We start from the raw sequence: 72,089 nt of genomic DNA on the forward strand, positions 1-72,089 counted from the left end.
TGTGGAACTCCCTTTCCTGTACTGACTCGTCACGGATTGAATCTGTCCAGAAGAAATTTCTATACATTGTACATAGCGCATTTTTTTATAAAAAGCCCTCACTTTAAAATGTATGTCTATAGTGAGATAATGTCATTTCTTAACCTCCAACCACTCTCAACGCGACGCCGTTTTCATGATATTATGCTCTGTTATAAGATCTTACACAGTTTTCTCGATACAGCATCTTTATTACATCAGCTTGATATCGCCGTACCTGTCAACGTAACCCGACACACGAATATATTGTACTTATCCCACCACATGCCTGCAAATCCGATCGTACGTATTCAACAAATGACAAACGCCAATTCACCCTTCTGTTGATATCTTTAACTCCCATCCAAACATTTTTAAAACTCTCCTCTTGCGATCACTCAGTAACACGTGAAGATGTACAATTTTTCCCCTTTTTGTGCTATGTACTGTATATCTCCAAGTCTTTATTGTAGGTATCAGTGTGAATATCTTCCTGTTACGTTCCTCTTCCTGAATATGTTATGTTATGTTTCGCCTAATCTGTATATGTATGTATATATTTGTAAATACTGCATTGTCTGTGTGCGCCAACACCAAGGCTTCGGCTGTTCTTGGGCACATTAATAAACGTATTATTATTATTATTTTGATTGGTATGTTTGTACCAACCCTCGTTCTCTACCTTACAACATATCTTATATATTCTAGAATTTTGTAACTTGGTGTTAGACCTGAAGCAGTGCAGCCTTCTGCATTAATGTCTCGTCTCATTAAAATTTAGATGCTCTGAACCATCCTCTTTCTGTTGTGAATCGCTATCGCCGCTACTCGCATGCTCTTCTACTTACTATAATGATTTTGCAGTAAGATTCTGGACTGCGGTTAAAATGCTACGCAGCACTGCTCAGGTATATTTGTCTAGTGAACAGCATGTATGCAGTATGCACCCAATACTCGTGCAGTAGATCCACTAAATATGTAATGAATGTGACATTGTCCACTACAGTAATGCACCAAGTGCAACACAAGTATTGTAGAAGGCAGGTATTTGAACTTACATGCGAATCCGGTACCAGTATCCAGTGTGAAGTTGTGACAAATAAATAGTTCCCATTTTTCTTAGATCTCAGAACACAGACAGTGAATTAATAACAGCAGACAATGCTAACATGAATTCTGGGCTATTCTTCAATGAAACATTCATAGATAGTAAAGGCACCTTCCTCAATGAACGTTGATGACAGTGAAAATTCTAAGACGTCATCGGAGACGACATCAGCTTCTACGTCTCAGAAAGGATTGTAGCTCCAACAGTAACCCAGCTAACAGTAACAAAAATGTGCAAAAGGCAGATTAACTGAACTAATGTAACGTATTTTCTATATCAGACAGTGCAGCCTGTACTACCCCACCCACAGGAACCAGTGTTTGGGTCGCAAAAGTGCTTGAACTGGGAGATAGCAGTTAATTGGAATGGCGACCTTTGTTTTCCACCCTGAGCAGAGGTTGTAATGTTGAGAGCAGATTTAAGAGTGGTTCCAAGATGCCTGCATGAGAGCGCCCATGAAAAGTAGAATATAAGTCAATACTCGAATTATAACATCACATTGTCATACCTGTTGGTGGCAGCTAGACTGCAAGTGACGTGTCAGCAATTTCTTCTTGCACCAGATGCAAGCCAGACCCTGCTTCGCTTCCGCCTTCAGCGTACCCCTCTGGTAATTTACAAGTTATACTACCAATACTGTTGTGCTGTTCATCGTGGCTATATCAGAGCAAGCTTAGTAGGACAGCTGCACAATCGATTCATGAAGCTTCCTATTTTTTATATCTGTTCCGCTTTAGGAGCTATATTTCTCTATAAACGTAAACTTGAACTTCGATTTACCTTCTACTCTCGTTTATTTTATTTCATTTTATTTTTTTTCTTTGATCCTTCAGACTTTGCGGTACGTTCAAAATTTGTGTGTCGGGCATCTCACTTCAGACGACTTCGTGCCGAGACTCCAAGTTGCCGCTGGAGTCGCGCGTAACCTATGATAGCATTCTTGGACGAAATCCTTGGAGTGGAACTCAGTCCGCCCGACAATCGATCGCTGTCAGCCAAGAGCTTCGCACTGCTTCGTCTTTCGGCAACTTATTGTAGGTACCACTTGAATGCTCCGGTGAATTGGTCTAACAGCGTAGCACCGTCGTACTCTTGACAACTTCGCCGCGGCATATCACATCTCATATCGCTTGAGCTCATAAAAGGCAAGGTCAACATAAGGAAGTTCGCATTTCAAACTACGTCGGCCCTAGGAAATGTTCACATGTTTTGCTTCCGGCTTAGAGCTATAACGTAATAATGCCAATAACATAATGATGTTCCTTGGAGGAAGGAAACTAAGGAGATGCCCTAAGCGCCTCTCCCAAAGCAAGCAGCCGTGCTGACCCGCGCATGGCATTGTGGTTGGTTGCCCATGCACGTGACCCATAAACGTCACTGCAATACGTCATTAAACACGGCGTCCTCCATGCCCGCCCGTGCAGTACCGGCACCTGAATCCGGAGACGAGCAGCTTTCGAATAACTTGCTTCCTCTTTAACCTCTTTGAAGTTACCACACCCGTTGAAACACAAAATAGATATAGATAGGAAGATAGATATAGGAACAATAGATATAGATAGGAAGCAATGGATCACTCAACTGCTAGAAGAAGTGACCTTGACAGCATCGTGACCTTGCATGCGGCTTCTCTTCCGTTCTCGTGAACTTTAGCTGTGATTTATTAGGCGGCGAATGTTGAAATACCCCATACCCTTCAAAGTGTTGTGAAAATGGAATCCTTGAGGGTCAGAGGTTTGCTGATGATCGATTGTAATATATATGTATTGTAATACACATCACAGTCGGCGAGCAGCCGTCTACGTTCGTAGTAAAGTTATGCAAAATGTCACGGTAAACGTTTTAACGTGGTTGCAAATAATACAAGTCTAAAATAATTCAAAAAAGATATTATTACTCCCTACTGACATGGGGCTGTAGCATTCAATATATGTAAAGTAAATAAATATAATGGGGCTACAGAATACATGATGACCAGAGAAAAATAAGAGCATTTTGCAGGATGCTACCTTCTCCCCTTCTGAGAGGGAACAGGCGATACACTGAACATAGATTAATATGTGTAGTGTGCCTACAACCCGTGCAAAGCAACTGTCTTGCATCCTACAAAAAACTGCTAAAACAAAAACACACTCTCACCGTCCTTTGAATAATGTCAGCTTAGTGTACATCTGACGACACCTCTGTGTATGATGGTCAGCTGTTAAAGTTTCTGCAGCATGATGGAGTCGTACATCTAAATACTTGTGTGCGATGCTCTTGATGAGATGGAAAAAATGGTTTTCTAAGGGACCTTGTTCAAGCATGTGGGATTCTCGAAGTGTTGAAAATATGTTTGTGGAAACAGTGACGTCGAGCACATCCACGAGCATTTTCTGCATTAGTGCTGCAGTTGACAGTTTGGATGCTAGCATAGTTGACCTATACACTTTTTCAGTCTTTTTGCATACTTGAATGACATCCTCTGATGGATACACAAGCCACCCCACACTTTTTAGACGGATCAGTGAGTGCTGAGGAAGGCAGGATGCTGAGGTAGATAGTGCACTTACACACATTTCACACTTCAAGCAGTTTCGCAGATAACGTACAACAAATCCTGCTTTGTATGTCACGACTGTGTCGGCATACGGTGACAAGTCTGGGTCCGGTATGTAGTCGTAGTCCAAATTTGGTTCCAGTTCTAGATCTTCCTCACCTAGAGTTAGCTGCCTTCGGTGTGCAGACCAGTTGATGATGACTTCAGATCGTGGCGATGCTGCACTGGACACAGTAAGTATGCTGATACGTTCCAGATGTAGGCAGTTACCTGTGGTCGTATCACCGACTTCATTTTGAACGATCAGTGCCTTGAATGCCGATGCTAACTGTCTGGCTGTTAGGTTGTTGTTACATGATCCATGGGCACGGATTGCACCGAAGAATAGTTCTAAATGATCTTGACTTATCTTGTAACATGGTAAATATTGCAGCTTTGATGTCCTTTCAATTAGATTTTCATGCAGTTGTAATTCACTTTGGTGACAAATGAGGAAACCAATAATTCCTGTTCTTCGGTTGCTCTCTAGCAGCAGTTCCCCTTATTGGAGAGTCGCAGTGTCGCCAGATAGGATGATGCATCAGTAAGGAATAACCGGACTTGTATGATGTTATCTGAAAACAGTGGCTTTTTCCATGAGTACTGCCTGATATCTCTGGATTTTAAAATGTCAAAACAGTTATTCACAACACGAAGGAACTTTTCTGTTGGCTCGGTATCGTTGAAGCCTGCAACATTTAGTTCACGGCAATGCTGTAGTGCATCTGCAACTGATGAGCTGAGTAGTTTCTGCCAGTGGAGATGTGCAGTACGTAACCTGGTTGCCTGCATGAATTCCTTCTTTCTGTTGGAGAAGGTGCAGGTTCTCGATGTGGTCCCAGCATATCCTCCCACCGTTCTCATCCATAAAACTCTGTTTGTGACAAAGGGCATTCCGGACAAGTTTTAGCATGTGGCACGGATCGAAAAAGACGGCAAGCGAGTTCATGCTTACTGGATGTGGAAATGTAGTCTTGAGCCCAGCGTCGACCTCCAGACAGCACGCAAGGATTCGTAGCATTGCTACATTTGAAGTTGCTCCGTCACATGTAAGCGACACAACCTCTGCCCCAGCCTCGTGGGCAAGTTAAAGCCCCTCTTTTACCAAATTTGCCTTCTGTTCTCCAAACAGTCCACCAACAAGAAAATAGCCTAAGGGAAGCTTCCACCTGCCATCTATAGAGACGACCATCAGAGCCAAAGCCTCTTTAATCATTGTGCCATCACTGCTGGAACCCAATCCAATGTCTACATAGCCGTGTGATTTTTTTTCCATCCCATTCAACGTGTTGACGAATTGCCATCTCATCAGTCATTGCACTGCAGAGAGTTGGAATCTCCTTCATTTGATTCTCTGCTACCTTCATTTTAGGTGCATTCAGAGCTTCTTTGGAAAATTCTGGTTGACCATCAATTGACTGATACCATTTTTTGAGTGTACAAGGATGGGGCAGACAAGTGTAAAAGGACCTTCTCACATATCTGTATGTCCTTGCCGAATAAAAGTACACCGTAAGTGCAAAAGCACGAAGCTCTAGCTGGGCTGTACATTCTAGGGAGCGGTCGCTTTGTCTTTTGAGCTGTCTGTCTTAGTAGTAGATCTTTGTTAGCTCCTGTTATATTTGATAATACATCTGCATTCTCTTGCAACAGAATATTTTTAGCCGTCAAGTCCTGGATGACAATTTCTAGATTTGCTATTTTCCGCTTCATACGTCGCTGTTTTTCTTGTAGGGCCTTGATTCTTTTTTTGCTTGCAGTATGAAGATTTCCCATCCGTCTCACGTCTTGCTTAAAAAAAAAACTTTAACCGGTGTGTCTTTCATTGGGGATGTTTCCTAGTGCAGTATAGACAATTCTGTATGAGAATGTCTGATAGGTAGGCGGATTGCTAGTAAATATGAGGCTCGTAGTAAGAGTACTGCAGCTCCACCAATTAAAACACATCAGTTAGTGTACGTTCGCTTCCTGTAGAAAGGAGTCCATTTTAGGTGGACCTTACTAACACTCAAATGTGTATTTCCAGATATGCTTAGAGCTGTTCCTACATGAAAGAACCTATACCTACTCGTTTTAAATGTTGCAAACGATATTGAACCTCAACAAATAAAACAACGATGCCAGTTGTCTCTCGTGAAGCAACATTGAATGCAAGACAATGCTACTTCTTGGTCAACCAGTGAACCTCTTCATGCGTACACTGTAAAACCGGTCGCGGATCAAGGACGGATAAGAGGCGCATATTGTGCTGTTGTTGTTAATTTTCTGCCAGCCTTATCCGCACACCACCGAAACGTTAACAACAACAAAAAGGACGCAATAACAAGACAAAGAAAACAAGCTTCCCGCACGTGTTCACTGAAAGAAAAGTGGACGTATTCCTTTGTTTTGTTTGTTGAGTGCCACGCGAAACAGTGCAGCGGATAGAATCGTGGCGGTTACCAATGTTCCCAAGTTCGCAGCTGTGTCCTTGCTGCAGGTTGCATCATGTCGTGCAACGGTCGGCGTCTTGGTGGTGGTTGGTTAGGCGGACGCCACTTTTATTTCTGAAGCAGTTTGTCGGTTTGTCTCCTTGGCTGTGATACATTGTGACATCGCCGGCGTTGTAGAATACCGGTGTCTAGACTGATGGGCAGTATGAACGCACCGTTGACATCGTAGAACTTTCGAAGAAATAACGACGTTGTCAGTACAACTTTTTCAGCCGGGCATCAGTGCACAGTTGGTATCCGCCGATCGGCCATGAAAATGCCGGTAAGCAACAGGTTGCGCATTGTGTACCTTTTCGAGCACGTTTATACGAAATATTGTCCATACTTGCAGCACAACCATCTCTCGTAGTTGCCTCAGACGAAGAAAATGATGTTCTGCGCGTCTATACCGATAATTCACCTTTCTGTGATTGCGTTTCTACGTCCTGTTGCACTTGCGTTTAATTTTCCTCCGTGTGAAACTTCTCTTTCTTTCAGACTTAACTGGTGACACTCCGTTCTCCGACTACACTGGGGGGAACACTGTGATCTGAATATTTCGGGTAAGCACATTTCGAATTATTCCCAGCAGGTCGTGTTCGTTTCCTGAGATAGCTTAAAGGTAAGCCCTTATCAACTCGTGTCTATGCCGCACTATTTAATTCTCAATAATAAATTGGAAAGGGAGGCACATGAAGACGATAAAAAACGACACTTGAATGTAGAAGAGTGTGAGCATGTGAATGTGTGTCACAAATTATTCGGTTAATTGTAGAAATGCTTAAATGTCTGCACTGATTTTTTTTTCTTTTTTTACAAACCTGGGTGTAGAGAGACTCCTATGCAGAGTATACATGCGTCTTATTGGGATCGCGATTAATGTGGATTCAGTTGCGAACTTGCATTGTAATGCAGGAGAAACAGTTTTGTCTTGCCTTCATATTTTGGCGACTTCATGGGCGCCAACTTAATTCCTTACCATCCTAAGTGTGTACAGCAGCGATCATAACTGCACTCTTGTTTTAGTTCTGTTGATTATAATCTACTGAGAGATATCATATTCACTGCATTCTACCAAAGTGAGAATGGACAGACATCATACTCAGATTACTTTTATCGGGGACCCCCTGTTTTATAATATATGCGTCTATGTCCCTATTGCACCTTATAAAGTGCCTGTATCTGGGTTATATCTTACCACTGCCACTTCCATACTTGTGCTTGGTGTAGAGCGTTTTGTATCCTGAATGTAAAAGATTACACTTTTCATGTGATGATTCATTGCAGTAGCTGGGTCATAAATTGCTACAAAATTTGAATGATTCCTGACTGGCAATTACAAATCTGCCACACTTCAACACATATACACATAAAGAAAATATCAATTTAGATGCGTGATACTTCTGTTCTATTACTTCACGTGCTCGTGTACAGTGACAAGAACCAAAAAAGGATTGTTTCTACATAATGTACGTATTTCTGAACTACTATCCCACTCCACTATTGTGGCTGTTTGTGGCCAAATAGATTATTATAGATTCATGTAACCATGCACACCATCCATGAGAGACAAATGTATACCCACCATTGCTGTTCCAACAGTCGACGAATGAAAGAGATGCTGAGGTTTGCATGGGGTACACTGTAATCATGAATAAATAAACAAGACATTTTGGTTGCCACTGTCTTGCAATTTCAAGAAGCCATCACATCAGGTATCTACTTACATACTCCTCAAACGGATTCTGTGCAATGTTGTTAGTGTCGAATCCTGCACCACCCTATGTTGGTACAAATAATGAAGACACTTTGTTAGTGGTGTTTTCTATGGTACATGATAGACGAGACAGTTGTAGAATTTATTTCAAATATTGCTGTGGAGCGCCTACGCAAATGAGCAGCACAGTCACATTAGAGTTTTCTTCATGTGCCAAGTAGGAAGTGTCCACATTTTCTGTGCATAAGCTGGACTGGTCCATTGAGCCTAGACTTTCCTGCCATGTTGTGATGAAATTACAGGTAGGTTAAGTACTTTCAAGAGCACTACGTGAAGCATCTTCCACAGTACAACTAGTCTGACAGTTCACCTGAGAGAACGGAGTGACTGATGTGTATAATGCAAATACAAAAACTCATCCTGTAGCAAAGGGTATGGGAAAGGACAACTCACGTCAACTTCCATTGTATGTATGCCAGGGACCTCAGCAGCTGTGCATTCCACACTTGAGCCTGGGTGGCTTGTCCCGTGTATTGTCTCCTGAGTGGGCTGTTCTTCCTATTGGCACAGGAGAAATATCATTTCATTTCTCTATTGTTGCAACCAAATTGATATACAAGCAGTAAATACTGAGACATCTCCTATAGTTCCAAAAATACTTTCAAGACCTTAGCAAAAGAAATCAAAACTTAAACGACTAATTCATTGAGCAGCAGAACAAGAAATGCATGCTTTACTTGAGGTTTCTTGTTCTGGTGCTCGATGAATGTTAGTAGCGCAAAATGGGACTTTTCAATAAGAGTTAATTTTTGTCAGAAACACAATCGGCAGATTTAAAGGAGAGGGTGTCATATTCCTGCCGCGGCAATAAGTCACAAACATTCTGATGGTATAATGAACAAATTCGAACTCATTTAACAAAGCACCGCACCAAATTGTCACAGACTTACGTGAGAAGTCCAAGGGAATATCTGGGGAACAGCACCCGCTCGGCACCCGCACACGGTTCAACGATCTCCCGAAATCCTGAGCCCGAAAGTGCTTCGAACATAGCTTGCTCGTTCTCGGCTTCGATGCCCAGTCAGTTCTTCGAATTGCGCAGACCCACGCATCTCTTTGGGCATTATCTCACGGGGGGGAGGGGGGAAGCTGCGTGGAATAAATGGACAACACGGAGCTTAGATATATACGTTTCTAGCTGCGACGACAACGCAGTTATGAAACGAATACACGCACTCCCGAAATTCAACAGTCTTTGCAAAAAAACTTACTCATGCAATGTGATTCCGGCCTCCGCACTGCTCCTCGACGAACGAGTGTGGCACCCCGGACAAGAGTATGTCACCATAATCGAAATCCGAAAACCTTAATCCTTCATGCAGCCGTGAACTTCCTAAACTTCCAAGCCTCCACGCACACCGCCATAAAACCGAAACAGGTGTGGATCACGTGACCGGGCAACTAGATGGGTGTGGCATTGCCAGGAGCGACCGCTAAAAGGGTCCCACGGCCCTCTGTGCTTATCGCCTTCTCCTTAGTTTCCTACCTCCATGTGATGTTCGATGCACAGAGAACGAAACGAAAGAAGTCAAGCGGCCAAGCCAAGAGTGCATGTCAAGCCAAAGACGGATAAACCTAGAGCAGTGACGTCGGTGCGCACGTGCGCAGGGTTTGCCGACGATATGACTGATCTGAAAAAATTGTTTTTCTAAAAAACTACAAACAGTTGGACCAAGATATTTCGCACACATATTCTGTGTTCGCAAATGAACATACAGTGTGAGTATCACTCTGTTCTGCGGGACTTTCAAAATCAGCGTATCTGAGCTTTAAGAAGGCACTGTCGCATACTTTACGGAGGCCTACCAAGACAAGGATGTTAGACCCGGCACGGCGCCTTGCACCACCTCTCAGGCCACGCATTCGTCATGGTACACCTTGGTGTGATACAATGCATCAAGCTGCCTTATACCATTGTCACACGGGCAGCGCTAACCGCGGTTAAGGCAACCTCTGTTACGTGTAAACGCGGTTCGCCGCAGTCACACTCCCGTCTGAACGCAGGTAACGCTTATGGGAATCCGAGCTTGGCAAACTTCGGTTTCGCGATTACAATTTCCCAAACGTCAATACGCGTGTAACGACATTTCCCGCAAATAATCATGCGCGTACCGTGTATTTATCAGCATTATGCCCTTTTTTTCATGATATACGGCGTAATCAAAATATACCTGCTGCTTGTGTGACAATCACGTGGTCACTACTAACATGTCACAAACTACCGTGTGACAACGACAAACCGTTTGGCTCAGGATAACCGCGGTTTGGTCGGGTAACGGCGGTTAGCATAACCGCAGTTAGGACTGGCCGTGTGAAAAGGGTATTGCAAACACCGCTCCGTATCTAGCTGAAGGGCTGACAGTGACGGGGGCGTCCACAATGGTGTCGCGAGAACAGTGGTGGTGCTTTACAAATAGGCTTACCAAGCTTTATTGCACGTATGCGCTTTTCCAGGCCAACAGGTGCGATGCACACAACCTGCGTCCCATCGGATGTTCTATCATATTCCCGGTACAGTAGTGGCAGTGCAGGTGCAGTCATGACTGTGTACAATGTTTCCGTGCTTCGTTCTCGTAGCGTGTTATTCCCTGTAACGAGGGCACGCATCCTGATTCCACTTTTCTTACTTCTCGTTATACTTAGTTCGCCTTGGCTACTAAGCTGGTAAGTCTATATAGAAAGAGCAGAATCTTAGAACAGGTTGCGACTAGACGACAGAATACTTCCTGCAGAAATTCGTGGATAGTTTAGGTGTATGTAGTTTCCACATATTATGAGGGCCTTTTTGGAAGTTGGATACTGCGCTCGAATACAAAGAGGGCGTAGTCATTCAAAGGTACATCTATTTGGAGGAAACGGAGCCATAAAGAGTACATGCGTTTTCGTTGTCTTTTTTGTTAGCTTTTTTATTTGTTTGTCTTGTGTGTGTGTGTGTGTGTGCGGGGGTGACTTCAGTTTTAAAACGTCCTCTGCCTGATTTGGAAAGGAGGGTACATCATATACGGGGTATTCATGATCAACATGCAACAAATGGGTGCATTATATGAGACATTGATGAAGCACAAGGGAACCCATACCTTCATTTGAGAGGCTTCTGCCTTATATAACGACGGAAGTAAGGGTTTTTTTTTTGTTTCTTTTTTTTTTTTTTTTTCAAATCGTTTATTTGCTATATGAGGAGGATTTTTAGCCACCATTCGTTCTTGTTCAAGGGACAGTTCGCTTTCGGAATGAAAACAAAATTTTTGTTAAAGTCCCAGGACAGATTTCGTATTCCGAAGGCACGGAAAATTTGGTTGGCTGAAAAGTGGGAAAGGCGAATCAGTGACAAAACCAAAACTAACAAGAAAATGAGCTTTCTGGACCAGACCGCTTTCCAAGGCCCTCTGTTATCGGTATCTCTGAATGTGACACGGCAGCGTCTGTCGCCTGCAAAAAAAAAAAAAAAAAATTCCGTGATCTGTTCGAACGGTTAGAAGTATTTCTACGAAGGTCACGTTCGTCCCTTACAAGTATGGCTGCAGCATGTACCAGTTGTCTCGATCGTGCGTTGTTGTATTCAGTTGTACGGTCATGGCGTAGAGAATGTTGTGCGCTTCAAAAATAAATTGCGTACAAATGCACAAAGTGAGATAAGCTTCTTTGGGTACGAAAGCAAAGAAATCGGGTCCCGATAATGAGATCCCCTCATCCATGTGCAGCGTGATTCGACTTTACCGAGTTGTACTATACATCGAAATTTATCAAATCCTGCCTTAGCAATGTGGTGTGACCAGCGGCATGGCCGAGCGGACTAAGGCGACCCGCTAGTTCGTGGTAGCCAAGGTCGTGCTGCAGACTGGGAGGTGATGGGTTTGAATCCTAACACCGACTGTGCTGTCTGAGGTTTTCCATGGGTTTTCCCGAGACTTACCAAACGAATGTCGGCAATGTACCCCCTGAAGTCGGCCCAGGATGCATACTAGCCCCCTTTATTGTTTTTATAAACAGTGTATAAAAAAGACTGATAACGGTATGAACAAACATCCAGGAACGCTACCCTATTGTTAGGCCCCGTAATACATAAATGGGGACGGATAGCCACCTGCATCTTCATTCCGATGAGGGAGTCCGGATAGACTCCGAAACATCAATGCGTTTGCTATATTTTAGCCTGTTGTGTGCGCTGTGAGTCTTTTACCGCTTTTATAAACCGGCGTTTTCCTGACGTTTTGTCAATCTTCAACTTAAAGTTCCTGAGCTACAAGGAGGACAGTGACAAAGTTGAGAGGTATGCTGGAATTGAACAGGGGATCGCATTACCAAACCGCGTTTTCTTTGTTGTCTTTCATGCTTACGTAAATTTGCTGGTTGCTATGCAATTTAATAATTTAATTGATGGTTGCTATATGCACGCTACATTTTCCACACATAACTATACTATTAAATACAACAAGTCCGCATGATACATCCGATGCATACTACAATGGTATTATAGGGGACGAATGACGCCTCCGTAGAAATACTTTCAGCTGCTCGATCACGTCACGGGAATGTTCTGTTTCCAGGCAGGTGGTCGGTGAAACCTGCCGCGTCATTCAGAGATGGCGGTAACGCACGGAGAGCGCCTTTCAAAATGGGCGGGCCCAAAAGGCTAATTTTCTCGTTCTTTTGGTTTCGTCACTGATCTTCCTTTCCCACACTTGATCCAATCAAAATTTCCGTACCTCCGGAAAACAAAAATATGTCCCGGGGCTTTAACGTTCACGTTAACGTTCAATTTAAGTTCAACTAACGTTCTATAATTAAGGTTCTTGAAAGTGCACTATGATACTGTCAGAGTACACTTAGGTGAATCACAAGGAATAATGAATTAATGCAACACCTTGAGGCAGAAAAATTAAACCAACTTAAAGAGGCACCAAAGTGCAGACATTTTTCTTCGCGGAAAGAAAGACGCCGTTGGCCTGACAGCGAGACAAAAGGAACGGGAGCCATTTGTTCCGTCCTTCATGATTGATGAGCGAAAGAAAGAGCAAAGCTACGTTTTCCTTCCCCCTCTCCTTCTTAAGAAGGCCGAGAATGTGGAGCGCGCTATGGTGTATGGTGGTGGTGAAAGGGCTCTCCGATGTCGGCCTCACAGAGGTGAGCGCGCTGTGATTACTCTCCCCATACGTTTTGTCCAATCATCGTGGCAGATTGTTTGAGCAGACCAATTAGCCCTTATAAAAAAAGTTACGTCTTTCTGACAGAAAGTCTGCAGAACTTAAGTAACCTGTGCCACAGAAAGCCTGCAGATATTTAACAGACTTTCTGTCACCTATGTCACCTCTGTAAGGGCAATTGGTACACATCCCCCTGCAGAAATTCTGCAGACCTCCTGTGGACAGAAAGTATGCAGAAAATGTGCAGCTTGTCTGTCACCTCTGCGGTGTACAATGTATCAGTGTCTGCTGAAAGTCTGCAGCAATTCTGCAGCTATATGCACTAAACTGTATCTACTGCAGGATTGCAAGAGGACTTAATATAACAACATAAGTATGGATAGATTAAAAAAATATGTTTATTCATTCAGTTTCTATATTCTTCTGCGACAGCTTCTGGAGCATGGAGCACAGACTTCGCTTGATTAGTGCATCTGAGCACTTAAATGTACTGCACGTGTGTTCTGCAAAAAAAAAAAAAAACAGTCAGTGCTTTATAAATGACAGAGGTACAATTTGGTCATGGGACAGAGCTTGACACACATTCCTTTCCCCACTCCAAATATCTTCATGAGCGACCTACTGCATTTTCAAGAACATGTCTAAAGCATGTGATATGTTCATAAGCATGTTCTATGCTATGTGTTCTATGATCATAAGCATGTGACACTTGCTGACTACCAATCACAACACAAAAGGAATAAAAAATGTGGAAGAGTGAGTTATGAAGCAGCAGATCTAACGAGAAACTTATGGTGTATTAGTGAGAACGAATTAAAAGAGCAACAGTACAATTGTTTGCCATCACAACCCCAAATAGAAAGCGAACATACCGAGGACTGCGTTCACGCGCCTGCTGTCTAGCGCAGGCTTGACTTCCCTCTCTTTGTAGCTGTTTGCCTGCTTCCCAAACAGTGACTTATTCATCATTTCTTCGTCTGTGAAGACTACCCTCATGAGTGACCTGGCAAACTTGCACGCCGTGTCCTTGTATGTCTCCTCTAACCTTGTGAGTGCGGCCTTAGAGACCGCGACTCCATGTCCGATGTCTACCTGTAAAGCAACACAGCAAACGAGATGAAGGAAAGAGATCCCGTCCATTTCCCAACCCAGTGTCTTGTGAGAGTTTTCCCAACACCAAGGGCGGGATGTAATGCATTACCAAATAATGCATCCATTATGAAGTAACACATTACCAGTAATGCACTACTTTTGAGTAATTATAATGAATTATATTTTGACTAAGTAGTGCAGGGTGGCATTATTCATTAGTTTCATCCAATGTCCACTGCACCACACATCCAAGTTTTTACAACCTTCCTCTAATGAACTAAGGGAGACGGAGAAGTGCCCAGCCTAGGGCATTCTTCAAAAGGTCAACAGCCAGGGGTTACAAGAACGAAAAACCGAGACATGGAACATATAGACAAACACAAAAAAGGTGCCATCAGTGTCCACATGGAGATATCACCTTTTTCTGTAGACTTTGTGGTAAAGGAGAATCAACACACCAGGAACGTAGCCCCTGTATAGGGCAATAAGTGACAAGTCCACTAGTGATTGGCTCTTATGGCCTTTACCCTGTCTGTCTGTCTTGTGCTGACACAGGTCATTTTTCTGTCAGGACAGAACTGTAGAGCTAGGCATAGGGAAATGGTACCAAGAAGTCTGAGTAGATATGCCCCTTCTGTGTGCCAGTTTAGTGTGTATTTCAAGCAGTTCATTGCGGTGGGAGAAGTTTTACAGTTATCGGTAAATCATGTGCCCCGTGAAAAAAGAAAAAAAACACTCGACTAGTGTGACTCTTCCAACCTCTTCGATCTCATGCTCTGTGTACATTCTCTTGACACAGCTTTTTTTTTTTTTTTGTCTTCAAGTTAACTGATACCGTGTAAGCCCCTCTGATGAACTCGAGCGGTGGAAGTTGGATTGGGATTGCAGCCGAGAATCGCTAGATGGGTTCCCAACAAGAGACTGTCGTAAGGCTAGCAGATGACAGAAAACTTTAAGCATCACCTGCTACCATGCAGCAATCAATCTACAACCAGGTTAATTTCTGCAGGAAGTTAGTGGCGTTGATTAGCTGAGGGGGATATTCAGGCGGCTATTGCCTATAACTAATAAAGCAAGGAAAAAAAAGTAATGCATTGCAGGTTTGAGACCTATGCCCTAAACCTGTCTGCTGTTTATTCGACGACTCGCCGGCCCATTTCGCTTCGTGACAATATAAATTTAATGCCATTACTTGATGGTCTTTACTATTATGGTAAAGATGTAAGTATGGCTATCAATATTTCAGAGGAGGCCCCGTCTTCAGGACAGGAAGACATGGTTGAACTCACATGCGTACAAGGTCATGCACATTAAAGTAGTACCTTGCCTTTTTTGTTTGGGGTTCATGTCTCAGAGTCCCCACGGTCCCCACAATGTGGTAGTCTGTGCTATCACAGCTGATTTCACTCAGCATAACACAGTAACTGTGATCGCCCTAGTTATTCGCCTATTAGAACAACAACAATAACCAAGTTTGCAAGCCCCCAGGCAAAGCGCAGGGTTACTAACCTATTCTGTAGAAGAGCCTATCCTGAAACTTTGATCTTTACTATGCTGCTTTTGTCATGCAGTGCTAACTCAACAGCAAGATCTAAAAACATTCGGAAATGAACCTACATAGTTCTTGGATTTCAATGCTAGCTTTCCCTGTTATAAGAAAATGAAGTTTTGCAACAGTGACAAATCTGTAATTAAAAACATGATGCAAAGGCTGCAGACTACAACTCAAATGCTGCATTACCAATTGTAGGCTACTGTCTCAGCCGGACTGTGACATCAGTGGTGGTACACGGCATTTGAACATTGCCCATGGCATCTGACTTATAAATTCATCAAATATCAAAGAATTTCAGTTCGGCATTGTGTAGGTAGGTAGATGAATGGTGATGTTGAATACGAAAAAATAATTATCAGAACTTACCATGTTCAGTTCAGAAACTGTGGTCTCCCCCACGCCTTTCAAATCTCGAATGACACGTTTGAGTGTCCGCACGGTCTTTTGCAAGTCTGCATAAAAATAGAAGCATAAGTAACGGACGATAACACACAGAGCATAAGTAACACCACTTGTGCCAAAGCCTGGAAACCGGCTACAAACACGCTGTAAAAAAAAAAAAGAGAGAGCGACAAGGACAAGAAATAATAAATAAAAAACAATCATCCTTTTTTAAGCAGAAATGTGCAGGTGTAAACATTTTGCAAAATTTTCTGTTATTGGGGTGAACCATGTGGTGTTTTGATTCTCTGTGTTCAAACTTCAAAGGCTTATTGGTTTTGTTAAAATCATCACAGATGGAAAAAGAACATTACCACACAGGTCCTGCTGCTCTTCAAGCTTCCGCTTAAGGCGACTGTTCTCTTTTTCGGCTTCCTTCAGCTGATCCAAGTGCGTACAGCAACTACTGTGCTGCAAAGGGGAATAACATTTAAGTCAGAATCACCGCGATTGGAATCCGTTACGGTGGTGAAGAAATGAACGACAAGGGCTAGCGGCATAAGGTGCATTCTTTCAGTGCGTTGCCAACTAAAACGTATGTTTGACATGTAACACACGCTTGAACACCCTGAAAACCCTGCAGCCACGTGCATTCCGCGTGAACTACGAACGGCTGTGAAGGGAATACTATTGTGCGTGCACAGTTCACTTTCTTCACAATGGCCCTACCACTTTACTTTCCACTAACCTGTGTCGTGTTATGTGCCGAAGCGCGTGACGCCAGACGGTTTCTCTTCCGCTCTAGTTTCTTTTCCTCTCCTGCAAGCGTTAGAAACATTGTTAAATGCACACGAGGGACATAAACCATATAGCGGACACAACTTACCTGCAGCCACCAAATAGGCATCTGCTGGCGGCTCTCCCGTTTTCCACATCACCTGATATATTCGCCCTACCAGCGTCTCTACAATTGACGGGTCAGACATTATTTGTGTCGCAGTAGCTACGTCGGTCATGAACCGTGTCGGGTAGACATCCCAGGCCTCGGCTGTTACCCATTTCACCAAGATGTGGCTCATTTTTCCACTGTCAGTCGTCGTCAAGTAACAAACCACGTGGAGCAATGTACAATGTCGCTTGGCAAGAATTGAACTGGGCGCCGAGAAATCTGGGTCACCGCATTGTTGCATTGCTTTGGCTTCTTTGCTTCACGGCTTGGCTATTGGCTTTCACGTAATTTGGATTTATGTAATATTTTGAATTAACCTTTCATCCTTTGATTCTGGATTTTATGTACGTGAACGAAGAGGATATGAATATATAATACTTAAATGCTGGCCTTGGATACGATTAAAAAACTCTCGACGAGTTCCATGGTTCGATCAGGCTCGACGGGCTGCTGTAGGAGTCTTGCAATCGACATCGCCCAACGTGACAAGTGACGAGCGAGCGTAGCGTGATAAGGCAGTAGTTACTTTTCCCTTCTTTCCTTCCTAGTAGTTTCTTCTTATTCCCGCATGCTGAATCGTCACTACAAAGCATGCGCAATCAAGCGGGAGTGCGATGTGTGGATTTTTCTTCTTACAGCACATACGCGTAAGCAGAACTTTCGTCTGCATCGTTTCGTCGTATCGTTGATGTGTGACTGACTTTACGGGTACCGTCCATAATGCCAAAAAGGTATCGCCAGTGGATGTTTGACGACAATGCTTCGAAACCACGCAGTACACGTATCAGGCATGCCAAAAATGCTGCTATTCGTTCAGGCAACGTAAATGGGCCTGTTACAGAAGGTGACAGCGAAGATGATAGTCAGAGCGACGGTACCGAGGAGAATGATATGGATACATCTTGCCAAGGATCGAATGAAGACTCAGCGGGAAACCCGGTTTCAGACACGGTATGTATTTGCCATTCTACGCTGCGTGAGTGGAAATTTTCGCGGCGATGTAACTTCAATTTCGCGATCACCACTTTTTCGCTAAATTAAAGTAACAACATATTCCAAGAGCATATGCACCTACACTTACACAACAAGTTCGTAAGACAGTGAGAGATGCATGATGTATGAGGTGGTGCATACAAATAATCCCACCCACAGCATCCACATACACACATTACTGCTGAAAAAGATGGGGGATAGGACAGCGCACTGCCACTGGAATAAGCGTTCTCTGAACCAGCATCCAGATGAGCAGTTATACTTGTAGTCCCATCTGGAACGCTGGTGCCGAAGCCCGGGAACAAACTAGGGACCTCGATACGTATCAGATGCCGAACCCAGCAAACAAAAGGCATACAACATTATTTTCACTCGTGGAGTGGCACGTGCACGACACATCTGGAATAGGTATCGAGGATGTCCATGCATCAAATTCTACCTGCATTCCGACGATTCATTGCAAGGCGAGGTTTGCCATCTGTTGTAATGTCTGATAATGGCCGCACCTTCCACCATACCACCCGCCTCCTATCCATGCTCTCTTCACCTGACATCCCAACCAGCAGTCATACTTGTAGTCCCATCTGGAACAATTACATCTATTGCGCTGCTAAAGCTACCAGATTTAGCTCTCCCTGTTCGAAACATATGCCTTCAGTCTCCTGTAACCACTAATATTATTCAGTAAATTACATATTTTAGTACAAAGATACATTCATAAACCTTAAAAACAATTGGTTGATCCCACAACTGTGGTTGCATGTTAACATGTAATGTTCTTCGTGTTTACAGGCCTCCTATTACGATGGTTCCAGACAGCCAGAAAGTCCTCCCACAGATGATATGTCAGACACTTCGTTGTCAGACATCAGTGACAACGAAAGTGACCCTAGCCCAAGGAGACAAAGTTGCACACAAACAGAACTGGTACGTCTTATATGTCATAGGACTTTGCCCCAAATTATGCATTCAGAAATAGCACCATATTTTCCTCTAGAATTTTGCCAAACCATAACTTGGAAAATCAAAAATCTATAAATTACTTTCCATTCTTGCAGGATGAAGAGCTATACCCAGGGTCTCGCATTACAAGAGGTGAAAGTTTGATGTTGATCTTGGGGCATAGCCTTCGTCACAATAGCACAAAAGAGGCGTCAGAGAGCTTGCTCACATTGTTGGAAGCCCACTTACCAGAAGCAGCTTCATTGCCTACCTCCAAGTACCTCTTTTTTAAGCAATTTTCATCTAGCCTTCGGACAATGGTGCATCACTTTTACTGTCCAACATGTCTTCAATATCTTGGTGATGGAGATACGCAGGTGTTCCACTGCGATGCATGTTCTACTGAACTGGACATGAACACACTTCTGAAGGAATCGTGCTATTTCCTTTCTTTTGATATATCTGAACAAGTGAAGGACAAGCTTTCATTATCTGAACTCGACTTCAAACTGCTATCCAGGTCATTGTCATATGATGTAGGTGAAATTACAACCAGTAAAGGCTACCATGACCTGTCAACCTCAGCTAGTGACTTATCAGTCACGTGGAATACAGATGGAGTACCACTGTATGAGTCCTCTGGGTACAGCATCTGGCCATTGCTCCTCCAAATAAATGAGCTTCCTCACGCAGTCCGTACAAAGCACATGCTCCTAGCAGGGCTATGGTTTGGCACAAGGAAACCAATAATGAATTATTTCTTGAAGCCTTTTGTGGACCAAATGAATACCCTGTCCAGCACTGGCTTTGTCTGGACTGATGCTGAAGGAGTCTCACAAACAGTCCGAATCTTCCCAGGCCCGTGTAGCGTGGACACAGTAGCCAGAGCCATGCTCATGAATATGAACCAGTTTAATGGCTCACATGGCTGTGGCTGGTGTGTCCACGAAGGAGAGGTCGTGCAGAAAGGAAATGGCCACGTGCGTGTCTACCCAACTGTGTCACCATGCCCTGTACTAAGAACGCACGAGTCTTTTGTAAATTGTGCCAATGCGGCTGAGGAAGCTGGCGAACCTGTAAATGGCATAAAGGGTCGCAGTGTACTTCTCCTTATGACTTTTTTTTCATTTCCTGTAAACTTTGTTGTCGACTATATGCATGCTGTGTGTGCTGGCTTTGTCAGACACACAACATGCATGTGGTTTGACACCAGAGCAGCCTTCCAGTATAGCCTGGGGTCGAAGGTCAGTCAGGTAGACAGGCGTCTCAACGAGTTGCACCCCATATGGGAAATTTCAAGGTTGCCTCGCTCCTTAACTGTGCGAAAATACTGGAAGGCGTCAGAATGGCAGAACTGGCTGCTATATTACTCTCCTATTGTGTTGCATGGTATTTTACCCTCTCCATATTTTAAGAACTGGATCAAGTTTGTTCGAATTATGCACTTCTTTTTGTCCAACACCATCCCAACAGAGAAGCTGCGGAAAGCTAGGAAAGCCATCTCTGCCTTCCTAGAAGAGTATGAGATGCTCTATGGAAAAGAGCATATGACATTTAATGCACACCTTTTATCACATATACCCGATTCTGTGGCAGTGTGGGGCCCTCTGTGGAATTTCTCAGCATACAGCTTTGAAAGCATGAATGGTCATCTTGTGCGCCTTGTAAACGGCACGCGACATGCACAGTGGCAGATAATTGAGAAGTTCTCTTATCTGTCAAGTCTCCCCAGGCTTTGGAACAGATGTGTGCACCTTGAAAGCAGTGAGACAAAGCAAAAACTAATGCAGTATTTCCTGAAGGGCTACCACTTGCGGAAGTATACACAGTGTAGCAGCGGTGTTGTTTTCTACGGAAAGGGCAAAGTTCAGGACAGGAACATGTTGTACAGTAAGGTGCGCATGAATGCATTCACATATTGTGTTAAATCACTGGACAAATCACGTCGTCATAACTCATACGTACATGTTAATGGTACTTTTGGAAGAATCACTGCAATAATGGCGGTCTGTAATTTGGGGCATGCTCAGTGCAGATGTACTAAGCAAGTAGTGTTTCGAATTTGTGAGCTTGCTGTGGTACGCTCTTTTCTAGATGATATGTGCAGCACAGTCATATGTGAGGTCTCACATACAGATAAGGTTGTCGATGTGGCAGCAGAAAATGTTGAAAAATGTATGGTGTTAGTGGTTTCAGCGAAAACTTTTTTGTGTTGTGTTAAAGATGCCTACATCTTCTCAGCTACATGAAAATGTGCTTGTGTAAAATAGATGTCAAGTGAATGTACATATATGATGTAATGGTCTGGTGTGCATAGTGCACTTGTCTTTATTTTTTGCCTACTCTCTATTTTTGTGAACAATGCTTTGTTTAACATTCTTTTATTTTCATTGTATCATCTATTCTGTTACATGCTTTGTGCAGGCCATTGTACTGGCAGATTTTCAGCGCTCATTTTTGCTTCATATCACATTACAGAACAACTGTGTTCTCCCCCTTCCGTAATTGCAAACATGTCAAAAGTCACCACCAGTATTTAATTGCCAGCTGCCAATGCAGAAAGTAAACAACCCTGTGTAGCCCTTGTAAATATGTATTATCTTTTGTTGTTCTTTTGCAAATATTGTTCTACTGTGGGACAAGTTTACCAGTAACTGTTTAAACATGTATATTGAGGAATGCAATACAGTGATTCAGTATTTGTATTTATCAGCCTGGGAATTGCAGTAGCATATTTCTCTGTGCCTTGCACTGATTTCTTTTGTCAAACAAGCTATGTCATTCTTTTTCTGTTTCATAAAATTACGTCTTCCGTTACACTTATCAACCTCTGTGCTGGGCCCTGCCATCTGAATGTGGAAAATTTCATTTGCATACTCCTGTGCACATTGCACCGATTTCTTTTGTCGAACAACCTATGTCGTTCTTTTTCTGTTTCATAAAATCACATCTTCCGTTACACTTATCAACCTCTGTGCTGGGCCCTGCCATCTGAATGTGGAAAATTTCATTTCCATACTCCTGTGCACATTGCACCGATTTCTTTTGTCGAACAAGCTATGTCGTTCTTTTTCTGATTCATAAAATCACGTCTTCCGTTACACTTATCAACCTCTGTGCTGGGCCCTGCCATCTGAATGTGGAAAATTTCATTTCCATACTCCTGTGCACATTGCACCGATTTCTTTTGTCGAACAAGCTATGTCGTTCTTTTTCTGATTCATAAAATCACGTCTTCCGTTACACTTATCAACCTCTGTGCTGGGCCCTGCCATCTGAATGTGGAAAATTTCATTTCCATACTTCTGTGCACATTGCACCGATTTCTTTTGTCGAACAAGCTATGTCGTTCTTTTTCTGATTCATAAAATCACGTCTTCCGTTACACTTATCAACCTCTGTGCTGGGCCCTGCCATCTGAATGTGGAAAATTTCATTTCCATACTCCTGTGCACATTGCACCGATTTCTTTTGTCGAACAAGCTATGTCGTTCTTTTTCTGATTCATAAAATCACGTCTTCCGTTACACTTATCAACCTCTGTGCTGGGCCCTGCCATCTGAATGTGGAAAATTTCATTTCCATACTCCTGTGCACATTGCACCGATTTCTTTTGTCGAACAAGCTATGTCGTTCTTTTCCTGATTCATAAAATCACGTCTTCCGTTACACTTATCAACCTCTGTGCTGGACCCTGCCATCTGAATGTGGAAAATTTCATTTCCATACTCCTGTGCACATTGCACCGATTTCTTTTGTCGAACAAGCTATGTCTTATAAAACCGGACAAGGTTTGGTATACAAATGCAATTTTTCACATTAACGTGGCACAGCCAAACAGGTATCTCGTTATTTTTCTGTATCTCAAAATCATTTGCTGCATTAACGTTTTTCAGCATGCATGCTCAGAAGCATATTTTCTTACTGGTGAAAAGATCACTCTTTGTATAATTGTACTACTGTGCCTGTGTTGAATGTCCCCATTGTCCTTTATCAGAGCAAGTATTTATACCTATTTTACTGATTTCTGCCAATTAAAAATGTCAAATCATTTGTCAAGCAAGAGTAATTGTCTTTTGATGACCGCAGTCAATCAAAGCACTATCAATCAGTTGTGAACAAAAAGCCTCTTCAGCAGTCATATGGATGAGCAATAATATGAAACATAAGAAGTATACAATAAAATATACATAATAATGAATCATTGTAGTAATTACATAATGAGTTAAGATAACAATTGTGCACACACAGTGTGCAGACAGTCTGCATACACAGTCAGCACATATTCTGCAGAGGCAAAAGCCACTGGGGGTCTACAATATGTCTGAAGAATTTCTGTGGACCTGGTACGCAGGAAGGAGCAGACCGCATAAAAGCGACAGAGTATACAGAAAATATGCTGAAAGTCTGCAGAGAGGTGACATCTATTTTTGTAAGAGAGGAGGCATCTCCGCACTGACGCGCTTCTTGAACAGGAGAAGGACAGCGAAAGCCTACAAATATTTGCACCTTAGTGCCCCTTTCAGGGGACTCTGACCAGAAGTCGGATAAATTTTTCGTTTGCATCTATTACGAAAGTATAATATGGCTTCAAGTAACGCGTGAAATATTTCGGTTGTGCGCGGCAGTGCAGTTTTCCAAACGAGGGACTGAAAACCGGCATGGTTTTCTCCCCTCAGCTCGCGAAATCGGCACCGAAATCTATCCGAACTTCCGCGTGTTTGACGTCATCTCGGGGGTGCATGTCCATTGGAGGATAAACCGCGTCGGAAGTTCCGTTGTTTGTTTGTTAGTGAGCGGTCCCAAAATGAACGTCGAAGCTTGCGTGGCGGAGACTCCGAGCATGGAACTTTTCATCGACCTTGCTGAGACTGAGGAAGAAATTCTGTTGCATGCGAAGCAGTCCAAAAACCTTGCTTTCGAAACGTCGTCAATGCTGCAAACGTGAACCCAAGTCGAAGCTCCACAGTCATCGGGCACACATGAGGCCAACGTGTCCTCATATTTAATCGCGCACTTGTTGTTTTAGGTGCCTGTGTTGTTCATGTATGTGCCTGTGTGTTCATGTGTTCAACACCGAAAGAAATTCAATATGTTCTGTGCTTCAAGGAGCTCGAGAACACTGCAGTACAAGTGCATAACAAATCATAGTCTACTTCAAACTCGTATGCTTCAGGACGTCTCTTCTGAAAGTTGCGTATTTTGAACTCCGGGGACAGAGCGAACCCATGTGCACTCATATTCACAAGTGTCCTTCCGCACAACACACACACACACACATTGGATGGTGATGGGGTGGGCGATTCACCGGCGCTGAGGCGGAACACTGCCCTATTTCGCGTTGGGAGAGGATGAAGGGATGATGATGGGGGGGGGGGCTTTCAAAGAGCCGTCGCCAGACCGGTGGAGCACAAGTATTCCGCCAAAAGACGAAGGCCGTGCGTCTGGTGGGCAGCGTTCGACCACGGACCGAGGATCTTCGCTAGGTTGAACGGCCGCTAGGTTGCACGCTCGTGGTGGTATTGCCCACAAGCCAGGATGAGGTCGCCTTCCGCACAAATTGTACCAAGTAATTTTGATTTCTAAAATGGTACAGCGCACTTAATGTGCAGTGACCAGTTACTGACATAGTTAAACTGAATTTTATGTCGTGTTCTATAGATTATACGTACGTGTATGTAGGAGATACAGATACATCCTCTGTCGCCACTTTGTGAGGTGGGTTTTGCACAGACTTGGGAGAAGCAAGATGATGGCCATGCCGCCCTGTGCAGGGAACAAGATCCAGCATGCTTTCCCCACAGAAAGTACTTGAGGCATGTAGCTGACAGCAGTAAATGTACACTCTAAATCTGATGATCGTTCTATACCTCTCGTGTACCTCTCCGAAGAAGCGGGGATTCGTGGAATGCGATACACAAGCGTGACACCGAAGCGAAGACAGTTAAACAGCGGGTACACAACTGTTCTGGAACGAGGGAGCTGCTGATTCGTAAGGCACACAGCACGTACTGCACACTGTGCCGTGTGAACACGACTTGTACCTCATGCCTTCAAGCATCCCGTACCGCATAAACTCACTTCGCTTATACTTGTTCATTACTTTTACACATTATAATTTTTGTGGATATGGCAAACGTAAATAAAATAAGGTTTCGTTGCCCACACAAGGAACGGAGGATGACTGTCGGGGCCATCATTAGTTACTCCAGAACGGCTGTCACATTTTAGCTATACGAGCTATACAGGGTGTCCCAGAAAACGTGTCATTGAATTATAATAAAAAAACTGCACCACCAGAATCATGCATCAGCACTAGAATCATGCGGTCAGCGGCATTTGTTGTTACTAGCTTTGTGCCCCCTACTGGTGCGAATGTCATGTAACGTAAGTTTAATTATGTAAATTCTTGCGAACTGGACTCGGAAATTCGCCAAGTAAAGGTCACTTGTTTGCTCCACCAATGTGAAGAGCGTGCCGAATTTAGTCAAATTCGTGATAATTGACAGGAATACTGAGGAGCTATCCCATCGAAAAAAATAGCCGAACATCATGCTCTTCGGAGCCCCACGAGCATAGCACAAGACGACTTTTTGAGCGGAATCGCTGTCAGTCCGATGAAAGGAGGTTGGAAACCCAGCCCACAGAGTGATAATAGAAAAAGTGACAGTTTCGGAAATTGTGAAAGAGAAGGCATGATCTCAGCGGAAGCCAGATGCGATAAGCCATGTTCGTGCGTCATGTCTGTCTCTTTCTACTATCCCTGTATGGGCTGGGTTTCCAACCTCCTTTCATCGGACTGACAGCGATTCCGCTCAAAAAGTCGCGTGTGCTATGCTCGTGGTAATGACCTATACAAATTAGTTCCTGCAATCCAAGCACCTACACAGGCCCCCAGAGCTCACCGCACACATGATGTGCGATAAAACCACACAGAACCGGGTGCTATTTTCGTTCACCGTCCTTTGCAAACAAGGCACCGCCAATCTGGTGTGTCGCTGGTTGGTCGCTTTTGGGTGCGCTTCGGTTTTGTGGAAATATACTAGGAAACAGGGAAACTTGCTGGAAAATCCTATACAATATGCAATAAACGGGCGATATACTTATTAGACCAAAAAAAGGGGGAAAAGACAGCCAAACGGGACGTCGGCTTGCTGTTCCGCAAAGAAAAAAGAAAAAGAAATGAAAGAAGATTAAAGTAAATAGAAAAGAACTAGGAAATAACGGATAAACTAACAAACGGTGAAAGAAGGATGAGATTGATTACAGAAGAAGGTGACTTTAAAGGAGTACCCCAAGCAGCACAATGTACTGGAAGTCGAGTGCATTAAGGGTGGACGGTGTGTGTCTTATCAATGTTCTCTGGTGTCATGAATCTGTTAAAGGCCTTTCATCTACCCGTCCACCCCTATTGCACTCGACTTTCAGTGCATTTTGCTGCTTGGGACAGAGGGCCATCCAAAAAAAATTCAGATTAAGACATCTGATGAAAGTGTGTGCGTCATTATACGGAATAGCGCGAAAGGTTTTGGTGTGTGCAATTTGTTTCACAGAAAAAAACTCCCATAAACATAGCTCCGCGCGTTCAGCCTTAAGAGGGCATACCAGCTCTCCGTCCCAATGTATTTCCTATGGAACAGTTTTTGTGCTTTCTCTCGGTAACCGCCGCGCAGATTTTGACGCGGGTGCTTTCATCATAAAGAGGAAGACGAGATGAAACTAGTTACGCTGCAGGATTTCTCATATATGTCGTATGTATTTTACGGCGACGTCACGAATGCGAAAAAAATACACAATTTTTCTCCTCCCTCTTTGAACAGGTTCTATAGCCATTTCGAAAAAACTTTCCATTTACTTTCTCTGGAATTATTTCAGGAATCGATAGACATCAAATTTATATGTCTACCACTTTCCGTTTTTATAAAAAAGCATGAAAAGTGAGTACGGATAGATACCGTCTCAAAGCCCCGTAAACCGCGTCATTCTGTGTCGCCGCCTAGCCGCGCACAGGAAAAACCGCGCGGAACATTTTGACCGTATCCATCCGCCGACCATGCAGCGCGCACGCGCACTGTAGTGATCCCTCTCTCCTCTTTACTTTCATGGACAGCGCACTTCGAGCATGGCCTTGGAGACCAGAACAAAAGCTTACTGCTCGTAAAGGGATTATCGTCAGCCAGTATTGTCGGGGGGGGGGGGGGACGTTGGGTTGACGAGCCAGCGTTGTCGCGGCCCGTGTAAGAGACCACCGAGATCAATAAACCTCTTCTTTTTTCGGTGCGCTTATAGAGAAGTGAGATGAGTTTATCAGCTTGGCATGAAACGTCAATTTGCTCGATTTTGCCGTTTAGGGTTTGTGCTTACTGAGTCAACTGAACTGTCTCATAAGGCTAACGAGAATCTCTCGTATTTACGGTTAGTGGAAGGCCGACTTCACAAACATTCCAGTAACGTTCAACAGGACTGCCCTGTAATGTTCGTAATGTTGAAACAGCCAGCAAGCGGATTACACACAGATAAATGTTTCTTAGGATAACGGTACTTAGAACTGCCAGTTTATTTGTTGTTTCTCTTTCTTTCTTTTATTGATCGATTTATTTTTATCTTTATTATTATTATTTTTCCATGAACGCTCCACGTGAACCAATAAGAAAAATCGATCAAGCGGCCGCTGCACAATTATTTCCGCCCACGCAATGAGCAACAGTCTTTTCTGGAACCCAAATTCACGTTCGCGTAGCAAGGAAAACCAACGACAACCAGCGACAGCGACGGGGGAGGGTGATATATTTATTAGACGAAAAGAAAAAAAAACTGGCTAAAGGTCAGACCAACGGGACGTCGGCTTGCTATTCCAAAAATACATAAAATAAATAAATAAATAAATAAAATTAAGAAATAGGAGATAAATGAAACGGACGCGACGGAACAGCACGTTAGTTAGTTGATTATTAGGTTAGTAAAAGTTCGGTGTTTGCATTTTCATGTTCAGGTTAGTCTAAGTGGGCTTTGGCAGTTTCCGCGCAGAAACAGCCAGATTACATTTATTTACAGTAGTTTATTTTGCAACGGGGACTTCGATCACGTTATTTTGAGATACAGCCAATTTTTCGAGACCGGTTCCCTAGATTTTCCATCTTTCGACAATCTTTGCTAGTTGCACGTTGGATGACCCAAAACCTGTACCCGTCTGTCTTTGCACGGCGCACAAAGGGAGGCCTTCTGAGCAAGATAAGGAAAAACTCCGGGGCACTGGGGATTCTCCGCTGAACTAGTGTCTACGCTGAACGAAAGGTCTGGTGTAAATGTAATGTGAAGTACCCTGTGAAAACCAAGGAGTGTCTAAAAATATAGTACTGAAGTTTCCGTGTAATAATCAGCGCAATTATGAGACGGAAATCGTGCTCCGAGACCTCGTCGCGCGTCAAGTTCCTTTGAATTTATCTTGTTCATTGATACATAAAGATGGAGTTCAAGGGGTTTTAGGAGCTTCCTCCTTCTCCTTTTTTTTTCATTTTTTGAATAGCTGTTGCTAAATGCAATGCATTTATTTAGGCTGACTGAGCCTATCAAAAGGCCGAAAATCATGACGCCGAACTATCATAAGGCCGACAGCCAAAAGACCAAAAAATCATAACGCCGAACTGTCAGAAGGCTGAAAATGGAAAGGCCAAAGAGACACCGGGTGAGCACTCCAGTGAATGACCACTGAATGGGATGGTGTAGATTATGAAAAAGTTTTGTGGCTATTGTATTAGAAATCAAATAACTGGAATGCCTAGCATTTGGTGCTCGCAAATAGACTAGCCAGCGAATATGAAAAACAATAATCTACAATATGTTTACTACGAAAAGAAAGTGTGTGGTGGGTAAAGTGAGGATAATTGTGCATTAAAAGCCCCTGGAATATGGATGCAAGTAAGAACTGAAATCTAGACAGCCGATGAAATACATCACAGCCGACCGAATGTTATCGTTCGCTTTGCGGATTTGTTGAAATTGGGAGACATAGGGTGCTTTTTTCTTTTTTTATGTGTTAATAATGAGTAGTTAAATCTACATTCCATTCAACAAGCAACATAAAATGGATATACATAGTTTGCTGCATTAGTTCGCTAGCGATATTGTTCGCTGGATTCTATAGTACTTCTCTACTGTCAGTCAGACACAGGTGTTACAGTTGTCCTTACATCTTTTTCTGGGCCGATGTTTATGGGTTATAAAAGCTCTACACCCACTTATTCAGGTGTTTCATTGCGGTTTGATTGCATTGAAAATACGGTTCATCAACATAGAAAGTATGAGACAACAACTACAACATCATTATCTGACCGCCACCAACAACAAAACAGAACTATATATGAAATCAAAGTACCAGTATTCCGGTTGAGTTGGGAACTATGTCCGACGATATCCACGTTCAACGATCGTGAAGTCAGAGCCCCGGGATAGTGGGCATTTGCGTTTCATTTCATTGATACGAATACAGAAGGTAATGTGTCATTGCGCTCAGTATTCTGTAGTACTCCCCTTTATAAAAGAACGCAGCTAACATATCTGCCAGAAATAAGTAGAAGGTAGCAGGACCTTGGAAAATCACCAGTGATGAATCACCTCGTGTCATAGTCAATATTTATTTGTTGTTGGAGAACGGGCTAAAGGTCAATCAAACGGGACGTCGGCTTCCTATTCCAAAAATACATACATAAATAAATAAATAAAATTAAGAAATAGGAGATAAATGAAACGGACGCGACGGAACAGCACGTTAGTTAGTTGATTATTAGGTTAGTAAAAGTTCGGTGTTTGCATTTTCATGTTCAGGTTAGTCTTAGTGGGCTTTGGCATTTTCCGCGCAGAAATAGCCAGATAACATTTATTTACAGTACCGTGTTTTCCTGTGTATAACGCGCACTCGTGTATTACGCGCACCCCTAAAAATGAGCCGAATTTGAAAAAACTTCCATGTATAACGCGCACCGGTGCATAACGCGCGCCGCAATGTTGCTACAAGCTTCTGTACTGCCACCAGTATACAGAATGAACCAAGGCGGTGTATAATATGGATCCAGGACAATTGCTCACCGGACAATTGCTCACTGGACAATTGCTCACCGGACAGTTGCTCACCGGACAATTGCTCACCACAGAACCGCTGAAGCCGGACAATTGCTCACCGCCTCTTTCACCGCACTAATGCGTAAGTTTATTTCGCGTTTTTTTGTGATGTGATTTTATTTATCGTTTATGGTGGGTGCTCATATACTTGACTTTTTATTTGTTAGCTGAACTTGGGTGTACCTCGAAATAAAGTGATCGAAATCGCCATTTCAAAACAAACTACTGTAAATAAATGTTATCTGGCTATACAATGCACAGTTGCGCGCGGGAAACTGCCAATAGCGAACTTAGACTAACCTGGACATAGCGGAGCAAACACTGAACTTGGACCAACCTAATAATAAACTAACCACCGTACTGTTCAGTCGTCTCCGCCCTACTAAGCATAACGGGCGCTAAAACGTGGCTTTTGTTCGCTAAACCGACTTGGACAGATATAGAAAATTCGTTAATTTTAGTGGTTAAATAATTATGTGATTTTAAATCTTCCCCGTCTCGTGTCTTCGAAGATCCTGGTGACGCAGGCATGAGCGTATCGAGAGGGGGACAAGATCACTTTGTAAAATTGCGCACTGTTTATTCATAGGTCATGATTATTTTCTCAGCGTCATCATAATATGAACCTGTGAACATCCGCACAGTCCGCAGCGTCCGTCTCCAGGGAAGGAGGTGACGTGGTTGCACGCTTTGCCCCCCTGGAAGCAGTTTGCTGTCCCCCCCCCCCCTTGGGAAATAATCCTCTAGGAACGCCCCATGGACGCAGATCCTGACAAAGACGCTTCAGATGTGCCTTCAAGTGGACGACCTCTCGCCTCACCCTCTTCACTGGTGGATTCCTAGATCTATTTGAAGCAACTTACACAGCTAAAAAAGAAGTTCAGATAACATACAAAAGTCAAGCGCCAGAAACGCGAAATGAAATCACAATCCGCTCCTTGCACCACGCAGGTGGAGCCAGCGTCGTATGTCCCCTACCGGCGTAAATGCAGGCTAGCTGGTGGATAAATTCCATGATAAGGCAAGCCTGAGCGATGGGCAAGACACGTAAACAAACACAAACACGAAGGCTCAAACCAGCAAAACGTTTAATCGATAAACACGAACTTCATGAACATGCCTGCATGTCGTCTACATGTTCATGAAGTTCGTGTTTATCGATTAAACGTTTTGCTGGTTTGAGCCTTCGTGTTTGTGTTTGTTTACGTGTCTTGCCCATCGCTCAGGCTTGCCTTATCATGGTCCCCTACCGGCGCTGTGCAAAATGTTGGGTAGTAAAGGGTGCGTATCCTCGCTTGCTTTGACTACACGATTTGACTGCGTTGCGGCTGTTCCCGCTCTACTTGGCCTTAGAAATACTGTAGCTAAAGTTGTTGGTTGTTGTTATGACACGGTTTCTGGTCCATGAACTGCCTGGACATTTTTTTGGACAAAGTAGCGCTGTCAAAGGGTCAAGGATCTGTGAATGCACATCATTCGGCTGAAGATGTCCCGGGGTATTGTCGTAACGTGTGCTGGCTTAGTCTCATGCCAAAATCCCTGACTTTTGCGAAATTCTATTTCCGCACGCATCTAATCTCAGAAGTTGTCGATTTGCCCAATTGTTATGTTGCGGTTGAACGGTTATGGTATTCTTATGGTTTTTGTTAGATATGTAGAGTTAAAACACGCGGAGAGGTATGTCACGGCTACGTTGGTCCCTGAGTTTGCATAAACTATTCACAAACGGTACAGGTGACAATGAATTTCAATTAAAATTGCCGTGGATACTGAGCTGGCGTTTCCTTGGCCTGGTGGCTCTCTGGTATCAACGAAATTATGTTTGTGAGAGCGCATTGCACAACTTTAATAGTGTATTCTGCAGAAACGTTCGAAATGAAAATGAAATTTCGAAAATGCAGAAGTACACAGCAATTTTCAGACATTCTTTCATTGAACAGTAGACATGACGGTTCCTTTAGCTTAATAATTACGTAAGGTCTCTTGAGGTTCATGATGAAAAGCGTTAAAACCCCAGTGCCGGGGAGCTAAAAAGTCAGACACATGCACTGACGCCGTTTTGCGTTGTTGCCGTTTAGAAAGCCCTGTAATGAGAGGGGTGGATTTCCGCGTAATTTGCTGCACACTTAATACTGAGTTTCAGTATAACCGTGGTATAACGTACGCTGACGCCTTTGCGCACATAAGGGAAAGCGTTGGTGGTTCGCACGCGCAAGACACAAGCAGCGCATTGCGCAGAACCAAGAGGCTATCCCTTACATATACACAAAAGCGACAGCGTGCGGTATGCTAAAACTCACTATTATCTATTACGGGCCTTTCCTATCAGGATGATCGTGTAGTACCGCAATTTCACCTCTCCCTCGAATTCAACAAGGAATGTATCAAAAGAGAACACCAACCCATCTGCCAGAAACGCGAAAACGTAAAACACACCGCAAAAAAACAAAAAACAACAACAACAAAGAAAAGCATCAGAAGAAAAAGAAACCAGTAAAAACCAGCAACCGTATAAATGTCAAACCCACGGAAGAAAGTGGGAGTATTCGACTCCTTTTTCATTTCGGCGAGATTTGCCTGGCTGGAGTCATGCATAGCACGCTCGTCGCGTCTTATACATGTTTCATTACAAAAAATTACAAACGTGCAGTGTAACTTTGTCTAACCTAGAGCCACTAAATAAATGTGCGCTGTACTGAGCGATTGTAATAAGCTTCGCTTGAGTGGACACCATATAGCGAGGCAAGTCAAACCGAAGGAAAGCAGGAGACCGGCCCGAAGTTACTACTCAAATGTTAACACGTGGCTGGTAGAGGGCGCTCCAGCTGCTGGAGAAACTCTACTGCAAGGAGCGGATATAAGTGTGGTGAAAGAGGCGGTGAGCAATTGTCCGGCCTCAGCAGTTTTTGGTGAGCAATTGTCCGGTTAGCAGTTGTCCGGTGAGCAATTGTCCGGTGAGCAATTGTCCGGTGAGCAATTGTCCGCGCCCCGTATAGGATATGCACACGCAGAAATGGCCAGATAACATTTATTTACAGTAGTTTATTTTGCAACGGGGACTTCGACCACGTTATTTTGAGATACAGCCAATTTTTTCGAGAACGGTTCCCTGGATTTTCCATCTTTCGACAATCCTTGCTAGTTGCACGTTGGATGACCCAAAACCTGTACCCGTCTGTCTTTGCACGGCGCACAAAGGGAGGCCTTCTAAGGAAGATAAAGAAAAGCTCCGGGTCACTGGGGATTCTCCGCTGAACTAGTGTCTACGCTGAACGAAATGTCTGGTGTAATGTGAAGTACCCTGTGAAAACGAAGGAGTGTCTAAAAATATAGTACTGAAGTTTCCGGGTAATAATCAGAACGTTATGAGACGGAAATCGTGCGCCGAGACCTCGTCGCGCGTCAAGTTCCTTTCATTTTATCTTGTACATTTATACATAAAGATGGAGTTGAAGGAGTTATTCTGAAATCCTAAGCTGTTTGGAGAAGGCGTTTGATCGAAGACCGCTTGGTCGCAAGCCGTTCGGTCGAAAGCCGGTTGATCGACACCGTCTGTTCGAGAGACGTTTTTTCGAAGGGAGTTCGAAGCTCGCAGCGTTTCCTTAGCACCTCTTTTTCTGTAACTTTTGATTCGAACATACGGAGCATGAGGCAATCAGTGTCTTCTCCTTTTTTGTTTGTTTGTTTCTTTTTTTTTTTTTTTTGCAGCTAAAGAGGGGAGACCACTGGTCATTTGCAGAAAGGTGTTATTGGTCGTTCACAAACAGCATAGCCTTCTGGCTTTTTACTCTCTCCCACCCGAAAGGAAATAAAATTGAATTGAATTGAATTGAACAATGCGGAAGTATCCCGCGTAGCTGTAGGACACATACAGAAGAAAGTGTCTTCAAGTTGGGAGCAGCCAATAGTCTGTGCTTCTTCTGGGCACCCTTTTTCATTGCTGGGATCCGAAATGGGATAGTGATATGTGCACGAAAGGCACTCGAAGTATAAATGCTAAGAAGGAAATTTCGCCGTAGTATAAAATACAGATATTGTATTAACAGCCATATAAAACTTTAGATCAATCTTGTTTATAGTCTGCATCTGCTCCAAACGAAGCAATAAAAAAGTCAATCAAACGACCGCTGCCGTTTCGATCAAACGGTGTTCGATCAAATGACTTTCAACCAAATGTCCTGCGTTCGATCAAACGGCTTTCGTTCTTGCGTAGACGATTTCTCAGGGGGCATTTTTCTCTGGGGACGGTTCTTCCTGAAGACATTTTTTCCGGGGATGAAAATCTGGCATCTCGGGCGAGCTTTGATTATATGAAACGACTTCTCCGTGATCATTCCTTCATTTGGCAACTAGCGCTCATATTCATCTCTGGAAACCCCAATTTTGTAATTGCATCTGTGTTGCCCTTCAAGAATAGTGATTTTCCTAAAATACGCATAAATTTGGCTCACATGGTGTCGAGTTCTTCAGCTTTTCCACGACCGAATTTCACGTTTTCAAGTTTAGATTGAATTAACTGAGACCTCAGCATCCAACACAACGAAATCTGGAGTAAAAATTAACGCTCCAGAAATTATTCTAAAAAAAAAAAAGAAGGCATATATTATTCTGGCCGAACTGTACTTTTTTGCCACACTCAAACAAGAACCTGTTATGTTGTCAGGTGACCATAGTTATTATTTTTCTACAATGTGTCCTGTTATTTTTTGTCGAATCGTTCCTCTTGGCGTTCAGGAAAAAAAAAAAAAAAAAAAACAAGACTGTGTTGGGAATATCGCGACTCCCGCTGCAAGGCCTTGCCGCTCGACCTTCCCATATCTTTTTTGGTTGGTTTCCGTGTGCCTTTATCGCCCTTCACCTCGTTTGTACGATTTTGCAAACTCGTACACCAGAAGAAAGGGAGTCCCCTGTCACTGGGGTTGTCGACTGACAACATTTTTCTCAGCGGGTATAAGGTGAAAGAAAAAGAAGGGAGAACATGGAGGAAAGGAGCCTTCCAAATATGTTACTGAAGTCTTCAGGTAATAATAAGAAGCCTGTTCTACGACGGAAATGTCTTTTGCACAAACGCCTTGCAAAATGAATTGAGATATTTGATAATGGTTACTTACCAGAAATATACATATCAAAATGTCATTTTGCATGAATAATATAGTTATTATCAAGGTAAATTGCATGTTGTAAAAACATTTTTGGGACCCCTCATATAGGACCCCGGTTAGCGAATGCTGCCCTGTTGTGCATTTCTCACACGCAAAATATGGACTTTGTCGCAGGCAATGCTTTGTACCTCGTTTCTTTAATGAGCTCCCCTTCGACAGTTTTTCTTTGGAATCGAAGTACAAACTAAAAAAAAGCGCTACGGCAACTTTATCATAGGATGTAGTACCTTTATATGTTCATGTACTGTCAAACTGTATGCCGCTGACTGCTTCAGGCCCAGTGCCACAAGCTTTTCCGCTTAGACGGGCCTGTTTTATTATATTTGTAGTTTGCTTTCTTGAGTAAAATTATTATTATTATTATTTATTATTATTATTATGTAACCGAGTGCAGAAAAAAAAAAGGAATACCGTTTCGAGCAGATTTTCCAGACTGGCATTGTAAGCGGCAATGTTTATAGCCTAATTTACAGCCGCTGGTAGATCCAATTGAGAGCCTCCGAGATACCGGCATCCGTACTATCCGATCACACTTGTACGTCGGCATACAGTAAGTATGCACTAGTAAAACAATACGAAGAGCAACTAAAAATTCCATAATCAGTCAGTACAAGCGGTAGTGACTTGTGAAAACAATAATTGTAGCATGAATATATAAGAACAAAAAAATAAATAAAAATAAAGTACTCATGTAGCAATAGGAGACAAGCAAAAAGACGTGAATGTCTCGAATCGAACTGCGGACCTTTCGTGGCAAAGTCCGACACTTTACCGCTCGACAAACAGCGCAGAGGGCGCGGGCCGCCTTAAAGGTCAGCTCCGGAGATAGCTTGACTTCTTGAAACTGTAACAATATTCTGGAAGCCCATATCGAACTGTGTCTGAAAGCACCCTTCATTTCCACAAAACAGCCCCATATTTTAAATAATCGTAAACTAACCATTTCGAAACAGACATGGGGGCCGCCATTTTTATGACGGCAGCTGTTCACGCGGTCTATATCGCCGACGTAAGTGATATCAGTGTTCTTCAAGACTTCCCTCCCTCTCTACGGAGCATACGGGAATGTAAACATGGCGATGGTGGCAGGAAGCGTCTGCTCGATCGACGTAGGCTTCTTGATCGCATCGTTTTTTTTAATATTTGGGATGATCTGCCAATGCTAAAACACGCTGTTGATACCACTTGTGCACTTAGGATTCGTGCAATTATGCTGTCGCGTTCCGGCCAGCGGTAGGCTGGCTAAGAACGCAATGAACGTCACGTATATCGTCAACGGAACTGTGCTACGCCTACATACGAAAGATATTTTTATTCGCATTGTAGGTGTCTTTGATAAAGTAAGTCAATTCATCGCTTAATTGAGGACTTCACTCTCTTATAGTTACGGCTCACCACTGCTGCATCACTTGCGCATATCTTTCTCACTCTCGAATACCTGGCGTTTGGCGTTACAGGAGCAGTAATCGCATTTCTTGGCATTATAACCGGGTGAACGAGTTGTGTTTGGCAACGCCGTGTTATCGTATACACACTGCAGGTACTACGTACGTAAGAATTGGGCTTGAATGACAACCTTAGTGTAGATTCGCGTTGAACGTATTTTACGAAATTTTACACTGTCGAGAGAGCAAGCACCAGATACAAGAACAAGATACTTACATGAGGGCATACGTGGCTTATGAGAGCTGAACAGAAAAAGAAAGGAAGGAAAAAATAAACGAATACAAAAATACACTGCACAGTACAAGGACACCATGCAAGTGTAATTATCAGGGATAGCTTGCACCTTATTTCGGCTGGTTTACTAGTGCAGTGCAGCCATGAGCCATCACATTAATCAACCACAAAAAAAGAAAGAAAGAAAAAAGAAAAAAGAAATGAAGATGAGTTGCTTCCATATGTGAAAGACACCAGTATTACATCTGGATCTGCATGCTGGGTTCAGGAGCCGATTTACTTCTTGAATCAATGCACTTCTCCACACATTCCACAGATACTGTAATTTTACACGTAACACCGAATAGACCATAATTTTATTGAATACACAGAGACCATAAAACTATCTGACTCCCCCCATAATCCTTCGCAACAGGTAAACAAGTACACTGCAAGATGGACAGAATACAGGTGTCAGTTGAGGTGTTCTGTGGTAAGTCTTAGGTGCAGAAAGTGGTCATTCCCCACAAACCAGTGAAAGGGGTTGCAACACCACCATCCCACATGAACATAAAAGCTTCTTCGTACCAATGCGTGTTTTACAAACCAAGGTTGGAATAGAGCGTAGAAAATGGGCACCTTGAATAGCAAAACTCAAGCAGCTCTGACGTCACAGATCTCAGGGCTATCAGTGGAATTGGCTGTATCTCTGAGGTCCTTGACATTCGTGCGTTAGTCAGGCATCTGTTCGAGAGCTTTTATCTCGCGAAGTATGACACATGAAAAAAAAAGATTGATCAGCATTATGGAGCGCAATGCATGATGCACCCATAATGTAACAAACCACGTCTATGAAAGCGTCCCAACCCCTTTGATTTTTGCCTGGCACTTCATGTAGTAAAAATGGCTAAGGAACATGGAGTACCATTTACTGTGTGCTCCAAAATCTTGTATTTGTTTCCCCATCCCCTACGCTTCTACAGAAGCCACCGATTAATGGCGAATGAAACGCCAAAAACTAAAAATCCTAGGTGTGCGACTGTTTGTACATGTTCGCTGAAGCCCTTCTGCTGTCGACTTGCATTTAATGCCTTGCAGAGTTGTTAGCGTTTACTCATTCACTGTAACTCTTGCGGTGAGCCCCCCTTGTGTAGTCTCTTCCTTCTGTTCGGGGGCTCATGAACTGCTATCGTCCACAGAGATCGAGCAGAGCACCAGAAAGCCCCTGGACATACCCTGACATGAAAATTAGCATTATTAGAATTCCTAAAACAGACAGAACAGGCTTGTGCAGTAAAGAAGCAATGCAATTCTTTGTTTCAGTAGTTTTCTCACACACATTCCTTATGTGTAGATACAATATGTGGCACACAGATAAGGTCGAAGTGATGCATGACCTACTTACCATGACATACTTAGATACATGACCGAGTAACAGCACTGAGACAAGGAAACTTTTAGTGCACACAATGGCGGAATGCCCTTCAGAAGGCGAAGTACACCCACTATCCCCTACAACACTTCGAATGTTCCAGTTCCTGTAAGTGAGGAATGCAGGACAGTTGCTTAGTAATCGCTGCTAGCTTGAAATACTGTAAATCACCTTCGTGGGGCCAAAGCAGCTTCCCAATGTCTTGATGTGCACATCTTGCATGGTGACTTTGATGCTCATGAATATGTAAAGCAACGTTATGATCCAAATATCCATGACATGCCAGAGTATCATGAGCCATTTTACCGGAAATAGGTTGCCATTATCATTGCTTGTCCATGTGCGCACACATGGACATGTTCACGATACTGTGGCACCATTATTGTAGCACCAGACGTTGCTTCACCAGTGCTGCTGTAAGTACCTCTTTCCTGGGGCCTGAGAAAGGAGAAGCAGAAATTATAATTATACCTGTTAAGGCTAATATTGTTAGGAAAAGTGCAAAAAAGCATCTACATATTTAAGAGCTACAAAATGTGATCAACAATGTTGACAGCATACCCCCATGCCCCCAGCTATACCCCTTCTAATAGGAAATATGTTGTCAACCAATGGACAGCATACATATGTGTTATGACGGTGTGCTACAAAGCAAATGTGGCCCTCTTGCAATGTGCCATGTGTCAAAACGATGATTCACAGGTAGATGAGTGTTTCTCATGACTTCACCTATTTCTGCTAATCTGTGACGAGCATGCTGATCGTCATCCCTTGCTGGTCAAGGTACTCAGTTGCTGGAGTCACCATCATTAGTATAGAAGGACAGAATGGAATTTCTGGCACGTAATAACTTTACGTTACAGCTTGAATACACAGCACTCAGACATAGCCCTGCTTTTAAAGAGGGACAACAATATGCTACCATGTATGCAGGGAAAAGGGAAAAGGCTGAATGTGATCACACAGAAGTCCAAACAGACACAGAGTGTCTCAAAACAGGAACTCCTAAGTTGTTGCTGATTTCAGCTGCTGTGACTGTTTTGTCTTCCCTGTGCCCAAGCTCCGACTTCTCCAAACTCATGTAATTTCTCAACCAGCTTCTCTGAGAAACTGCGTAGTTTTACATACAACCGCGGATTATAGGGTTTAGCAGTCCCATATTTGTCGTTCACATGTTTACATTGTGTGCAAGCCATAGTGCAAGTTCGTGCGGACACTTACCCGCAACTTTGGTCCTTTGTTGCTATCCTCTCCTCTTTGTTGTCGTCGAACGAGGCAGGTGCCGCATCCCTTTCCAGCGACTTTTACAGTCCAAATCGGCCGTCAGGTGAACGACCTCGTAACATTCTGATGCAAAATGCTTCGAGCACAGACAACAGTTGCCTTGATAAGTTCAGAGCACTCAACCACTGGTTTCGTACCACTCAATCACGCATAATATCAACTGCGAACCTGGCACGAAATATCTTTCTTAGTAGCGCACCTGCTCGTACTGCGAGAAGCACGGCATTCTCACAATTCACTCACGCTGCATCTCTCACAAAGTGACAACTTAGATGAGGTTGTGTGTACTGACTAGCCGGAGTAAAAAGATGATCAAATTAAGACGCGGAGAAAGGTGCCCGTACGTACACGACTCTCGATTTCGCTTTCAGCCTGACGAGTTGTGATTGCTGGCGATTGCGAAACTGCGAGCCCGCAAACAAGCCAAGAGGAATCAAAGCAAAAGCTGAGCGTGACGTCAGCTGTTCAAGCGGACGATCGGACGGCAAACCAAAAAACAGATTTCGCAGTAAATACAGGGTATTCGCCCAAACTATTTTGGAAGTACATTCAGTAGGCATCAACCTTTGTGCCTGCGAGTTTTTGTTGTAATCTGTGGCAGTGAGTTTCCTCCGGAGCTGACCTTTAAACTCGCGAGGTCAACCATGCACAATGGGGATTATTTCGTGAGTCGGAGGTGAACGGCGTGATAAGGACGGCGAGCGTGGCGCCATCTAGAATCGGGAAAATCGTGAATCGGAGTTGCTCCCCGACTGGTATGGCCTCTTAACTCGCCACTCCAGCTATAACGAGGATGAAGAGGTATGATGCCACGTCACCGATGACGGTATAAGGAGACCTCGTTCTGGTTCGCCGGTCAGTGGGGGTCAGCGCCTTGTCCCTTTGCCTCCGTAAACCTGTTTTGCCAGTTCTCCCGGATAATTGGGGATAGAAGGAGAGACCGAAGCATTACCGAGCAAGGAGAAAGGCTTTATCAGAACCCCGAACAGCCAAGCAGCAGACGACAGCGGGGTAGCAGACAACATTTCTGTAGGTCAATCAGCGAGCGTTCTCCTTATAGCGTCAGCGCGAAGTTCCAGGCGGATCACAGGCACGTGGTGAAGAGCAGTACCGCTCTTCACCACCGTTGCGCACGGTCGCTTTTTGCGGCGTATTTTAAATTCAATTTCTGCGATAATTATGATTTTGTGGTGTAAATTACTTCGCATGGTGCATCTTACTGGCCTACTTAACAGTTTTATAGGAAGAAAACTGTGTGTTAAAAATGACTTCTGTGCTACTTTGAAAGAAAAGCTTGAGGTTAGTTCGTTGAGGGTGAGAGTGGGGCACTGAAGAATGAGATTGCACGAGGAAACGGCATATCTGAGGAACAAGCATATAAAGCCACCTGATGGTTGACTTATCAGTTTCTAAATCACATTAAATTTAAATTGCATTATTGCATTACATGTCGTGTCTTGCCCCGTGCATACCATCGGAGCACTAATTTTTCACTTAAACGGGTTGACGTGAATGCTACTTAACCGAAGTGCGAACTTCTCGACCACTTAATCGCAATTTCACGTCGAGAATGTTGTTGATTTGAGTTCGCAGATGTTTCCATTTATCAATAGCTCTGTGGGTTACCTCGGTCGGACGGAACCCTCATAGCCGACCGCCGTAACTGGATTTTCTCGCAAACGGGAGAAGCCGCAAGCAAAGTCGGAGAAAGCCACGGCTTTCATCCAATCAGGAGCACGATACCCCATCAACGTAGATGGGGGAGGTTTTCCACATCTACGTCAGAAAATTGGCTGCGCCCATGGCTTGTTTTGGTTTCTTTGATTAATTAATTTTCATAACAAGAAGACAAATTCAGAAACGAAGATTCATTCGGGGGTAGTTCGATGTGCTCGTTTTGAATATCAGAACCGTTTCAACACTTTGGGAAATAGGCGTAGCTGACCTTTAAGGCAGGTGGTAAATGCAGGGTGTTTTTTTTAGCCTTAACGTATTTTTACAATAGAGTTATGAGAGCAACATAGATGTCGTTTTTGTGATTGCGTTCTACGGCCAGACGGACGTCCTCTCCAAGAAAGTGTGCAACTACAAGATGAATAATTTTCCTAAAATTCATTAATTTCATTAATGGATTAATTAGTGCATTAATTATGGGATTTTGGGCAAAAGCGAGATAGCAGATTGAGAGACTATCCTAGTTGAAAGCCATTTGACGATTAACAAATTCTGAAACACGAACGTTTGTTAAAATATCCATTCCCGAATTTTGATATGAAAAATGAGCCGAAACTGCGACGACCGGGAGTCCAGCGCTCATTTCACGCCACAGGGCCACGTGATTTGGAGCGATTGAGATGATTGGCGTAGGTGCTGCTCGGCTGGGGAGATAAACCGCTTTGAGGTCCAGATAACCCTCCGTCGGCGAGGATGATGCGTTCCTCAGGCCAGTTTTCGGTTTCGGCTCATTTGCCTACCGAAATTCAGCTATGGATATATCATGGCACGCGCTGTTTTCTTGATTTTTTAGAAGATAGAATGAATTTCAACGAGGATGGTCTCCTGTTCTGTCATCTCGCTTTTGCCCGAAATTCCCTAATTAAAAAGTTAGTTAATGAATTTCATGTAGTTAGTTGTCCATACTCTCTTCCAAAGCATGTCTGTGTGGTCATAGAATTCGACTGCAAAAACGACATCTATGCAGCTCTCATAGCTTTTTATAAAAAGTATGTAAAGGCTAAAAAAACACCCTCTGTATACAGGGTGTTTCACAAAACATGTCATTCGGACTTGATAAAAAAACGGGGCGAGGCACAAATACGGGGTAAACGGCATTTGTGTGGTAACTAAATTTGCCACCTTGCAAAAATATTTTCATTTGATTTTAATTAAAAGAAATTGAATTTCCTTAATTAAACTCCAAAATTTCCCAAGTCAACCTCAGGTTTATTTTTTTACAAAATCCGCTCGATATTGCAAATGGAACTGCCCAAAAACAGTCCCGAAAGTGAGGCTTCAAAGTTTTGGGTATTCAACGGCGCACCAAATCAGTCGCCAAGATGCGCGGAGAGGAGGACATGCTCCTGCCCCCATGAAGCTAGAACAATTTATCGCCGTGCCGACGTGTAGCACAAGACGCGCCGATAACAAGGCAGGTGACATTCCACCTTACGTTGATAAGCGAAACAAATAAACAAAAAAAAACTCTTTTTTTCGACCTTTTATCATGGGGGCAGCAGCATATCCTGCTCTCCACGCATCTTTGCGACTGATTTGGTGATTTGTGACTGATTTGCGACTGATTTGATTCAACGCCGTTGAATACCCGAAACTTTGAAGCTTCAATTTGGGCAGTTCCATTTGCAATATCGAGCGAATTTCTTGGTGGATCTGACTAAGTTCGCTATGGGCTCTCTAACTCTGCAAAAAAGGTTGGCTTGGGAACTTTTGGAGTTCAATTAAAGAAATTTAATTTCTTTTAATTAAAATCAAATTAAAATATTTTTGTAAGGTGGCAAATTGAGCAGCCAGCCATTAGAGGCAGCCATTTGTGCCATCTCAGTGTGGCGATCTAGGTGTCAATTAGAGTAACCTCAAGGAGTGCACTAACATCAACATCGCGCACGAGTGTTGGATGCATGCGTGTTGGAATAGGACTAGGTATTGGAATAGTAATAGGACCAGTAGTAGGAATGGGAGGAGTAGGAGACGGACTGGCAGAGACAAACGGAACAGAGGGGAGTGACGAAAGGTAAAGTGCTCACTGGTAGGGATCAGATACGGTTGTCAGTGGAGCAGCTAAGCGTTTTTTACAAGGTTGGTTTTTGATAGTTCATTTCGCAAAGGTATCGGGTATATCGTGTTGACAAACACTTCGATACTTGGTATCGAACTACTGCATAAAATCCACTAATTCCGACTGCGCCGAAATGCTTCTCTTTTATCATGTATGACTCTAATGATGCAATCATGTTCGTTTCACACACGCAGGTCCTCCATAACATGGTACTGCCCAAACTGGATCCGCAATATGGTCCGATGCCAGCCGGCGAGAAATATCGTATATCTAAGAACGCACAAGTGCGCCAGTTCCACGTTGTACAATATTCTTCAACGTTACATCCTCAAGCATCGACTAAATAAGGTTATGTCGAAGAACTATGGTGTATATATCGGTCATCCCGCGCACTTTCAGCCATCATTTGTCATAGACATGCGGAATTACAACCTGTCAAACAATATCTTAACTGATCATATGCGCTTCGACAAACAGGAAGTAGCGCGAATGATGCCGGATGATTCATTATATGTCACGACGCTTAGAAGGCCAGAAGAAGCATTTGAGTCACTGTTTTCGTACTGTGATTTTGAGACTCATTTACGCAAGGGCCTCGAAGACTTTGTAAGTGATGTGAACATAACCGCACGGCTAAAGGAGCACAGGGTGTCCTACAATAGATATGGATTCAACCAGATGTCGTTTGACCTTGGATTTCGATCGGAGGACGTCGACAATGCTACTGTTGTTGATGAATTCGTCAAATCCGTCGGCGAGACGTTTCATCTCGTGATGGTTGCTGATCGCTTAGATGAATCGCTGATCCTTTTCAAGCACTTGGCATGCTGGACGACAGAGGACGTAGTAGCATTTAAAGTCAATTCCCGGATGGATGCTTACAAAGTTCCAATGACTGCACACGTCATGGAAAGACTGAAGGCCTTAAACCATGTTGACTTCAAATTGTACGAACATTTTTCTGCAGCTCTCGATGAAAAAGTGAGATCTTTTGGTGAACAACAAATGGCTGAAGAAGTGAGAGAACTAAGGACGCTGCGGGAAAAATATCACGATCTTTGTGTTGAAGCCGAAGTTGGACTGAGAACGCTTACAAAGAAGGGAGGAGGCAAAAAAGTGCTGGGTTTCAAACTGAAGGATGACAGTGAGAGGTGCCGTCATATGACGATGACAGGTATGCAGCTGCATGAACTCATTCGTGATAGGCAAAAAAAGCTAATACATAGAACTGTGCAAAAACCGCTAGCTAACTTCACCTAGCTATGCTTAGAACTGTTTTATATTTCTTCGGTGGTGGTGGTGGTAATTTTGAGCAGCTTTTCTTATTTATCGTGTACACCACAAGCAGACCTATAAAATTACTTTTCCAAAGTAATTGAATTACGATTACAATTACATGTTCACAAAAGTAATTAAATTACAGTTACAATTATCATTTTCTATTGTAATTCAATTACGATTACACAGAATTACATTCACAAACTTGACTGCAACGGGCAAACGACGTGCAAACTGCAAGATTTGATGTGCACATTTATTGCACATGTTCTGAAAGATGGTGCTAGCTGTGCTCGTGGTAGAAGTGGTGCTCAAGTTAAAGAAGTCTTACACAAGGACAAGTCTCTTGCCATGTTAAAGTAATACCGAACATCACCGTCAAAATGCTTTCTTTCTTCACATATGTGAACAAAGTGTTGATCATGAGTGCTCATCCCCAGAAATTCTCGACAGCGACGCCTTGCGCCATCTTGTGGCCGCCGCGCGAAACTAGTCAAAAATACAGTGGGAGAGTAAGAAAAACTGCTGTATCTGCCGTTCTACTTAACTTATCCAATTTTCGCCCGGGATATAGTATCAGGGAGTCCCTCTGAGCCCATTTGAGCAGAAGTCATCGCTGGGTAACAAATGGCATCGGTTCCCTAGAGGTTGAGCATTTTGGGCGGCTAATACATGGGAGGTATAGGAAAAGTGCACCAACGAGACAACTTTATGAGTTAATATCTCGGGCTGTGATGAATATATCACATTTTTCTCCGGGGTATAGGTTCAGGGGTAAATGGGGAATTAAAATTTATTGTTAGCTTTGCAGTAGTCCTACCGCTTGCGGTTCCCTGGGCAAAAAAAGTATCAAATGACAGATGTACACGAGAAGATATGTTTGGCTTAACCGCAAAGAGGGAAGGCATAGCGTGCAAGCCGCCTTCAAGAATTGCTGATGTCGGCTGCTGAGCTTGCGGTATAGACCATTTTAGAAAAGCAAGCGCCATTTGTGGCGCGCAAGGGCTCATGGGAACTTACAGCGCCTTAAAGCATTACGAGACGACCAGAGGCGGAGGTAGAAGAAGAACAACATTCCCAGTGTGCGCAGCAGCAGCGTCGGCTAGGGTAAACCATAACCGAAGCAGACGACAGAGCAGTGTCCCTCAAAGTCCCCACGCTGCTTTGCGCCACGCGCTTCGTGGGGCGCGCATCTTTTTAAAATCGTCTATTGGTCGTGGTTTGTTTTCCTTTTTTGTGTGTGTGTGTTTTGTTTAATCCTCTGTTGATGGGCGCATGTATTGATAAATGCCGTAGTTAGCCTGAAGAGATGACTTGCGCTAAGTGACATTGGTGACCGTGCCTGCTCCAAGTGAATTAATTAACTGGGAATTGGTTAACTATTTATTTGATGTCACTTTCTGTTCACTAATTATTCACCTTAATCCGGTAAGTGGTACTTATGTGGATAATCAATGAATGAGTTCATAATGAAGTACTTAATTAACCGATCAAGTAATTAAAGTAGTAATTAGTCACTTTAATTCGGTAAGTGATCCTTACGGGAAAAATGAATTAGTTCATAATTAACGAATTGATTAATGGACTAGCCGTCTAAATTAGTTAACGTAGTTGTCATTCAATTCATTACTAACTGTTCATTAATTGACCTATAAATTAGTTAATTAATCAATTGAGTACCCGCTATTCCGTCACAATCCTTACAAACTATTTGCTAATTACTGAATAAATAATCACGTTACTTATAATTAAGTGGCTAATTAGGTGCCAATAAATTAAAGATGTAACTTAGTATCAGCGCACAAATATCAGTTTCGCGTAAGTCTTGCGTCTTCTTTTGCTCGTGTACAATAGCCTGCATAAAGAATTTCATATCTTTTTTATAAATTGACCCGCCTGGCAAGCTCGTCGCACTTTTGGTCGCTCACGTGACCAAAAATGCAACCAGCACGAAACGCTTTCTAGCTGTCTCCAGACGAAAAGAGACAGATAAGCGGCGTCGCTATCATCTTTTGTCCTTCCCATTGAGCTGTGCCTTTCGCAGAGCCCGAGCGCTGATAACAGCGATTGGAACAGAATATCGCAATTCATCATACCCCATTTTTTTCTGCAAGCTTAACTTTCAGGAAACAGCTCTCAAGGTTGCGAACCCGCATCTTGTCAGTTTTGCGTTGGAATTGATGAAGTGCGCAGCGGAGTGCATTGAATAATGTGGTCATACGCACTGAAATAAATGCGTTTGGTTATCATTACAACTCGCTATTAAACGTTAACACGTCGAAACGTTTAAACGTTTTCTTAATAAGAAACGCATTTTGTTACACGTTTAAACGCGTTCTGTTAGACATACGTTCAACAGCACGTACACGTATTTAAACGTTAACCCAGGATACGTTTAAACATTGCAGAAGCAGTAAGCCACTGCAGGGGATGAAAAATTGGGACGGACGACAAGGCACTAACTAGCAACAACAGTTTACTTAGGCGACAAGACACACAATGACACTAAACACAGGCACGGTCGAACGAACCCGTCAGAAACCAGTAAAAACTTGTTCGGCTGCACCGCTTAATTAACATCGATCAAATTTTTCACCTGATCGGTTAGTGTTACAGACGTGGAACTGACACACGTTTTTCCTGCTTTCGTAATCTCAAGCGCCTTCTAAATACATTAACGCTCCAACCTTCTTTGATCTATGTAACACCGCAGTTTTGTTCCGCTCCCCCCACAGCCATCGCAGTTAACCCAAATGCCTTCCCAGTGGAAGGTCCAGACACTTTTGCCGGCCGACGCGCTCCATTAATGTAATGTCAACACACCTTGATGTCTGGCCGATATAGACCCTCTCGCATTTTAGAGGTATACAATAAACAGCTCCCACACAACAATCTACGTAAGTATTCACATGGTTGATTTGACATCCAGTTCTTACTTCCTTATTTACATTTTTCATAATGCTAGATAAGTTCCAACCTTTCTTAAAAACCACATCAACACCATATTTTCTAGACCATTTCTTTAACCGATGCGAGGCACTGTGAACATACTGCACCACACCGAAATTACGATTTCTTTCATTTTCGTCACTTGAACCCTCTTTCCAGAACTTAGTTAACATCCTGTCAACCACATCTTGAACAACACCCTCCGGGTATCCCGCCTGCTCTTATCTCATCAATTGGCCCAAACAGCTGTTCAACACCTTATGCACACACGACTTTTTTAATGCAGTCCCAAGACCATTTTGTGCGACCGCATTTTTTGCAGATTTTGAAATGGAGGATTCAAAAGGCATTAGCGGTTTCCGGCACCTTTGTTTGTATTCCCTGCAGATGCCCCTCTCATGATACTCAATTTCAATATCTAAAAACTGAATGACATCTTCCACCAACTCCTCCAAAGTGAACATCAAACCCTTCCCCAGCTTATTAAACAATTCTAACAAAAGAGCGTCATTCACATTCTCCGTGGTCCCTATCAAAAAATCATCGACGTACCTAAATATTTTCTTTACTCCCAATCTTTCCTTTTCAACCTCTGACAGAACTAAGCGGTCGAAGTCCCAGACCAACCAGCCCGGTACCTTGCACTCCTCAGTGCGTTTAAACGTCTTCGTTTGCATAAACATACAGCGGCACGTATACGTATATAAACGTTTTCTTAGGAAGCTTATATTATTATAAAGAAGTGAACTGCAAATTTTCGTTTTTTTTTCCTTTCCTCCTCTAAAGACTACAGCTTACTTTCCTTGAAAGACAGTGCAGGGTACCGTTAAAGGGGCATATTACTTTGTCACACTCATTTGTGATCGTCTTATGTTTAATAAAGATCAGTCAAAACGAAGGGCGCATTTTATTCCGTTTCTTGGTGGTTAATAGACCGTTACCACGACCCCGTTCGCAGCGTACACCGAACTCCGCTCCGCGTGCACTCGTGGCATTGGGATCGCTGACACTCCAAAAACGGAGCTTTATCTCATCGACATTGTCCGGCAGATCTGGGTGTTATCCTTTTCACCATCCCAATTTGTTCGGGAGGTGAACAGCTGTTTGTGGGAATTCGCGTCGGTGCATGATGCCACAAAAGTCGTGCTCATCTTTTTTTTTTTCCCACTCTGGTGCAAGAATGATATCATTCGGGACAGTGATTTCTTTTTAATACGTAACTGGCAAATGTTCTGGTTTTAGAGTGCAGTAGTGGGAACCAGTAGGAAAGAGTAGGCTACATGCTTCAGGATAAAGTGGTCGCTCAAGGTCACAATGTTCCGCGTTGGTCTTTTCACCAAAATACTACCCGCGTAAAGAAGATAAATACAGCGTGTTTAGTATAATCTACGCAAAAGATTCAACCGTCATCACCTCCATTACAAGCTGGATATGTTTTGAACTGTCGTGAAATACGTCGGTTCATAATGAAATGTACGACGAAAATGAACACAAGTAGGGTTGCTTAAAAGCCAAGTATGAACTGGAGTAATAAGCTACGTATAAGACAGTGAGAAAATGGCGTGGTTTATTTTGTTTTGTTTTGTTTATTGTACGTTCAAGGGCCCCACTTGTGGGCACTACAGAACGGAGTGGGAATTTACAAAATACATGTGTAAATAGTGGCAACGACACAGACAACAGCACGACAAGATAACACAACACGAAAAAAAAAGATATTGCTGATGCACAGATTAGCGAGCATTGTATTGTAAATTAGTTTGTGGACGATGTGCTGATAAAAGATTGGGAATCAATGCCAGCTTGAAGTGTGACATGGAAGTTTGTCAGACAATGGATCGGGGAAGCGAGTTCCACTCTCTTATGGTGCGGGGAGCAAAGGATGTATCGTATATTAATGTTCAACAGAGAGCGCGGTTTAGTTTGAAGCAATGGTCTAGTCGTGATGAGATGTGTACTGCAGACGTCAGGAATTCAGGCAGTGATGGACAAAGAAAAAATAACTTGTACAACAAGCACAATCGCGCTACCGCACGTCTGTCTCAAAGGCTACGAATATTAAGTTCAGATTTCATGCTTGATGTAGGTGCGTGATACTCATAGTTAGAGAGTATGAATCTGGATGCACGGTTCTGAACGGCTTCAATGGAATTAGTGAGATATTGTTGGTGCGGATCCCAGATGGACGAAGCGTACTCTAACTTTGGACAAACAATCCCTAGGTATGATAGCCGTTCTAGGTCGGATGGAGCATGCTTAAAATTACGACGTAAGTATCCAAGAGCTTGATTGGCAGTGGAAATAATATGGTTTACATGACACTTCCATGAGAAGTCGGACGCGAAATGAATTCCAAGATACTTGTAGATAGGCACCTGCGATAGTGGAATGTTATGTAACGTGTAAGCAAAAGTGATGTCACGGTTACGGAAGTAACGTCACGGTTACGGAAGAAATTCACTACTTTGCCTTTGCCTATGTTCAATGACATTTGCCATGTAGTACACCAGGCGCTTATTTTGTTCAGGTCGTTCTGCAATGCTACATGGTCGTCCCCAGAAGAAATTCTACGATATATTACGCAGTCGTCTGCAAATAGTCTTACGTTAGAGGTTAAGGTAGAAGGAAGAGCGTTAATATAGATCAGAAACAGAAGAGGACCAAGGACAGAGCCCTGGGGAACGCCGGATAACACATTAGAGACTTCAGATAGGACGTTGTTGAAAAAAACGCACTGCTGGCGATCATTTACAAAGTTCCGAATCCAGTCGAGCACCTGCGGGCAGATGTTTAGTGCTGATAACTTTTTTAATAAAAGAGAATAAGAAATCTTATCGAAGGCTTTCGAAAAGTCTAAGAAGATAGCGTCTGTCTGGTAACCAGAGTCACTGTTATAAAACAGGTCATGAGAAAAGAAAGCGAGTTGTGTTTCGCAAGACTGCTGTTTCCTGAAGTCGTGCTGAGACGACGAGAAAAATGCATTAGATTCCAGGTATGCCATTAAGTTTGGGAAAATTAGATGTTCTAGTAACTTACATGGGATACATGTTAGCGACACAGGTCGGTAGTTTTCAACTGATGACCTTTCTCCACTTTTAAAGATGGGGATTACTTTGTTCAGGCGCCTTTGTACATTCCAGTTGGTAATTACTTATGGGAACCAAGGACGCGCAAGGCATAACGAAGACAACTTCTGTCTCTGTCCCCGTAACGCCTGGCGCGTCCATGTTTCCCATTAATAAAGGTAAGAAGTTGCTTTAATAGCTATCCGTTTCGAAAGGCGTTTCGTTTCGTATTAACGAGGCGTTTAAACACTTCACCTTGACATAACGTTCAAACGCTTCAGTTTAACAGAACGCTTAACCGCTCCAGTCTAACGTTTCACACTAACGACACGTTTCAACGTTTCGCATTAACAAAACGTTTAAACGTTTCATAAGGAAGGGTTTTCCGGGTGTACCCTGTTACCCACTCTTAATAATAACACTTTTGAAATCCACGCTAAGAAATCCACCCTTCAAATTCCAATCCTTCGAAATTCAAGCTGTTAAAATAAATCACAATGGGTCTATGCAGTCCAGTGTTAAGCATGGTTTTACGCATGGCTTTACGTGAGAAAAGAGGTCACACTCCAGAATAACGAGTCCTTATGCAATTCTGTGTCGTATTCAGCATGTATCTCTCAATTATTCATTAATTGAATTAAGTTACAGGCGTAAATAACTACGCGTATGAATACTAGGAAAACAACGCTTCAGCGGTTCGGCCGTTCGGCTACCATTGGGGACGAGGCTATTTGAGAAAATGGAGTAACGACGGAGCCGTATGGTGTTGCGGGATGTGCTGCATAAAAAGGATAATCACTGCAAGCTCTAATAAAGCATATGTTTCTTCTGCCCATTTGTCAGGTATTTTTCAGACGTGTAACGACTTGGTGTGCTAACACGTGCGTGCAACTCATGAAGGAATGAAGGAATTCATGGGTGAAGTGACATTGATGCAGTCGTAGCTGTTTTGGACAGGAAATCGGGTAGCGAAAAACATCCAGGATGAGCAACATATAAAACGTACCGCAAAACTGCTGTGTCGACCATTTGTCACGACGGTAATCAAGTAAACCTCATGTAAACGTCGCTTGCTTTCCTCGGCCTCAGCATACGAAGAACCGCTAACGTTATGTTTGATAAGAGCCGCGAAAAGTGGTTCAGCAAGGTAAAACTGTGCCGGGAACACCGTCACATGAGGGAGGTGTTTAATTAAATCACAGTGAAAGATAGCAAAGGAATGTTACTGGTAATGTAGACAGCAGATCTCGTTCACCAACATATCAATGGATTGTATAAATAGTCTTCCTGTCAATGGACAACTGACGTTTTCTTCCCGTCTATACTGAGCAATGTTGACCCAGAGCTTGGTTTCTGGATGTCACAGAACACATCTCGCCAAGATGGTTCACTGTGACTCATAGTCTGTGACTCAATGGGGCATTTACAGCTCAGTGTCATTACCATCTGAGGCAAGTTGTCTCTCTCAGATACTGTCGCTGCAGTGCTGTAGAAGACCCAGAGTATATTCTTTGTCATTGCCCACACTACCGAGCTTTCTGAACTGCCATTTTCAGATCTCTCAATAATCTGAACTCCTGCCCCTCTCTCTAAAATTGCTTGGCCTATGGCTACATCGAGCCCACGAATGCCTACTCTCAAAGCTCTTTTGGCAATTTTGGAGTCCATGGGACATTATTTCCTTCCTCACACCACAAGCAGCTATGGGGTAGAGTATCGCCCCAGGCAATGAAACTCCCTGTCCATCTCAAAATAAAGTTGATAAACAGCATCTGCAACTTCTGCGAGGTGGTTTAAACCACTCTTATAACTACATATTATATAAACAAGATACAGAAACCTGTACAAGCTTTCGTGTGGAGGTCCACGCTTCCTCAGGTCCTACTTGAGGAAGCGTGGACCTCCACGCGAAAGCTTGTACAAATTAAACTTAAACAAAAATCTTCAGTGTCGGTTTCTGTATTTTGTTTATGTGATCTACAGGACTTGACTCCTCTCTTCGTATACACTTCAACTACATGTTATGGGTAACATAGGAATGCTGTTATGTGGGTGGAGTGGCTAGTTTGCCACAGTACCACAAATAGGAACACAAATGGCTGATAAATCTCCTACAGAATCTGGGCCAAGACGATGAGCACTTGGAATCATCACAGTTTTTAATACCATGCCGAGGAAGATAGAGTAGAGTACCCTCAAAATTTTTACCACTTTTTCTGAATTACTTGTAATTCTGCTGCAGCTACATAGGCAGCAGTTAAAATGCTACTCACAATTGCCAAAACTTCATGCTAGCACTCAATTGTTTTTACAAACTTTGGTTTGTGATGTGCTGAATGTTTCGGTGACTTCCCAGGGCCTGGTTTCACCAACTCTGGTTAACTGAACCAATATCAAGGTTTGCCAATTCTTGAACTGAACAGACACTTCTTTTTTTCCAACGGTGATGTGGTGAATATTTCAGTAATAATAACTCCTTTAGTGAAGCAGATAGTTTAATGACCGTTCATCTTAGTTCAGATGCTGAAAAGGTTTGGTGAAACTTGGTCATTATGTAGCCTTTGTGTTCTGGTGCTGTGCAATGGTTTTTTCGAGGGATTGAAACTACAACAAAGGTTAATAATAAAAAAAAAAAATTCTTGGCATACCTACCTACATGCATGTCACGGACAGCACGTAAGAAACTCAACAGAATATAAATGCCATCATGTCGTTGGCAGACAAACTGATACCGAAACAAATCGGAACCGGAGGGCTGGGTTCCACGATTGGGCACTTGTTCACGGCCCCCTCTTGAAAGAAAAGTAGGACCGAAAGTCGCGTGCTCTCTCACTCAGAGACCACCGTAATCCCCTCAAGACCGTGCCTTTTAGACGCGAACTCGTCCCCCCTAGCTTTGAGCGTAGCTCAACTCTACCAAATTGGTGGCTCTGTTGAACAATATGATGTCATTTGTTTTTATGATGAACAGTATGATGTCGTCTGTACCGTTTCGAAGGGACTTTGTACCGTTTCCAAGGCACTTTATACAAGGGTTTTGTATGCCAGCAGTGTACTGTCTGCGAAAGGTAGTTTTTGTGTCCACTTCAAGAAGACAATTTTTTTAAGAGGCTTAGAAGATACGTAACTACTGTGGGATTTCCACTAAATATCAGAAGAGGGGTGCACACGTAAATACTTGAAACCCTCAACTCAATTAATTGTAGGATCAAAATTACACGGGAATATATTGAGGTTTGTCTTGTTCACAAAAGATATCATTGCACAATCTGCAAAGTTCATTGGTAGTTGCCATGGCCTACATCAATCAAACACTGCAAACCACTCATTGAGCATAGTCAGTCCGCGGTACGCAAAGTGAAAAGCGTCATTGCCCATTGTGAACATGGTCGTGCAACAGTGCTTGCGGCTTTGTATTTCTCACTAGTTTCTTTCATCACTTTGTTATGAGATGACTAATGCTTTGCCAATTCAACACGAGCATACTTTGTAACAACTACTTGGAACTTTGGAACAACCTTGCAAAGCATATGTACTCGTATGCACTTCCTTTAATCGCTTCAGGAGTATTTCTCCCGTAACATATCTCAGCATATGCAGCATGTCATGTAGGTAACACAATTTTGGCACAGTATTTGCTTGATATGTCCAACAAGCAGAGATATCAAATTTTTGTGCCAAAATGGTGTGCCACGTGTCCGTGTAAAGACGAGTCGCTTAGATGGAATAGGTATAGCATCTTGATGTTGAATGCAAGAAGTTAATGTTTGACAACATATATGTCATGGGTTAAATAGAGCAGTATATCATACACATCAGAAGAATGTCAACACTTCAGTGCTTTACCTTTACCTGTTATTCCAATGTTTACTCTCCCTTCTATTGGAATTATGTATTTCAGAATCATTTTTGTATTATTGAATTTTAATTTGGCAATCCTTTCACATGTCTTGTGATAGACAGGTTAGCAATGTAAGCAGTGTTTATGTGCCTCTCACAACCTGCATCTTCATGCAAAAATACTCCAAAAGCCGGGAGACGACATACCTAGACAAAAAAGTAGAGAACTCCGACTTAACGTAACAAAATAACAAGGTTTACTCAGACGTTTCGTCCGTCATGTGACGGACATCATCAGTGCCAAACTGAATGAGAGATTGCACAACCGGTCGCTATTTAAGGAGATGGGAGTATTGTTCGGGGAGGGGCCACGGTTTTTGTTACAAACCGAGGGGTCACCGCGTATGTGCCAAGACTCTAGAAGCTTCCTGTGTCCCAATCTTTGTTCTCTCTTGTTATGTTAAGTTGGAGTTCTCTACTTGTTTGTCTGCATTTTTATGTCTGAGGGTGTTTTTGCGACAAGAGGGCAAGGTTGCCGGCAACATGGCACATGTTCACAAAAATGCAGAACCAAAGAGAGACACACACACAAAAAAAATGTATAGCATAACACAGTCCCAATCATTTTGTCGTGTCCTTTTTGCTGTGTCGTCTGTTCTACATTTTTTTTTCGTGTGTAGTTTCTGGATTTTAAGACCAAGAACAGTTGCTGTAGAGGATGCCGAGAACATGTGAAGCATACATTTTCTCATTCTCAAAGTATGCTGTAAGTAGTGTGAAATACAACTCAAAGGGAATTTAATTAGAGACAACTTGTCACCAAGATTACTGTGGGAACATTGCAAAGGAAAGATAATTCTAAACCATAATGGGTTCCTATCCTTTTTAATGGTACAGTATCAGATGAAAGTTATTCAAATAATATTAAAGAAGTAACCGTGCAAATTATCAGTGAAACAGTGAAGCTAACTGCAGTACACTACAATGTGTCACATGTAACAATATCAGTGTTTCCAAAACTAATACATAAACCTTAGGGAGGCCGCAATAGTCGAAGGGGGGTTACACCACTTGGCGAAAAGAAAAAGCAGACGAAGTGAACGCAATATGCGACAAAACCAAGGAAACTATATCGCTACAACTGCAATATATTGAAGTTGTTTTTAAAAAATAGAAGTTCAGTTCAGCGCACAAACACTCCGGAACCGAGGTAACGTGCTCTCCGTCCCCCCCCCCCACCCACCCCTAATCCGTCGAATAGTTTCTCACTGTGTCATGACGGACCCCCTAACCTACAGCATACGTCACTTGAGCACAGTAGTATAACATCTATATTATTGTATACGTGTCAGGGCGCACACAGGCACAGAAGAGGAAAGATATCAGCTGTCGCACACACAGCCATCCCGAAAACTAAGCCCAACTTCGTCGATGCACCCACGAATCCACAGGAAGACCGCCGAGGCTTTCCCACTCGGATTAAGTACCTGTACCTTGAACTGTAAACAGTTTGGTGTACACTCCAGAAAACGAGAACAGCTGATTGCCGATTTCATGCGCGCGGCCGTGCGAGCCGACAAGGACAGTTCAACAAATGAGCAATTTTAGGTGAACGCGAATGTGGCGTTAGTTGTGGGGCGAAACAATCTGCACTTCAAACGACGTAAAACACCAAAAAGTGAGCAGCGAGGATGCTTGCTTGCTCATTTGTCATTATTTGGGCCTGTAATCCACATCAGGGTTCAGAAGGGCTGCTCAATGCCGATGGCCAGCACAAGAAAAACGTGTTTGCAATGATTTTTGTCCCGTTGCGGTTCAAGCGAATATACCTTTTTTGCTGCTTCCTTCCTCTCTTTCCTTTCTTTTTTTTTCTTTATAGTTTTTTACTGTTGTCGGTTCGTTGCGGAGCCCTAGCTTGGAAAGCTGCTCCTGTTTAGTTTCGGTATAAATCGAAATGTGGGGGCAGGGTGAACAGTCCACCGCTCCTCGAGTTTTCACGATGTCTGTGCCCCCTCCCCCGAATTTTCGCTCTGAGGACCTCTTTGTATATGCCGCACTTCTCAATCTCCAACTCCCGTCCTCTAACTCATGTCCCGCAGTGCTCTCCTTTAGGTGAGGTTAGGTTGGGTTAGGTTAGGTTAGGGCTCGCTCCCCCTTGTCGTGATGGACTTCCGAGTTAGTGCGAGCGAGGTATCTCAGTAATAGAAAACCTGAAACGGTGCACTACAAACAAATGTCACCTCTGTGGATCATAATTTGAAGCATACAGATGAAGGATTCATCTCGTATCAAAACGATTGCCAGCAATTCTGCTCTTTCTGTTTCTCGAAAGAGAGAAAAACAGCTCCATGAAGAAAAAAATACATCTGAGTGAATTATGGAAATTAGAATGCCAAAATACCTTGCAGACAAGGTTTTCCTCCACTCGCATACCCGTAAGTGCGAAACTGATGTACACGTAGTCCTAGTTGTTTTATTTAAACAAAATCTCTATTAAAAATGGCTACGACCACGAAGTATGGCTTTGTGGCACGTTCCCGTTTATTCTGTGTGTGTGTGTTTCAGCTTGGACAAATATTTATAAAAAAGGCACGAGAGCACGACATTTTCACAGTTGGGTTCTACGGGCGCGTATCTTTTCCAAGAAAGACTATGATGACTAATAAGGATGACTAATGAATTAAATTCATTAATTAACTCTAATAAGGACACCTTGAACAAAAGCCAGATACCGATATGGGAGACTGTCCTAGTTAAAATCCACATCACGTTTAAAAATTTTAAAACACGTACGTTATTAAAATATCCATCCCTGAATTTTGACATGCAAATGGGCCAAAACCGAAACCGTGGCAACCACGTTGGGGTGGTGATCTTCACGATACGGGATCTGTATATACTTCTGTATGTCAACTGCGCTCGCAACCATATTGTCTTGGTTCGGAAACCGTATGTTTCTGGAACGTAGAGAGAGGAAAAAGGAATCACAAGACACGAATATACTTCAAGTACTCTTCTCCTTAGGGAAGCGAGAGATTTATTGACTCTACGTTGCACTAGTGTCAGCGCGCTGAGCGGTTGAGCTGGAATTGGAAATGAATAAAAAATAATAAGAAATAACACTAAAAAGAAAACGAATGAAAAAGCGTTATCTGAGCTGATCGAGGTCGGTTCACTCTGGAAATTGTTGCACCGACGACTAGCGCCACGTTCGAACTTACCTAAAATTGCTCCTCTGTTGAACTGTCCTTCTCGGCTCGCATGGCCGCGCCCATCAAATCAGCAATCAGCTGTTGTCGTTTTGTGGAGTGTGCACCAAGCTGTTTGTAGTTCAAGCTACAGGTACTTAATCCGAGTGGTAGAGCTTCGGCAGTCTTCCTGTGGATTCGTGGGTGCACCAACAAAGATGGGCATAGCTTTCGGGATGGATGTGTGTGTGACAGCCGGTATCTTTCTCCGTCTGTTACGTCGCGAGACAACTGAGATCACCGTCTGTGCGCGCTCAAGAAGCTTGAAATCTGCCCTGATACATATACAGTAATATATACCTTCAATATACCCTGATACATAGACGGTCAATAAATTTGGACTTGCTCCACTGCAGTCTTTCCCGGAGTTCACAAGATACACTGTTTGTAGATTTATGCCTTACATTTAATCTATCGCAGGTCGTTCCACATCCTACCCGAATAACTCATGCCACACAGTCAACCCTTGACTTGGTTTTAACCTCCCATCCTGAGCATATCACTTCTTTGCGTGTCACTGATGGTCTCAGTGACCACAAGGCCATTTTCTTCGATATCTCTTCAAGTCGTCCAAATGTTCATAAATTCAACGATAAAACCATATACGACTACGCTCGAGCTAACTTCCAAGCCATCAACGAGGGTCTTGAAGCTCTGTATGAAAATTCCTTTCATGGCACCTCGCCTCACTCCATTGAGGATAACTGGTCCCTCTTTCGTGACAACATCAACTACCTTACCGAGTACCATGTTCCAAAGATAAGAGTGAAATCTTATGATCACAATCCTTGGTTCACGAAAAGTCTCAAAATCTTGCTAACCAAGGAAAAGCGTTTATTCAGGAAGGCAAAGCGTCTTGGCGACGACGTATAATGGGCTAAATTTCACTACTGTGAACGGGAATACAGGCGCTCGATCAAGGAAGTGAAACATAAGGTTCTTTATCATCGACCTCCCGTCTCTCTTGACGAATAAACCAAAACAATTTAGGAAAATTTTATATCCGCCAAAATCCCACCTTATCCGTCTAACTGACACCAACGGCGATACTATCGCCGACAACGACTGCGCCAACGCTTTCGCTTCCTTCTTTTCATCCGTTTTCAACACCGACAACGGGTACACCCAAACTCCATTATCGCCTCCTCACCTATGGTCCCTATTCATATCAGCACTCATGGCATTTGTAAAATCATTGAGTCACTTAAGCTGTCGTCAAGTCATGGTCCCGACTCTATTAACCCGAAGATTCTAAACAACACGAGATCTATTTCCAGCAAGATTCTATGTTGAATATTTGCTCAGTCACTCCAAGATTCTGCTTTACCGCAGGACTGGAAGACGACGAAGATTGTCCCTATTCACAAATCAGGCAGCTGCCCCATCGTTAATAACTACCGCACCGTTTCACTCACTTCTATAGTATGTAAAATTCTCGAACACATAAACTTCTCCAACGTAGTTAAGTACCTTGAAGAAAAATGCTCCCTTGCAGCACGGCTTTCGAAAGGTCTTTTCATGTGAAACTCAAGTAGCCAGTTTTGTTCACGACATCTTTCTCCACGCGGACAATAATCATCAGACTGACGCCGCTTTCTTAGACTTTCGCAAGGCCTTCGATATGGTGCCGCACTCTAAGCTTCTATACAAACTCTCCCTGTTTATCCTTGACCCGTATGCCGTCCGTTGGCTAGCTCAATTTCTGACTAATCGTACGTTATTGGTTACTTGCAACAACCACCTATCTCTAAATGTACGTGTGCTTTCTGGTGTCCCTCAGGGTTCAGTCCTCGGCCCTCTCCTTTTCCTTATCTGTATAAATGACCTTCCTTCAGGCATATCTTGCACGATTCGTCTCTTTACTGACGACTGTGCAGTGTACAGGCAAATCCTCTGGCATGCCTCTGAACATTGCAAAGTGTCGCATTTTGTCGTTTTCTCAAAGACGGGTCTCCTGTCTTCCTCCCTTCCCCTATACCCTAAGTGATATCACATTAACATGAGCAGATTCTTACAAATGTCTTGGAATCCAGCCTTCCTCCAACCTAACTTGGAACGAGCACATCAACCACATAATAACTAACGCTTCTCGCTCTCCAGGCTTTGTTAGACGCACCCTCAGGTTGGCGCCCTACATCTTAAGCTCCTATCCTCTGTAGCCGCATTAAAATCAAATCTTAATCTCGACTCACTCGAACGTCGTCGCCGTCTTGCCAAGTTAGCCCTCTTCCATTGGTTCTTTTTCATCTTGCAACCGCACCAATCGCCCATCACCTGCCCGAGTGTCATTTTTCCTGGCATCGACCACACTAATAAGGTCACACGCTTTCATTGTAATACCAATGCATTATCCAGTTCATTCTTTTGTTCAACTGCCATCGAATGGAACAACCTCCCATCACCTCTCACAACTATTATCGAGCATACAGTATTTTGTAACACCCTCTCCCGTTCACTCCATCCACAAGACCACCACGCTTGTATGTCAGTTTCTATGAAATTTTTCACCTCCCCCTTATCATATTTGTTAATTATCTGTACTTATGTGAACGAACTCCCTGTTTCATGCTTTACTACTTGTTTTCATATAAGTTTGTACTGTCGTCGTTTCTTTATTTTCCTGTTTACTTACTGCTAATTGTGTGTTCCTTTTTGCTTGTTTGTTTGTTTCTATCAAGTTGCTGTAAATGTATCTTACGCTCCAGTTCCCACCCCCCATGTAATGTCCTCCGGACCCTCGGGGTTCTCGAAATAAATAAATAAATAAATATGAATGTTATACTAGTGCGCGAAAGTAGCGCCTGATGTAGGTTCGGGGTCTCGTCGTGATACAGTGAGGAATACTGCGACACACTTGATTGAAAGCATTGCTGCGAGTTAGCTTGTTTCCCGACTGATTGTGCTCTGAAGTAAACTTGCATTTTTGTAAAACAACTTCAATATAATGCAGTCGTAGCGAGATAGTTTCCTTGGTTTTGTGGCATATTGCGCTCACTTCATCTGCTTTCTCTTGGGCCCCGTTTGGGCTATCGCGGCCTCAAGGGGGTCCTGACACATGGTTTGGGAAAGACTGAGGCATACTATATACTGTTGCATGTGACATATTGTAGTGTGGTGAAGCCAGCTCCACTGTTGTATTGTTTATTCGCATGGTTACTTTTTCAATGTTGCTTGAATGAGGAATGCGGAGAATGAGGAAATGTATGCCTTGCATGTTCTGCATGTTCTCTAATTGCTGACCCCTGCTGCTGGGCTAAAATCCAGCAACTACACAAAAAGATTAACAAATGCAGAACAGGAGACAGAAACACGGACACAATGACATGATTGAGATCATGATATCCTGTCATTTTTTTTTCTCGGTCTCTGCTTCTACATCTTATGAACATGTGCCAGATTGCCAGCACCCTTTCCCGCTAGCTACGAAGAGAGCCTCTCAGTAATAAAAATGCAAGTTGTCAAATGCACGTAAACAGTGCTTACATTTTTTGGGGTCTTCGCTCATCTAATGTTTATGGCAGAAAATGCTCCTCTCGTTCGCATGGCATACTGAATATGAGTGTGCTCCACAGCCACAAACTACATTGTAAATTAGCACTGCAGTATGTTTATCGGCACACATGAAATTACCCTTCATAAGTGCATCATGCAAGCTCATTGATTCTGATGCTAATTGCTCATGAAATAAAAATAACATGGGGTGGGGTGAAAGACACTGGAATCACATGTTGCGTCACTAGCAGTGCCGTACTCACTCAGCAGTGACATCACAAGCAGTGATTTTTCACTGAAGCCTGCAACTCAACGATGTAATTCACATCTTGATTGCAGAAAAAGTAAGCACATGTTCGTTATTACTTGGTATACAGTTGAAACTTGGTAATGTGATGACGGTCATTCTCGTGGATTTTGGCAATAAAACCATTTTAGGATAAAAAAAACACCTGTCAAGGTGTAAGCTACGAAAAGTAGTAAATTGAGTGAGGCATTTTAAATTGCCGTTTTTCCTTTATATTTTCAATGCTGACATACATCAGCTTGTGTAACTGTCAATCTGGGCTATTCCAGCCAAAACCAGCCAGAGATGTAGCTTGACTCTCTTAAATATGACTGAAAAAAACTGTGTGCACTTTTTAGACGATGCATGTATCGAATGTAAATCATCATTTTGTTTTCTTGAACAATGGAGGTGCATTAAACTGTGCCGAAATATGAAGTTGCCCCTTACGAGCTTCCTTCTGACATCTACATATAGATCATTTGTGTGCTTTCCTTGCCTGGTGTTAGAGGGGAAGCACGGGTCTGCCATCCCAAAGGGCATGTAGAACGAGTATAAATCTGGTGACGTAGTGAGAACTCAAGAACGGAGCACATTTTGGGTAAAGTTTACGATAAATTTCCGGCAAATTATCATCCTTGAAGGAGCCCCAGATTATTTACGCTTGTAACTGATTGCTTGTGATTAGCTTCACATAAAAATATCAAGCTGATCTATATTCACTTTTTAACCAAGTGTTTGAGAATATCAAGCACTTGCATTTTTTTTTTTTTTTTTTTCAGATAGTATATTCACATATAGGTCGTCTAAAAGAAATTTTCCCTTATTTGTATAACTAGTCCTCTCCTGTAACATATTGAAAATCTCCAGGTTTATTTGATTCGAACATTGATTATTTGATTTGAACAACCTCCTTCCTCTACGGTCCGTCCTTCGGCTTCCCCAGGCCGAGTGATGGGCATTGAAGTCACACAGCACGAGCGCCGCGGCTTCCAGAGAACCAAGTAAGCGTTCGAGGTCACTCCACGGGACCAGTACCGCGGGACGTATATAGATACTGACGACCGTTAACAGCATGGGGCCAAGGTGGATCCTGCAGGTGACATAATCATAAGAGCGATGACAATCTGACCCTATGGACGCAGCAACGAGGTCATTACGAACGTATAGCGCTGTTCTGTTCTCAGGGGATTGATGAGAGCGATAGATTGTGTATCCATTAACGCGATGTGTAGAATCCATGCCGTGTTCGCATACAGCTATGAAAGGGATCTTGTACTGTTGTAGACGTAATTTAAAATCCGGGAGTTTGTTACGCAGGCTTCGACGATTCCACTGCATCGCCATGGCCTTTCTATATAATGCCGTCATGCTGATGCAAAGATAATGCCTCCAGTGTCAGAATCGCTTGGACCTCGGGCAGTTAATTGCGACGCACCAGGAAAGGCAGAGACAATTGCCTTAAGGGCAGTGAGTACCGCTGAGAAGAGTCCCAGGGAAGAGACATCTTCAAGGGCTGATGAGGGTAACTGTCTCCTCGTGCCTGCAGGTTCCGTCACACTGGCGTAAGTGTGTGTAATCTGCCTTGATGGACGAGGAGGCGGTGTGTGGCTGCTTGTGATGGGTTGAGCCGCGATTGTGTTCAGCGACCCTCGTTCACCTCGTGCAGATCTATGGGGGAGTGAGGAAATTCTTGTGCGTTTGTACCAGACGGGAGTGTGGCACTACCACCCCTAGACGCGTCAGACGGAAGTCGTAGTGTCCGGTCTTGGTGCCTTTTGGTGGCGGCGGTCTTCGCAGGACATAAAAAAAATGATGTGAGATGGCTGGATTTGCAGTTAGCACACTTTGGCTCTCTTTTATTGTTGCAGTCTGATCTCTGGTGAGGCCCGGCGCATATGCCACACCGTGTAGAACCTCGGCAATTTCGTGCAATATGGCCAAATCGTTGGCAGTTATAACACTGCATGGGGTCTTCTATGTACTCTTGGACTGTGAAGGTCTGGAGTCCGAAGGCAATTCGGTGGGGAAGACGGATTGTAGGTTTAAAAGTCAGGATAACGCTCCGTAACGGGGTAAACACATCACCGCCATCTTCTTCCATTGAATGCTGAACCTGCCGCCGTGCAGATAAAACCCCTGAGTCTTTGAGGTAGAGCACGAGGTCGTCGTTCGAATACTCTCTGGGAACATCATATATCTTGCCCATATTTCTGGCATACGATTGGGGTATTGATGGTATCACAGGAATCCAGCTAAGCACTTAGCTGACAAGAGGTTGCGGGCAGCTGCTTCAGACCGTACGGAGGCGAAGAGAGAACCATCTCGGTGGAAACGGTCGTGCATGACCTGTTGTTCAGCTAGCAGGCGTATCTCACTAGCGACCGCATTAGGATTCACCTTCCAGAAGGAGTAGTCACTAGTTGCTGGTCGAACAGTATGGGAATACCGCCGGCTCGGTTCTTCCTGTAGGTGACAGTGGTGAACGGGTGATGAAAAGAAGTGGCAAGGCTGCCATCGTTCATCTCATCTGACTGCTGAGGAGCTGCCGGTTCCGAAGTGTCGTCCATTGTGTTATCGGGAAGATTCACGGCCTGTGGATTGTCGGGATCACAAGAAGAAGGGCTCCCTACCCGTTGTCGTGTGGCAGGGCTGGCGGGGACCTGCTGACCTATGGGAAGTGTCATACAGACGTTGGACCTCCCGTCCAGATTACGGCGGGAGGTTCGTGAAACGTTAGATCGCTCCTTTGAAAAGGCTCCGAAAAAGCCTAAGGGCCCCTCCACTTGACAAGCCGTTTCCGAGCTTTGGAAAGAAGTGTCCACACATAGGTGTTTCTATGAGATGTCCCTCGATAGTGTATAAGTGGAATGGAAGTGCAAGAACGTCACAGTTTTTTTTTTTCCTGGGACACTTATTTTCGCCCTGCTGGCTTCATGGCAGAATGCATTGACGTGCCATTTTTGGTTGTATTTTGCGAAAACAGTGGGATCCCCAGAAAGTGTCCATGTCAGGCATGACAGCTGAACCTGTTTCCTACGCTTTGCAACTTGGTGCGCAACTGTACGATGCTCCAGACTTTTTTTTCTTTTTTTCCACGACGAAAGAAGTGACGACGAGTTCAGTGTGGCATTTGCGTCTTGATCCCTCAGAATGATAGCCTGATGTATTGCTGGCTCAGTGGTGTAGACGTCGCTACTGGGTAATAATACAATGGTGCCGTGATGTTATTTCTGCCTATTGTGGCGACATGCTGCACGTGCCGCAGGGTAGGACTGTGGATAAATTCGAGCGCATGGGGCTCTTTTGAGATCTCCGACACACGGTGCTGGAAGCAATGTTTACCTCCCCCACATTGCTGCCGTCCTCAGCTGGGATCGAACCCGCGAACTTGAGGTCAACAAGCCAACATGTTACCGACTGAGCTACCGAAGGGGGCCGTCGCCACTGGCTTTCGCGATCCCTGGTTCGAGCCGCGGGCCATTGCGCTTTCGAATTACTTCTTTTTCTTTTATAAAGAGGGTTCCGAGAATAACAGCGGGCGAGAGCATCACGGTTTTCTTCCTGGAGGGCTTATTAATGCCTTTTTTGGCACCATGACATCATCAATTGAACTTCTGTATGCAATAAGGGGATAAGCCGAAGAATCCCAAACCTAGACAAGGAGCCTGATATGATTGTCCATCCCGTTGACGCACATGCATTTCCCGTTTCTTACTCTCCTGTAGCGGGCCAATAAATTACAATACTGTCCTAAGTTTTATTTGGCTGGTACATACTGGTAATAGTAAAAACGGGATAAGTCGACTTATTCGCTTATTGCATACAGAGGTTCAATTCCAGTTATGTTTTGCTATAATTGCGGTAATGCTGACCTCTCACTCGTACGCTTAGTGTATGAAGGGTACGACACATTCTATTTCATGCCGATCTACTTCATCTACTTCACTACCTTCTGACCTATTTGGCAAAGGAACATTAGCAGAGAAAGAATCTTTAATCCCTAGCTTTACAAGGGGAAGGAGGTTGAAATTTCTTCTTCGCTTTAATTGTTCTTCTTCATCCTTAACATTGTGTTCTTGTTCGCACCTGCAGACCTTCCCACGCCTTTTAATCTAAATGTCATAGCAAGTAATGCACGTGCCACAGAAACTGCTTTGCACGTGGATTAATCCAGAGCTCATAGGACGAGTGGGAAAACAAGCATTTTTTCCCGCTTCTCACGTATTACAAAGTGTAAAGTTCATGTGGGAGCGTGATGACTGTTGTTGCGGACTGGTTGAAGTCTCTTATTTCGTGTTATCAATGGCAAGCGTGTATTATATTCGCTGCATTTCGTAATAAAACGCATCAAACGTCCGCAAAAATTGCGGAAGAATGTCAATTTCCAGTAGAACACTGCACTGGCCGTATTCTTAGGCGCAGGCCCGGCCTGAGAGCGGCTTTCCTTTGATTTACTCGTCTGGACCCGGCCCGACGGCTCCATGATTAGTCCGGGCACGACCCAAGCCCGGAGTATTGTAGGTTCCCTGGCCCAGGTCTGGCCCGAGACCGAAAAAGAAATACAGGTTACCTCGGCCCGGGACAGTGTAGACGACTGTAAAAGTTGACACTGGCTCACTAATAGTGGGGTAAAACGCGCTTGATCCCTACCAAGGCCCGTCATGCAAACACGAGCCCATGCCAGACCCGCAAAAGAAAGGCTTTATCCGGCCCGGCCCGGCCCGCGGGGCGGCCCGAGCCCGGTGCAGTGCTCTAATTTCCAGTCCATCTGCGAGAAATATCACTGACGTTTGCGTGACTTCACTCCTGGTGCGATGAAACGTAACTTTGATCTGACGTCCGCTGATCCCTACCATCTTATCACCACTGTTTGCGATTACATCTCTCTTCACGAGAATCAAAGATAAAAGTATTCTGCATGCTCGTGCTTATTTGAGCAGCATTCCAGCTACCCTTTGTGTTAAAAGCGATAAAATACTCCAGTGCAGGTGACACAAAGAAGAGACGAACACGAGATCACTGACTGAATAACAGAAATTTTAGTTGACAAAGAAGTACGCTTATAGGCTCCCTGCATTAAAGTTTCGGAGTACTGGTAGCGCCCCCTCCCGTTAAGCCCGTTTCCAACCGGGTAGGTGGTTGACACATGGTGGCAATGTGGGGCAACGGAAAACGCAGATCCCAACACCAAGAAGTGTCAACGAAGCATGGTCACAACAGGAGATACTGTTGCTTTGTTCGTTCTTTTAACACTGAGAGCCACGTTGACAACGAAACTCTCAAGTGTGTGAAGTATCACCGCTTCCCCGTTGAAAATAGGGAATCCAATCGCGACAGCGCTGGGTGTCTGTCATTCAACTTAATTCCAACGGCAAGGTAAGATTTTTGTTTGCTTGTTAAAGCAAGCATATCTCTCCAAATTTCAAGAAGACGAGTGATACCCCTGTCAGACGTACTAATTTAGTGTCACTTTCAGCGAGTACACTTGCAATAAGTGTCATTCTTTACGAGTCACACGGCATCTTTTAGTGACACAAGATGCAAAGTACACTTACGATGAAGTGAGTTCGCCAAACTCACTTCACTTTGCTTGCAACAATCAAGTACGTAGCCTCCACGGCAGGAATTGCGTAACAAATGCTTATTTTTGGAAAAGGAAAGAAACAACCCAACCGGAATTTATATTTGGACAAGTTTCTTAAGACAGCGCTGATTTATATAAAAAAGACGTAAGGATCTTTTGGCGTGATTTACCGGTACTCTCGTCCGCAGACTGCCCAGTAGAGTTCGTAATCCACTTCGCGGCAGCCATATTTGTTGACATTCCACGGTGGTTAAGTGTTTCCGGCGAAATCGCGAAATACCCGCAGTGAAGCACTGAATAACGGAAGACAAAGAAGACAGGGCGTCATGGTCTGAGATAGAAACCCATGCTATCAGAACATGGGAGGACCAAGCGAAACGCGAAAGTGTATGCTGACATCGCGGGCCAGTTGCACGCGCAAGACATAGTAAACACCACCAAAGAGGTGAAGAAGAAGATTGAAAATTTGTCAAATAAATATACGTGTGTTGGTTCCCAACAATTATATTTATGACATTAAATCGACTTCAACTGCGAAGAAAATCTTTATGAAATGTTTCTAGACGTAAGAAAAACGATTTTACCGAGAAAGTATGGTGCACTCCCCGATGTTTGTTGGGAGCTCAAGCTCGCCCATCGTCATCACCATGACTGCTTAGTGACACTTACTTATAGCGTGTAGCAGGAGCGTAGTGAAAGTGACATTACGGGACGGAGTGCACTTCAACTGAGTGACACTAAATTAGTACGTCTGACAGGGGTATGATTCTTTCTTCGCAGAGAAGGTAGGGATCAGTGTTGCCGAACGGCAACACAAGCGCCTGCTGCTGAACTTCGCAATTTTGCAGTCAACAACTACCAACCCCAGGTCGACTGTTCTCAACTCCCTGAACTTTGGTGTACTGTCACCTTAATATCCGAAAAACTGCAGCATGATACAATTTTGTCAACACATGTTGAGCGCACACTAAGCTCGACAAGTCTCAACAAGCAATCTTGCTTGTGATTCACCACATTGCTCAAATCGCTCAAAAACATTAAAAAATACACAGCAAGAGAATATAGACTGAAAGCAATATATGGTCACTTATATCGTAATAACTGATTTATTTTCTATAACTCCGTTGTTACCTACATAACTACCGCATTTTCATTCGTGTTCTATGTTATTCTGGAATGTATTCCATTGGAAGAGTTCCTCGGTATCTGTTCCTTAGTAACACGATATCTCGAGACAAGTTTCAACTATGAGACCACTTTCTGCATGTGTGTAACTATACTATTCTGTGAAGTAAAATAAATGTCAAAATCGTCGTGCATCAAATATATAATGCTGAATTCGAGACGCCGTAATGGGTAACACGGCTCGGAAAGACAGCGCAGTGCACAAACAACGGTGTAAAGAATATCCACGTGCTAGAACAACAACTACTAGTACATGAATGACGATGGGATGAGGTGTTTCACCGCACCAATTGCGATACACTTGCTAGAAGTTCTGTCTATTTCAACGGAACATTGGATCTACACAGCACCGAGTGATCTGTACTCCGGAACTATGTTTACCAGTATGCGCAACGTAGCGTATATTGCAATTACGAATGGGCCAACGTTTATCTTGTTCTCGGTTTCATGGACTCCGCACATATGACCACTGTCGTCAAGCTTAATGCATTTTGTCAAGTTAGAACCCCCGAAGAAGTCACATAACAGATCAATTAGAGTCCTCGAGCCAGGGCGTACATAACTACAGCCGTTGTAGCCGTCGGGTCCCTATCAAAAGGCCGAAAATCAGAAGGCCGAACTATCAAAAGGCCGAAAAATCAAAAGGCCGAAAAATCAAAAGGCCGAATGATCAAAACGCCGAAAACTCAAAAGACCGATTGTTCAAGAGGCCGAAAAATGAAAAGGCCGAAGGGTCAAAAGGCCGAAAAGTCAGAAAGCCGAAGGGTCAAAAGGCCGAATGCTGAAAGTCGAAGTGAAAGCCGAAGTGAAAGACAAATTACAAGGCCGAATACCTAGAAGGCCGAAAAGTCTTAAAACTGGCGCGGGTTAAGGGCCGGAAAGGGGGACTACCGCGTTTGCTAACCTTTCCCCTTGTCCTTTTTTTTTCTTTCTTGTCTTTTCTCTACAATAAATATCCTCCCGCCTCCGTTTGCGGGCAGGTTGACGCAATAAAGTGCCCAACCTGCGGTGTAGTTCTGCGCGCAATCATGCTTGTGCAGATAAGAGCCAGCCCGGTGCCCAGACGAGCACCGGGCCCTGTGTTTTATATAGCTGGGAAGGGAACAACACTTGCGTTCGGAAACACCCTATAAATATGGAGATAGAAAAGGCACAGAAAGTTACACCTATTTAGCACCTTTATTATTTCAACGGAGACAAACTAACTCAATACTACAAAGAAAAGTTATGGGCCACGCCGCGGAGAAACTGTTCCACATCTCGCGTATTTCTGTTATCTAACACTCGCCTAAGGCGCTCTTCCCGGAGTCGCTGCTGCTTTCGTGGAAGGGGGAGGGCTTCCCCTCGGATCAGCCGCTCGATGCGTGTCTCTGTCGTCTCCTGTTCTGCCTGCATTTGGGTAATCAGGCTGAACGTGCCCACATGCTCACTCCCCACCAACGTGTTCCAACGACGATGCCAGGCCTCAACACCATTGTTCGTTCGCGGTTGTTCGTCGTTTGTAAGGTGACACACATTCCAAAGAGATGGCGGGAACGTGGGGGTACTCCTGATGACAACTGCTTGGCCGTCAGCAGTCGTGCGGCGCACTGGCCTTCCCAGTACGTAATTTGTCTCCCACCAGTCGAGCAAGGTTGATGATTCCGGTGGAAACAGCGGCTTGACCGCTGAATATGCTTCACGCACCTCTTCAACAGGAAGGAACGCCAAGGCAGCAAGCTGTCTTACTCTTGTCGCAAAGTCATTAATGTTTTCGACATACAGCCTGGACAGCCCTAAGCTCTGCACTCTGCGCCACAGTATTTGGCACAGGTGAAAAAAACACCCGTGAATGTTCGCATCAGGCAGCTCTACTCGAACAGCATTGATGGATGCGATCTCAAAGTCCACAATAATGTCTGAAGGGGAAAGCAGTACTTGGTGCTCTGCTGCGAGGTCAGTCACATCGCGAAGAAGCTGCTGGTAGGCCAGCTGGGTTCGCCGGGACATCAAACAGTACACAAGCGGGAACAGGGCTCCGTGGACATACCCGTGGATAGTGTACATTTGTTCAAACAGTCTGGACACTGTTTTAAACGTACCGTCCATTAGCCAAGTCGCTGATGACTCAAGGTGTCGCAGGTTCTCGTCAGTGCAAAACACAAAAATTCTTGCCCCATCATCACAAATACTGTCACGGCGAAGAAATGACTTCCCTTGTAGTGAAAACCTGAACCGGTCACCAATCACCAAGTCTTCGACGGAGTCCGGCTCGCGTGGAAGGCCAGCCTTGCGCACCCGCCGAACCAACTGCCTCATTGCGCTATCACTGGGTAGCTCCTGCCTTGCAGCGACGTTGACCGAGTTGCAGACTTCTTGTACAACCCTTGCTGGAGCTTCGCGTGATGTTGGCGCAGTGTCCCTAATGGCCGCTCGTGCGTTGATGATGTCTCCCCGAGAGATGTGTGGAGCATGCAGATGACACTTGGTTTCCCTCTTCAGGACATGCTCTCCGTTTACGAGTTCCGTTATGATGCGCCCGTGACATTCCATCTTGCGCTCACAACGCCAATAATGCCGACTTGCATTAACCTTGTCCAGAATGTACACATGGCCATCGTTACAGCCAATTTTAACTTTACCTTTCTGCGAGGAAAGCGTTCGCAGGGCTCTACCTTCCATGTCTACTTCGGGTCGCACGTAGGTCTATGCGGAGCAGCTACCCGTAGGCGACTGGACGTGAACGTAGCGGGCAAGAAGGGTAACAAAGGACAGAAGGCATTTAGTCCATCCGTTTGGGGGTTACGACCTGAGTACACCCTGAGTACACCTACAGCCTACTTTCCCGTAAGCCTGTCTTTAAGGAACAAGAGAACAAAGGACAGAGGCCGTTACTCCTTTCGCTGAAGGGTCTCCTCCTCATATCACCATGAAACCTGTTTCCCCCTACGACGGAACTTTGTCCTTTTCTTGGGATCCGTTGTCCATCTCAACATTGTTTTATTCATTTACTCATCGACCGTATGGTCTTTCGAACTTTTTGAGCGGTCGGACTTTTGATTTTTCGGCGTTTGAAGCGTTCGGCCTTCTGTTTTTTCGGCTTTTTAAGCGTTCGGCCTTTTGACTTTTCGGTATTTGAAGTATTCGGCCTTTTGACTTTTCGGCTTTTTAAGCGTTCGGCCTTTCTATCGTTCGGCGTTTTGACTTTTCGACCTTTTGAACGTCGGCCTTTTGATAGTTCGGCCTTCTGATTTTCGGCCTTTTGATTGCCACCCGTAGCCGTCTCACCTACCCAGTTGCGAACAGTTCCGCCGCTGAGTGGCGCCGAAGGCAGAGCGGCGAGCTACCCCCTGGCGAAGTGCAGGAAGCCCATAATGTCAGCCACTAATGCCAATAAGCCCAGTCAACTTCTTCCTCGGGTCCCGGGGAAGAGAGTTGTCGTGAAGGGTGGTGGTGGGACGACGCGAGTCCGGTCCGCGGAGAGAGCCAGGCCAGTCCAGGTCGCAGCGGAAGAAGTTTATTTACATCTATGTACAGCAAGACGACTTCCGAAGAGAAAGTCCGACAAAGATCAGATCAAAGACCCTTACACATGGGCGACGGGCCTTTTTGTTCAAAATCAGGGTGCCGCTCACAAATTGCACAAACAAAATCAAAGATGCAAATTTCACATTTCTCAGCCCCAGGATTGGTCCGTTACCAAAGGTCTCCAAAATGCTCCAAT

General features: G+C 43.8%; 1 protein-coding gene and 2 long non-coding RNA genes across 3 annotated transcripts; 2 read left to right on the forward strand and 1 right to left on the reverse strand.

Annotated features, from left to right (window-relative positions):
* Positions 1-6,174: 6,174 nt before the first annotated feature.
* On the forward strand, positions 6,175-43,950 carry LOC135375492 (uncharacterized). Its single transcript, XR_010417256.1, has 3 exons — positions 6,175-6,458; positions 6,674-6,738; positions 43,651-43,950. It is a non-coding gene; the product is annotated as an uncharacterized LOC135375492 (long non-coding RNA).
* On the reverse strand, positions 37,310-39,807 carry LOC135375512 (uncharacterized). Its single transcript, XR_010417261.1, has 4 exons — positions 39,601-39,807; positions 38,551-38,817; positions 38,353-38,485; positions 37,310-38,183 (listed from the first exon to the last, which is right to left on the reverse strand). It is a non-coding gene; the product is annotated as an uncharacterized LOC135375512 (long non-coding RNA).
* On the forward strand, positions 43,949-44,716 carry LOC135375499 (galactosylceramide sulfotransferase-like). Its single transcript, XM_064608190.1, has one exon. It carries the CDS (start codon positions 43,949-43,951, stop codon positions 44,714-44,716), a length of 768 nt encoding a protein of 255 aa, XP_064464260.1.
* The last annotated feature ends 27,373 nt before the right edge of the window (positions 44,717-72,089 follow it).

This window comes from Ornithodoros turicata, unplaced genomic scaffold (assembly GCF_037126465.1).
Source record: "Ornithodoros turicata isolate Travis unplaced genomic scaffold, ASM3712646v1 ctg00000882.1, whole genome shotgun sequence".
Lineage (NCBI taxonomy): Eukaryota > Metazoa > Arthropoda > Arachnida > Ixodida > Argasidae > Ornithodoros > Ornithodoros turicata.

What these genes read in the sequence shown, in the direction of transcription:
- LOC135375499 (XM_064608190.1), top strand. Translation starts at nt 43,949, where the DNA reads ATGCCGGATGATTCATTATATGTCACGACGCTTAGAAGGCCAGAAGAA.